Consider the following 68840-nt stretch of genomic DNA (forward strand, 5'->3'; position numbering starts at 1 on the left):
GAAGATACTGAGGTAAACGTGAGGGACAGTCCTGAGCTTGCACGCCAGGGTACAGGAGCAAACCACAGATGCTAATTAGAAAATGGAACAGGACCATGTGATGGGGAAGAGAGGGCACTGGTCGACACTGGCACCTAAAATCCTCCCAAGAATCTTTAGAGGTGGCTTTTGTCCCAGCTTTACGAATGACCAAGCAGGGGCTCCCAGGAGGCGAAGTGACCTCACCAACAGCCTTGAGTCCAACTCTAACTCCAGTCAAGCCTTTCCCTTTGCTCTAAAGGGCCTCTTTGCGTCATGCCCTTGTCTCCAGCCAGATGGGCACTTCCTCTGGGGAGTCCACGGTGCCTCGCTGAGCGTTCAGGGCTCCAACCTGCTCAGAGGCTGCCCCGACGGGCGGCCAGATCCTGCGCTTGCTCTGGCTCCTCGGCCGGGTCTTGTCTCCTGCACTTAACAGCACCTGGGCTTCTCCTGTTCCTTTATTTTAATTGTCTAGCGTGGATCTCATTGGACCAAAGCTCCCTGCGGACAGTGGTCCGTTTCCCTTGTCAGCTCTGCATCCTCCGCGCCTAGCCTAGCGCCTGGCACACGTGAGGAAGGACAAAATGGATGAGGAACCGCCGAGCAGAGAGTCCACCGCCCTCCGAGGTTTGCTGGCACCCCGCACCGGGCACTCCACAGCGCGTACTCCCGCTACCTCGGGGACAGTCGGGGGCTACTGAGCCCCCCCTCTCTGGGGCGGGCCAGGAAACCCACCCGGGGCGGGACTATGAAACCCCACCCCGGATGTGGAAAGGAAACCCCGCCGCTGGGCCTGGCCTGGGAGGCGGGGCGGAGGCGTCTCCTGTACCCCTATACCTAGGCTGGACCATCACACCCCCTCCCCCGGGCACCACCGCTCCTGCCCCGCCTCCAGGACTGACACGCGCACCTATGGCTGCCGCCTTCGAGGACGAGGCCGTGTCTGACCCCTGGGAGTGGGGGCAACTCGACCGGGAGCTGTGGGCCTTGTCTAGACAGGATGGGGGAGAACAGCAGGAAGGAGCGTGGCCTCCTCGGGTAAGGTGGTCTCGGTGCCTCGGGCCTGGAGCGTCCAGGTGAGAGCCTGGGGGAGCTGGCTGGGAGCACAGACGGAAGGCTCGGTGTTTGCTGTTGACGCTGTCTTCCAGACCTTCGACTCAGGTGCACACCTTTCCTGGAAATCTGTCAGAAAAGCAGAGACCAAGTTGACCTAACTCCCAGAAATAGCATCCAGGCAGAAAGGCAAGTGCCTGGAGTGAGACAAGACCAACACTAGCTTTTGGCCTCCTTCAATCCTAACTCTCGGCCGAGGTATGGGCTTTGGCTAATACCCGCGCTCCTGGCCCACCACGCGCGCGCACCATTCATTCGGGAAATACTTCCTTCCCGGAGTGTGTCCGGGCATTGTCCCTGACCCCGGGTACCCAGTACTGAATAGAAGGGACAAGTGCTGCCCCCTTGAGGCTTACAGACCGGGCAGGACCAGATCACGGGGGCAAGGTTTATTAACTCAAATTACTTTGCAGAAATAAAGGGCTTAAGTGAATTCCCTAGAGGTCCGGTGGTTAGGACTCAGCGCTTTCGATGTCTGGCCCGGGTTAAATCCCTGGTCCGGGAACTAAGATGCTGCAAACCGCGTGGCGAGGAAAAAAAAAAAAAAGAGCAGAACATTTAAGTCCCTTCACATTCGTCCTTATCTTTGAAAATATCAATACACTCCCCTCTCCCAGAGTGTTAGCCACTGAGAGACGAAAATTCTTGTGAAGTTGCTGGATTGCTACTTTACTCCATTTACTAAAAATGATAAACGCATCTTCAAAGGACTTTTAATATAAATCTACCTGTTTAGGATATATATCAATATCTTCTAAAATTATCTTGAAAATGCACACTTAAACTATTCTAGTTGTTACCTTAGATTTTGGGGGGAAGTAACTGGTGTCTAAAAAACAAACAAAAACAAACCCCAACTTACCATTTATTTATTAAATATGAAAAAAAATTAAGTTTAGTATTATCCAGGTCAGCAAAAGCACCTGAAAATAGTGATGGGGTGATGGGGTCTTCTTCTTTCCTCTTATCTCTTCAGAGATTGCAAAAGAAAAACAAATTTCCTTGTATTTTCAGTTTCCTTAGGATTCCTCCATTTAGAATTATTCAGGGCAAAGGGAGAAATCCTTCTCCAGCTCTGGGAAGAATTACTATTAAAAACACTATGATCCCTTGATTAGCCTTTGGTTCATCCAGAGGCTTAAATGCCTGTCTCTTAACTGCATTAGTAACATCTTTTCCTGCAACCATAACCCCAGCATTTTCCTCTGGGTGGTTGCAATCTTGATGGAGTAATTGCAGTGTTTATGGTACAGCCAGATCCCTCACTAAGGACCAGCCCTGGTACAGAAGCACTGGGGATTTTGATAAGAACAGGAGTGAGCATTGCACCTGTCCTGGTCTTTCTTCAGTGTCTGTAAACTAGCTGTCTCCCAGGTGTTTCATCTTGTCTCTTTGGTAGGAGCCAGCCATTGGCTCTGCAAGCCCGAGCTGCAGTCTCAGTTTTGCCATTTGCTGCTGTGTGACTTGGGCAGATGGTTTAATTGCATCCCTTCACTCTGCTGCTCAAAGCTCTTCTGTGGCTTCCTATGGCACTTAGAACTAAATCCAGACAGCTCAGCCTGGGGCTCATCCCACAGCCCCTTCCTACCATGGATCTCATCTTCTGGCTTCTTTTCCTTTGCCTTTCAATTCCTGAACATGCCAGTCTGATCCTGCCCTGGCCTGGAATGGATGCTCTCACTCACATCCCCACTTTGCCAGTTCCTCTTCATTCTTTTTTTTTTTTTTTAATGAGTTGGTTTAATTCCAGGTGGTACAGAATTCAGGACAGAACAAAGACTTAAGAACACACTTTGGCAGGATTCTGGGCTAGGTTTACTCTAATCTCACTGCTAAGGTAGAAATGACTGAGAAGCACTGAAGAGAGGGTGAACCACTGTATGACTTTAAAAAAATTATTTATTTATTTATTTGGCCACGCCAGGTCTTAGTTGCAGCACGCGGGATCTTCGTTACAGCATATATACGGGTTCTAGTTCCCTGACCAGGGATCAAACCCAGATTCAAACCCGGATCGCCTGCATTGGGAGCACGGAGTCTTAACCACTGGACCACCAGGGAAGTCCCTCACCCAGCCACTTAAACGCAAGCTCCACAAGACTGGCTTTGCTGCTGTTCATTGCTGTATCTCCAGTGCCCGGCACATAGTAAACACTCACTAAATGTGGATTGAAGGAATATTCCACATCAGACCTTGTCTTTCCTGGTATTCTCTATTTCGGTAAGTGTAGAACAATCCATTCAGTTGCTCAAGCCAGGTACTGGGATTTATCCTTGACCCCCTTGCTTTAACTCATTCCCACATCTCATCAGTCTCCAAGTTCTGTAGGTCTGATAGCCTAAATATTTTTCATATATGTGTTTCTCTACCTCCACTGCTGCTACCAAGTCCAGGTCACCATCATTTATTGCCTGGATCATAGCAATGGTCTTATGGTTTCTCTTCATTCATTTCCTTTTTTTTTTTAAGTAAACTTTTAGGTGTAATGTACAGAAATTGTGCGCAAACCAAAAACGAAGAGCGTGATGAGTCTCCACCAAGCGAAAACAGCCCTTTAGCCAGCATCCCAATCAAATTAGAATTTACTAGCTCTCTCGGGCCTACTCTGATGCCCCCTTCTGGTCACTTCCCTTCCCCCATAATCGCTATCCTGACTTCCAACCACAGCAGATTTGTTTGGTCTGTCTTTGAACTCCGTGTAAGTGAAGTCACACAATAGGAACTCTCATCTGACCTTACTCCACAGTGAGGGAGTCATCCACGCGTTGCTTATTCCCTGAATAGTATTCCCCCATTGTGTTATTTGTTCATTCTACTGTGTCTACACGGGGGTGGTTTTCAGTTTGAGGCCACGCTTAGTAGTTCTTGTAGGTCTCGGGTAACCATATAAGTGCGTACTGCAGGACTTGTGCCCAGGAGTGAATCGCTGTGTCATAGGGTATGTGGATGGTCAGGTTCAGAAGATTCTGCCACACTTGTCCAGAGAGCTTGTACCATTTCCCCTCCCACTGTCTGCAGACTCATCTTGTACATTTCTTGCCCCAGTCCTAGGATCAGCTGTTTCTCCATGGAACCCTGATTTTTTTTCACATTATAAAGCATTCACAAAAATAGGATTTTTAAAAGGAGAGAAAGTAAAATTAATGGAAGTTCTACATTTTTTTTCACACCCAACTGAGTAAAAAAAAAAAAAAAATAGAAGAGACACTAGTGAAAGACCACACGCCATGTAGAGGAACGAGTCTGAGAGCTGAGGGTAGGTGCCAGAGAGTGCAGCAGGAGGAAGGGCTGAAAAGGACATCAAGGGTGGGTGCCTGAGTGCCATTGTCATCTGCTCCCAGGAGGGGTCCTCAGAGCTGAGCCAATCAGAATGCCTCCTAAGTACTCCCATCCCCACCTGCTTCAGTGTCTTTAGCTTTCGTGAGTGAATGTACCTTAAACTCTACCCAAGACTGGGGCACCCTTTAGGTATCAGATAGCAGGAGGTGACTGCAGCAACAGTGAAGGGTATTTTAGGATGATGATAGTGTCCTGGTTTCCTAAAAATGCAGCAATCTCTATAGGGAAAGTAACTTAATTTACTCTAATATCTACCTCCAAAGAGCCAAGTGGAGTGACTCTTGAGCTTGGTCTCAACAGAGAATCCCCTCCCTGCCTGTACTGTAAGCTGTCTTTAGCTCCCAGGTAGAGAAAATGTTCTGGAAGGTGGTATGTGGGTGTTTGGGGGAATATATCCAGTCAACCCTACTAAGTTTGGAGGCTTTTCTGGCCTTGGTGTTCACAGCTTGCGTGGCTGAGGCTGAAGCTGCCAGCCTTGACAATCATGGTAAGAAGCACTTGGAATTGCTGCCTAGGGAGGAACCTCCTTTCCTCCTGGCGCTTGCCCAGGGCAGGAGAAAGCCATTTCTGCTGACTGTGATGGGCAGGCTTCTGGGCCAGCATCACAGCTGAGATCCAGGAGCCAGGTTTGGGGTTGGCAGCCTCTCTGCCTGCCCTGTTGCAAGATCAGATGATAGTCTTGTTCACCCACTGGAAAGGAGCAAAGCCTCCACAATAAGAGCTGCTGGGTAGTTCCAGTTGCTGCAAGGCAAGGGCATCAAGAATTGGGTGATGAGTAGGCTCCTGGTTAGACATTGTGATGTAGCCATACAACAGAATATGCCGCAGTTGAAAAACAGCAAGGCACCGCTTGAGAACAGTAGAACTCTTGACACATAACCATCCGTCCAAACCTGCCCTAAGACTTGACCAAACTCTAGCATAGCTTCTAGCAGCATAAGGCCATGATGACCCCAGCCCCCCATTAAAATGCCTGCCTGAGAAACCTCAAAGCTGCCAGGAAAATTTACTGTTCATTCTAGCTAATGCCTGATGATGGGCCCCTAGCCTCCCTTTCTTAGAGCACTTACTAAAAAGGGCTTATAATTGTGAATATGTGTCTCTTATAACCCAGAAGAAGATTATAACTCTTACAATCTTTCACTGACCTGAGAGCCATTCCCTTGAAATGTACTCATCAGGAGGGACAGGGCCTCTTTGTCCCTTCTCTGTGGGAGGATAGACTCCTCCTGCCTCCCACACCTGCCAGATAGCAGACACACGTGGCCTAATTGCAGCTTCACTGACTGGCTCATTGTGACTTTTCACTACCTCCCGCCCCCCGCAGCCCCCATTCTCCCTTTGAAACACCCAGTCACCTCTGCAGCACATCGGATGGAGCGCAGCTCTTTGCCCTGCTGTCCGTAGTTACCGAATAAAATCTGCTTTCACCACTTCATAATGTATGGCTGTGTATGTCTTTGACATGCTACATGTTTTGTTTTCTCTATATGTTTTTTATACTAAATATGTGTCACGCACACAGAGGGGGCACGTCAGCAGCATATACTCCCATTTTTGAAACAAAACAAAACAAAACTCAAAACGTGTGAGGGGCGGAAACCCTTGACCTGGGAGGCTGGATGGGGCGCTGGGCCGGAATTCGTGCTCCCGGGTACCCCGGCGCCGGCGCTCTCAAGCTGAGGGCCCTCGCTCAGCCAGCCTCAGTTTTCCCACCGGAAACTCGAGGGCTCCCGGGTGTCCGCCCCGCGGTCCTCACCGCCCCCGTTGCCCCCGTGCCCCTGGCCCACAGGCGGGCTCCACGAGAGACCCGGGGAAACCGGAAGTTGGAACGGGGCAGCCGGACGGAAAACGCGGGCACACCGGCCAGGGTCCGGCAGCACCAGGATGACCCTTCGCCCTCGGCGGGACTGCCCCTCGCGGGCGCGGACAGCAGCGCGCAGGTAAGGGCAGCAGGGCGGTGCTGTGGGGGGCGGGGCCAGGGAGGCGACAGCCAATCACCGCGTCTCCCGTGGGGGCGGGATGGGGCAGTTGTTGCTTGGGAGACGCGCTCCCCGCATAGTTGCCCTGCGGGCTGCAGAGCTGGGGAACGAAGACTTGTGCGCGCGGGGCTCCTGGGCCTCCTGTGGCTCCGAACGCCTCCCCCTGCGTCCGTCTCGCATCAGGGGACGGGGCCTCAGGGTTGCCTCCACGCCACCGGCGGTGAGCGGGCCGCCCGGCACCTGAACTCTCACTACCTGGTCTCCAGCGGCCCTGGGAGTTCTGTTATTTTTCTTCAAAATTTGTTTTATTTCCGGGGTTCCACCTACCTAACACTTGTACTGGCTTCCTTTTCTTCTTTTTCAATGGCTAACATTTTCTCTGCTGTTTACTCGATTATTCCTATTTTTCTTGGCTTCTCTTACATTCCTTTATTTGCTCCTATCGTCTCTCCTTCCTAAGGCTAAATCTCTGCATTTCCCTGTCTCCAGCCTGGCTTAACGGTGTTCATTAACACACGTTTGTTTTTATTTTTCTTACATCAGATGATTCTTTTTTCTAGTTTTTATTATTCTGGCTGCTTTTTTGTAAGGTCCTCTTTAAGACCTGAATCAGCTCGCAGGCCAGTCTGAGGGTAGATCACGATTTACTAAAGGTGGCGTATTCTCTCTTACTCAAGCTCACTGAAGCCGCAGGATAGTGGAGTTGGCATTTGTTGAGTGTTTCCCGTGCCTGAAGCTCTGATAAGTGCCTTGTAAACAGGCTCCTGAGGTAAGTACTCTCTAACCTGGTGGCCTGTGAGTGGGACAACAGATGTTTTCTGCTGGAATTGTATGGAGTTCTTAATTTTGTTTTGTTTTTGTTTTTAGTCATCAACATTCAAAAGTCAGGATATTTCACATAGAAATTGAATTCTTTTTGGCTTCTCTTGAAAAAACCTCATGCTTGGGCAATACTGAGCCCCCAACCGCCCCCTTTAAACAAAATATGGTTTCTTGAGGCCCCTGAAGTCTCTCCCACTCCGGTCTTACACCCAAGGCACTGGTGGTTTATGGTACTGCGTGGTTGCTGAAGGCATTTAAGTTTTTGATCTCTACTTATTGACTCACCCTGCCCTGGTCTGAAGTCTTTTGGAGACTGCAATTCCCACAAAGCAAATATCAATAATCCTTCCTCCTAGACCTGCTCAGGCCTAGAGCCAGCCCTAGAAGGGTTTCCTCTCATTTCCAAGAAGGAGCTAATATCTATCACATAGCAGATGCTCAGTAAATATTTTCTGGGGCTTCCCTGGTGGCACAGTGATTGAGAGTCTGCCTGCCAACGCAGGGGACATGGGTTCGTGACCTGGTCTGGGAAGATCCCACATGCTGCGGAGCGGCTGGGCCCGTGAGCCATGGCCGCTGGGCCTGCGCATCCGGAGCCTGTGCTCTGCAACAGGAGAGGCCACAACAGTGAGAGGCCCACATACCGAAAAAAAAAAAAAATATATATATATATATATATAATTTTTTTTTCTGAACAGTTAAATAAATGTTGAGACTTCTTTTGGTCTAACTTAGGTGATCCCATGGTGGGATTCAAACCTCTGGGCTTCCTCAGTATCCCTGAACTGTAGCCCCTTTTGTCTGGTAGAGAAACGTTTGCCCAGGAATCAGGACACACCCGTTCTTTCTGGACTTGGTGCACTCCTGGGACTGCCATGTGTGAGATGGTCCACCTCAGGTTGAGTTCCTTTACTCTGGACACTGGCTTAACACAGTCTGGCTCCCAGACTGCGCATTTCATCTTTTCCAGGGCCCCCTGTGGCTTTTTCTCATTTTATAATTCTGTTTTAAAAACAGTATTGACTTTTGATACAATTTTGTTCATCTCTCTTTACTTTGAGGATTAAAACACCTGGAGATACTGACCAGAGCCAAACCCTGGGGGTAATTTTTCTTTCATCAAAGTGATAGTAGAATCAATAAGAATTCTAGGACTCCTAAAACAAGTTGAACTCCAAAAGCAGAGTTGCAAACTCAAAATGCTGCAAGGGCCAAGTGGAGAACCAAAGGTAGCACCCTGAGATCAGGCCCGGAATGGGAGGAATATGGGTCCAAGTTTGCTCTGGTTGTTCTGGTTTCTCAAGAAAATCAATTTTATGGGAATTCCCCTCACTTTTATTTTTTTATAAATTTATTTATTTATGGCTGCGTTGGGGCTTCGTTGCTGCGTGCAGACTTTCCCTAGTTGTGGTGAGTGGGGGCTACCCTTCATTGTGGTGCTCTGACTTCTCACTGCAGTGGCTTCTCTTTGTTGTGGAGCACAGACTGTAGGTGGGCGGGCTTCAGTAGTTGTGGTACGCTGGCTCAGTCGTTGTGGCTCATGGGCTCTAAAGCGCAGGCTCAGTAGTTGTGGCGCACGGGCTTAGCTGCTCCGCGGCATGTGGGATCTGCCCGGGCCAGGGCTCTGAACCCATGTCCCCTGCATTGGCAGGCGAATTCTTAACCACTGCGCCACCAGGGAAGTCCTGGAACCCTCCTAATTTTTTAAGCATTGGGAACTAAGTTTTAAAAAAATTGAACCCTTGTGAGTGCACACAGCACACCGATGGGGTGGTACAAGGGCCAGTGGTGCCTGTCTTCCTGGGTGAAGTGGATGTATCTCAGAGGGCTCTGATAGGCCGAAGGCAGGGGGCCTGGGAACGTTTCCAGCAGGAATCTTCCTGGAATCTGACTACAGGGCTGGCCCTCACCCCTTTCCTGACACTCATCTCCTGTGCCCTGTTAAGGAGAAATGAGTGCCTTGCCCCAGGGAGTGAAGCGCAGTCTCTGTTCTCCCGTTTTGGGAGCCTTAGCTCTCAGAGTCTGAAGGGAAGACAGAAGCTGAGAGGTGTACTATGAAGCCACCAGGGATGTCTGAGGGTTTGGGACCCCATGCATGGCTGGGTCAGACCCCTTTGTCACCTCTATCCCTAGCCTTGAGAGGGAGCTGGTCGGGGGCGGGGGGAGGGCAGCGTCTGGAAAAATCAGATTGATGCCACATCTTTCCAAAGTGTGAGACATAGGTGTAGGGGTGGGTACTGAGGAGTTCCCAGGTCTCTTCGTTTCCTAAGTTTGCTCTTAGGGAGAGAGAACTCCATGCCAGTCTTGGCGGGAACCCAGAGGAGCTGCTGACTGGTCTGGGAGCCTTAAATGAAATCCAGGGACGTCTCCACGGAGACACCCATAAGACTTTCAGAAGCTCTGTGTACTGAAAAGGACCACCATGTCCCTCCACTCGGCAAAGTGTCCTTCGTCCTGTAACGACAGCTGCAATTTGAAACGTCAAATATCAAAATCCTTACACAAAATATATTTTCCCACTTTGGCGCTCCTGCTTGGCTGGTGTCACGAGCATGTGCTAGGTAAAGCGATCGTGAGCCGGCAACGCGGATCTGGGAGTCACCTCCCGGCCGAGAGCAGGTGCAGCCGGCCTCGGGACCCCAGACCCGGAACCCTCCAAGCTGGGAACGCTGTAGGGCTGCAGCTGTGTGGGGAACGGGATCTGGGAGGGACTTCCTGTTGTCCCTAATCCCAGTCTCCACCCGGCTCCCCGCGCCCGGTGTAGGCTGCGGAGACTCCCTTCCCCGGGGGAGGGGGCTCCGCCGCCCGAGGTGACCCCTCCGCCTCCACCTCGGTGAGAGGGGGGCTGGGAGGGCGCCTGGATCCCGAGACCCGCGCGGGTGGCCAGCTGGCAGGAGGGGACGGGGTCAAAGGTGGAAGGCTACGGGCTGGCAGGGAGAGGAGGCCTGGACCCGGGTTCGGAAAGAGGAAGGACATCATCTGTGCGGGACCGTGAGCAGGATGGACACCCGGCCCGGGCGGGTGGTTGCAGCCGCAGGGAGGGCTGCTGAGAGCGGGCAGCTCAATTTCTGGATCCCAGGCGGGACCGAGTCAGGTCGAGCGCAGGGTGTGTGTGTGTGTCCTGGACCCGGGAGACGGCGGGGCCTGTATTCCTCCGCGGAGCTGGCTGTGGTGGGCGGGGCCCCACTCAGCACCTGTTTCGCAGGATCTCTGCAGACCTTTCGGTTCCTGATGACAGGAGATTCAGATTTCAAGTCACCCCGGTTTTCCTTAACCCAGTTGCTGTGAGAGTCTTGCTTCAACGATAAACGGGATAATACAAAATAGCATTCTGTCAAAGAGAGGGACCAAAAAACAACATAGAGGGTGAGACCGTTGGAGGGCGTCTCGGAGGTTTTATTTCTGATTGGGGCCAGGGATGGATCTGGTCCGGCGTGGGAATTTGGGGGGCTTCAGGGATGTCCAGGAGACACTGGCTGATTTCCTTCTGCTCCTCTAGGCTCCTGGCCAGAAGCTGGAGGGGACTTGGCCAACAAGACCAAGAAACAACTCGGCTGAGCTTTGTAGCTCTGAGACAGAAAATGTCTGCGGATGGTGGAGGCATCCGTGCTACCCAGGACAAGGAGGGAGCCCAAGAGGTATGGATGGGGTGCTGGGTGAGGGAGGCATGCACTGGAAGGAACTGGAGTGGAAGGGGATTTTCAAGGCAGGGCATTTGGACCAATGGATGAGTTAGACTCACCGTGGGAGCAGGGCTGGTAGATGCGGTGGGGGGATGTTGAAGAGAAGGTGGTATGATGGGAATCGACTTCTATGGGACTGCTTTGCTTTGCCTCGTGAATTCGGTAGTCAGCAGACCAAAGGCTACACGAGATAGTAAGGGGGCTGCACAGGGGTCCCGTGGGTGGGGTTTGCTCTCTGAACAGTGCTCAGAGCATATGGGCAAGCCTCAGTCTACCCTCTACTCCCCTCTGCCTGGGCCCGCACCTCCTCTCTCTCTGGGTCTGAGCACATAGCCCTTCCTGTACCTGTTGCCTGTGTGTGCGTAGTTACGACTTGCGGGGAGACCATGGTCACCAAGCTTGGGACTGGGGGAACATGAGTCAGCTGCAGCGGGATGTGCGACCTTGGGCAGGTCCCTTGGCCTCTGGGAACCAGGTGTGTCATCTATAAAATGCGGATCATGTGCCTGCCATTCCCACCTGTCTTGCCAGGTGGTTGGGAGGCTCAGAGAAGATAATAGGCATGAGAGGCCTCTGTAAGCAGCTCATCAGCCCGTAGGTGCTCATTATTGTAACATATAAAACAACACCACCCACAGCAACTAGAACCTAGGTCAGAGAAACCTGGAAATCCTCAGCTACGGTTTCCAGTAGCTGTAAGTTCAAGTACAAATCAAGTGTCAGTTCTGTTTTCATACCATAGAAGCACAAAGAATTTTTACTGCAGTTCAGTTTCCCTTCCATAATGCCTTTGTAACTCCCAGTGGGCCTCATATGTCCACAACATTCTGTGCTGATGTTGGATTCTGTCAGCTCACACAGTAGAGTAATAATAATAATTACCAGCACTGCTCTTTGTTTATCCAGAACTTTGTGGAGAGGAGAGCTCTTTCTCACGTGTTATCTGTGTGGAGGCAGAGCAGCTGAGTCTCGGAGGCCGCCTGGCCTGTGTGGCTCCCAGGAACTTTGACTCCTGGCCTGAGAGTCTTATATACTGAGGTGGGTGGGGAGGTGGAGGGATAGGCTTGAGTTCCCAGCAGAAGGCTGGCCGGTGCCCAGTGCTATGGGTGGTGATGATGAGGCCTCACCAGGGCCTCCCAGTGCAAGGGAAGTGACTTTCCCAGTGCAAGGGAAGTGACTTTCCCAGTGCTCTGCTCTGCTCAGGACTGAAAGGCTGGTAAGCGGTGGTTCTGGATTCCAGCCCCGGTAGCCTGACTCAAAAGCTTGCTCCTCACCTCCCAGAGGGCTGGGGCAGAGGCTGCTATGAAGAGGGGAGGGAGGATCCTGGCAGTCCCATTGTGGGGGACAGTGCTAAAGGGGGTGAGCCTGAGAGGAGTTTCCCTTCCATCAGACTTAGGTGGGTACAAGGCCTCAGCACAGTTAGAGGTATGCTTGGACTTATTTTTTCCAAATCAGAAACTGCCAACAGCTCTGACCAATTGAGTTAGGACTGAAATGGCCCAAGGCCACATGTCTTCCTGTCACTTTCAAGAAGTTATGGCCCTGGGGGTGACTTGTGAGTCCGATACACTGAGTTCAAGTCCTGGCCGAGTCACTCCAAGCTCTGTGACCTTGGGCCATTGTCTGTTCTCAGAGCCTGGGGGTGTGAGTTTTCTGTGTCTGCTGTAACAAAGGACCACAAACTGGGTGGCTTAAAACAACCGGCTTTTATTCTCTCACACTTTGGAGGCCAGAACCCCAAAATCAAGGGGTCAGCAGGGCCCCCTCCCAAGGCTCTAGGGGAGGATCCTTCCTGCCTCTCAGCTTTTGGTGGCTCCAGGTGTCCCTTGGTTTGTGACAGCATCACTCCAGCCTCTGCTTCCATCTTCACATGGCTTCTCCTCTGTTTCTGTGTCCTCTCCTCTTTTTTTTTGGCTGCCGCATGGCTTGTGGGATCCTAGTTCCCTGACCAGGGATAGAACCTGGGCCCTCGGCAGTGAAAGCGGGAGTCCTAACCACTGGACTGCCAGGGAAGCCCCTGTGTCCTCTCCTCTTCTATGGACACCAGTCATTGGATTCAGGGCCCAACCTGAATCCAGGATTATTTCATCTCAAGATCCATAACTACATCTGCAAAGACCTTTTTTCCAAATAAGGTCACATTCTGAGGTTCTGAGTAGACATGAATTTTGAGGGTACACTATTCAACCCAGCCAACTACATTCGGTTTCCTCATATATTAAAAGAATAACAATCCACACTCCTGTGGGAGGTGGGAGGCTCAAATTGGGAAGAGGCATCTGCCCTGTGGGCACCCAGCAGGGCCTCGATGAGCCTCCCCTCCTTCCCTCACTGTCCTGCCTCACAGGGTGAACCACGGATATGCAGGTCTCAGGGACGGAGACGGAAGCAGGGCCAGCCTTGCATCTGGGTGTGCGTTCTGCCAGCCTCGGTGTCTGCCTCTGCAGGTCCCCGAGTGTGGAGTTCTGCTGTGTTTCCCATTCTCCGTCCCAGTGCTGATGGGGCTGTTATTTCTAGACTCCAGGTCATGGGCATTCTTGTCAAGAAATGCTTTCCGAGTCGGAGGGGACAGTGCCGTTGGGAGCCGCTCAGGAGTCACCCCACATCAAGATGGAGCCGGAAGAGCCGCACCCTGAGGGGGCATCACAGGAGGCCAGAGCTCAAGGAGTACGGGGCTGGGTGCCCCTAAGCCAGGGCTCTAAGGAGAAATCACATTTCGTGCCTGGCGGAGGTGAGGAGGGGGATGTGGAGAGAGGCACTTTCCCAGGTGGACGCTCAGCCCGGGTGGGGAGACCCTGATGTCTGCCCCACCTGCCCCTTGGAGGCTGCCCCCGCTCACCCTCAGAGCCCACTGACCCTCTTCTTGGATCAGGTCGGGGGTGGAGTTGGAGGCACTGTGGGTTTCCCTGGTGGGCCTGGCATGAGCTCACTGCGGGAAGTGGGAGGGCCAAGCGGGATGAGGTGGCCGCGCTGAGGACCTCTCTCCTCTCTCAGCCCTCCCCTCCCCCCAGATCTCTGTGCTTTCTCACGAGGGGAGGACCAGAGACCGGCGGATGGCCGCGGCGCTCCTCACTGCCTGGTCCCAGGTGAGTGTCCCCATCCACAGCTGGAGCCGAAGGATGTGGAGGGACAGCGTCTCTGAATCATCCTCTGGATCTGAGCGCTGGACCTGAGGGTGGGGACTGGAGATCCTGAGCTTTGGCAGTGGTGCCGAAAAGAAGGATCCTTGTTTTTGTCTCTTGTCTTCTGCTGTACACAAGCGCTTTGTTCTTGCCCACAAAAGCCTTCCTTGGGCAACTGTCCTGCTTCATCACACCCGAGGGCCAGCCCCACTTGAGTCAGCAGGATGGGAGTCGGGGTCTTGCCCTTGTCCTGGCACCACCATGCCCCTCCACCACGTCCTGGCGTGTCCTGGAGAGTGGGCATCTCATGTTGTTTCAGATGCCAGTGACCTTTGAGGATGTGGCTGTGTACCTCTCCCGGGAGGAGTGGGGGCGGCTGGACCACACACAGCAGAGCTTCTACAGGGATATCCTGCAGAAGAGGAACGGGCTGTCCTTGGGTAAGGGCTCACTCGTGCTGGAGTGCTGCTTCCTGAGGCCCTGGGAAGTCAGCGGTGGGGCCTATCTGCCATCACCTCCTCCTCCCTTTCCAGGGCTTGAACCCCCTCTTGTGGCTCATCCAGACCTCACTGTACTATAGAAGCTTCCTAGTGATGGATGTGTTCTGGTCGGTGCTGATATGGTAGCCATGAGCCATATGTGGCTATTGACCCCTAGAAATGCAGCTAGGGCAACTGAGTTTTTTGTTTTATCTCATTTTAATCAGCTCAGATTTGAATTGAAATAACCACATGTGGCTAGCGGCTGCTGTGCTGGACAGTGCCGACCTAGAGACTGTGCTTCTCTCCAGTTCTTCCCTAGCTTATTCCAGTAGTTCCCCCACTTCCAAGCCCAGCTTCAGAGGTATCTGACCAGAAAGCCTGGCTCTGGGCTGGGCTGCTAGCCCAGGGGATGGGGAACAGTGCCAGCTAATCCCTCCAGGCCTTTGACTCTGAGCTGTCACATCCACCCCAGGGCCGTGTCCTCTTCTCAGAGGGGCCTTGGCTCCCTTGGTTTTTCTCATGGTAAGCAGTAAAGTCCCAGGGCTTTGATTCCTCAGTTTCAGGCTCTAGTTTTCATGGCAGACTTTTATGAGGGCTTATGGAAAAATCAGCATTCATTTATTCATTGTCATTCATTCGGTCATTCAGTCTGTTTGTCTGTCAGTGCACATCTGTTGCACACCTGCTAGTCCAGGTGGAGCCAGGGTCTTGGTAATTCCACCCTCTGACTTTGATGGCGGGCCAAGACCCCTGTTGTCCCTGGTGGACCCCGGGATCACAGCAGCTGCTGTGCTCACACCTTTAATTATCTCTGGTTTGCTCACCACCCATTGTTAGCACTCTCCGGGGCCCAGGCCAGCAGGTCCAGGCAAGTCTTGGGAGATCAGAGGGAACCAGCATCCACTCCACAGCCCCATGGCAGGCCTCACAAATGCCCTAAACCACCCAGTTGGTCCAAACATTCCTTCCCCCCCATGGGGCTTGGATCAGGGCATGGAGGCCAGGGCCCTTCTGCTCTCTTCCTGACTTGACCAGAATTCCCAGGCCCTCACCCTGGGGTACTTGGCAAATGGGCCTTTGGTCCTTGACTTCTGGGTGGTCAGTGTCCCTGGCCCTCTTATCGCAGGCCCTCCCACTTGGCCTCTCTTTGCCCACTGCCCCTTCCCCAGGAGCCCTTTTTGCCTGTGATCCTGGGAAGGTGCAGGTGCAGGATAGAAAGACTGCATCTGGTTTCTGACATTGCTGGACTCACTGCTGGGGACAGTGTGACATAGAGGTGGCCAGCAGCTGACCTGGCCCAGCCCTGAGAATAGTGTGCCTGGAGGTTGCCCCGGAGTGTGCATCCTGAGAGGGCATGGCCATCTGCCCCCAGTGACTGTTGAGCTCACTTGGTTTTGCCCCGTGTTTGCAGAGCTGCATCCCCTCTTCTTTTGCTCCATCATCTCTCCGGGGAGGTGGGGGGTGGTTTCTCCTTGCTGTGCAGCCCGAAAGGCCCTGACTGAGCACAGCATCTCTTCCCAAGCAGGGTTTCCCTTCAGCAGGCCTTTCTGGGCCTCTCAAGTGCAGGGCAAGGGCGAGGCCTCGGGATCCTGCCAGCAGATGGGAGATGAGGAGGAGGAGAAGAGAGGTGCGTGCAGAGGTGACAGGTGGGCGGGGCAGTAGGGTCGTGGCTGTCACTCCCAGGTGCCCCATGTCAGTGCGGGCGGTTTTCTGTGGGGTGCAGACACACAGCCCCTCCTGGGGCAGGGCCGCCAGCCCTCCCTCCTGTGTGGAGGGTGGCTCTTGCTTCCAGGGTTCCCAGCAGGTCCTTGCCCTAATTTCTAGCTCCACAATTCCCCCGGGGCCCTCATGAAAGCCTCTGCCTTGCTGGAATCCCTCTTTATCCAGGAGCCATGGAGGTGGGCAAGGAGGAGCTAGCCCCATCCCTGGGAGCCCTTGGGGATATGAAGTCCTTCAAAAGCAGGGTGGGGAGAGCCCAAGGGGACGCCCCACGGTGTGGGCAGCGAGCAGCCGGCAGCCAGAGCTCAGGGCCAGCCAAGGACGATGTGCAGCCGGGTCCCGTGGTGGAGGCACAGTCGGAACCAGCCCCGCCTGACATCGGCATCCCGAAAGCCCAGGAGGGCCGCTTCCCAGAGCAACCCAGAGAGGGGGGGACGACCGCCCCTGAGAGCAGCGAGGAGGGCCTGGCCTCTGACGGCGACGCCGGCAAGAAGACCTACAAGTGCGAGCAGTGCGGCAAGGCCTTCAGCTGGCACTCGCACTTGGTGACGCACCGGCGCACGCACACGGGTGAGAAGCCCTACGCGTGCACGGACTGCGGCAAGCGCTTCGGCCGCAGCTCACACCTCATCCAGCACCAGATCATCCACACCGGCGAGAAGCCCTACACCTGCCCGTCCTGCTGGAAAAGCTTTAGCCACCACTCGACGCTGATCCAGCACCAGCGCATCCACACGGGTGAGAAGCCCTACGTGTGCGACTGCTGCGCCAAGCGCTTCACCCGCCGCTCGGACTTGGTCACCCACCAGGGCACCCACACGGGCGCCAAGCCGCACAAATGCCCCATCTGCGGCAAGTGCTTCACGCAGAGCTCAGCCCTGGTCACCCACCAGCGCACCCACACCGGGGTCAAACCCTACCCGTGCCCCGAGTGCGGCAAGTGCTTCAGCCAGCGCTCCAACCTCATCGCCCACAACCGCACACACACCGGCGAGAAGCCCTACCACTGTCTCGACTGCGGCAAGAGCTTCAGCCACAGCTCGCACCTCACTGCCCACCAGCGCACCCACCGTGGTGTCCGGCCCTACTCCTGCCCCCTGTGCGGCAAGAGCTTCAGCCGGCGCTCCAACCTGCACCGGCACGAGAAGATCCACACGGCGGGGCCCAAGGCCCTGGCCATGCTGATGCTGGGGGCAGCCGGGGCTCTGGCGGCACCCCCTCCGGCCCCCACCTAGGAGGCTGAGAGACAGGGGCTGGCCTGGAGACAGGGAAGGAGGGGGATTGGAGCAGGGGCAGCTGCTGCGGGGGTGTGACCTGGGAGGCCCAGGAAGGGAGTTGGGGAGGTGCTGGCATGGGGATGGGGCGCGGCAACATGGGAGGAGCTCGGGTGAGGAGGAGGCATGCTCACTGCAAATTAAAGGCCTTGGAATTCGAGCGACAGCCTATAGCTCTGTCTCGTGGGGCCCTGGAGGCTGACCCTGGACTTGGCGGGGGGAAGTGGGGGCTCCGGAGTCAACCCAGTGTCTCCTCACTCAGCCATCCCTATGTCATCCCTCTGGGGGCTTGGGCACCTTCCTCCCCAGCCTTCACCTGGCTTGGACCCATTCCAGAGCCTATAGCAAAGGCTTCTGAGCACAGAGGTTTCCAAACCTGAAGTCAGCTGGCCACTTCTGAAATTGTGGACCCGGTGGGGTGGTCTGCTGCTGTGGTCACTTGTCCCAGGCATTGCCCACTGAGCTCTGGACCCTCCCTGGGCTCTTCTCTTTGGGAGCCGGGAGGAGGGCCAAGCCAGCATGGGAATTCATGCTCAGTGTCTCCTGCCTTCCCTGTCTCCTGTCTCAGGCACTGGGGCCTGCATTTTGTGACTGGACGTTTTCACCTGCGTCCCTGAGGACCCAGCTGTAATCCAGTGAGGATTTCTCACTTACCAGGGACCCTGCCCCTCCTGGTCCTTTCTGAGGCTGCTGCCAGCTTCCTCTCCGATTTCTCACCTCCTTGGTCTCTTTGCACATGTCCTTTATAATTTGCCCTAACCGCCCCTGCCTGGCTGTTTTACTCCTGGCCTTCTGGTTTTTTAGCTCTGAAGCTTCCCATTCTCTACGTTTTTTTTTCCCCCGCTGGGGAGGGGTGGGCTCAGCTTGCTTATTGTCCTAGGTTTGCAGCTCAGCTCTCACAATTACATTCAGTCTGACACCAAATGACCTTGAGGACGTCTGCATCAGGGAGGCTGTTGGGACCCCACCTGTCTCTGCAGATCACAGGGCTAGCAGGGCAGTCGCAGCCCCGGTTAGCTCCCAGCCAATAAGGGATGAAATGTCTTGAACGGGACAGCAGACTGAGAATGGTAATAATAGCTGCCAGTGGCAGCTGCCCTGTCAGGCGTGGGACCAAGCACCATATATACGTTTCCTCAACGCTCTACAAGTCTGAGCAGTGGGTTTCATCTCAGTTTTATAGAGGAGGAAACAGGCCAAGAAGTCCAATAACTTGTCCAAAGTCATTGAACCAGAGAGCTGGAAGCTGGGGCTCAGGTCCAGGGTTTTTATTTGTTTGTTTATTTATTTACTTGGTTGCACCGGGTCTTAGTTGTGGCTCACTGGCTCCTTAGTTGCAGCACATGGTTTCCTTAGTTGCGGCTGCAGGGCTTCTCAGTTGTGGCTCACTGGCTCCTTAGTTGTGGCATGTGAACTCCCAGTTGCAGCATGCATGTGGGATCTAGTTCCCTGACCAGGGATCGATCCTGGGGCCCCTGCATTGGGAGCACGGAGTCCTATCCACTATGCCACCAGGGAAGTCCCAAGATATTTAGGGAGTTCTAGACAATGCTATAAGACTAAGAAAATAATGAGTATAAATTTTGGAAATGAATATAAATTTTCTGGAAAGACAATTTTCCCTTTTTACATCATAGAAAAATAAACTAAAACTATCAGAAGGAAAGTACAATAAGGTGGTCAATTTCAATATAACTATAAACAAATTATCATCCATCAGCAATGCCCAATAGAATATATGGTAGGTGTGCTAGTTATTAATTTATTGTCCCTCAAACCCCCAATACACCCTTTTGTCCTGCTTTGTGGTAATGGAGCCAGATCCCACGGACGTTTCTCCTTTGCAAGCCAACTTGTTGTTAATCTTTGTCAGTACAGGGTGAAGAACAATGTAAGGGCACACTGGAAAAAGGGACTTTCAAGTTCCTTCTTCCTTGTGTAGTTTTCCACTGGGGCCAGTAAGGGGAGGAGAGGGAGCCCAGTAGCATCCACTTCAGCGGTCTTCTTAGAACAGCCTGGGCTCATCCCTTCCAGCAAGTAGTTCAAGCAAATGCAGGAAGGTGTACGTAGTAAACATCTACAAATGGAAAAATTGAAACAATCTAAATATCCAAGAGTAGGGGACTTTAAATGGAATATGGAACTTCCATGTTTTGGAATACTATGCACCTTGCACAACAGATGGATTTTGATAGACTTTTTTTTTTTTAATATTTTGTCTCCACAAGGCATTACTGTTATCTGAGATGAATTTTTTTTTATTTATTTATTTTTGGCTGCGTTGGATCTTCGTTGCTGTGCGCGGGCTTCCTCTAGCTGTGTCGAGCAAAGGCTGCTCTTCATTGCGGTGCCGAGGCTTCTCACTGAGGTGGCTTCTCGTTGCGGAGCATGGGCTGTAGGTGCGCGGGCTTCAGTAGTTGTGGCCCGCGGGGTCAGTAGTTGTGGCTTGCGGGCTCTAGAGCGCAGGCTCAGTAGTTGTGGGGCAACGGCTTAGTTGCTTCACAGCATGTGGGATCTTCCCGGGCCAGGGCTCGAACCCGTGTCCCCTGCATTGGCAGGCGGATTCTTAACCACTGCACCACCAGGGAAGTCCTCTGATAGACTTGAGCCAACAAAAATTCATTAAATAGAATTATTCCAGATTTACCTTAGAAATAATCATAGATGTAGAACTTAAGACTGAAATATTAATAGTGCTTATTTCTGAATGGCCTTATTAGGGATATTTTTAACTTTCAGTTATTTTAACCATCAGTTTTTCAACAAATATTGTGCCAGGCACAGTATTTAAGTTCTGGAAGTAGGGCAGTGAAAACAGTCTGATATCATGAAAATTATAGTCGAGTAGTGGGGGGCAAATATACAAATATGTCAGGTAGTGATAAAAGTTAGGAAGAAAAATAAGGCAGGGCAGAGGCATGGCAGCGGGGGCCGGGTGCTGTTTACATAGGGTTAGGGAAAAACCACTTTGAGGGAGTGCCATGTGAGCTGAGTGAGGAAGTTAGCTTTGTGGATATGGATGCCTTTAAAATTTTCCGTACTTTATTTTCTTTCCTACACTAAGGATGCAATACTTGCATAATCAAACAACAACCACCACAAGAAAGGATTTTCTATTTCAGAAAAAGATCTGGAGCCTCATATCTCCAAGGGGAGTAAGAAGAGGGTGGGAGCAGGTCCAAATGCATAGAGCTTCCCCGACGCGGCCCGCCTGCTTTAGATTCTCCCCAGCCTGGAGAGCCCCGCTGTCCTTCAGTCAAATCTGCTGGTCGGGGTCAGCGTCCCCGACGGCCGCATCCTGCTGAGAGACCCTAGCCGACCCTCGGGAACAGAGGATCGGCGCAGGAGGTTCCCGGCCCCTCACTGGACTGCATTTCCCAGCAAGCTCCGCGCCCTGCTAGAAGCGGCTAAAGACTATTTGGGTGGGTGCGGGACCCTAAAAGCTATAAACGAGTCTCCTAAGGCTGAGTTCCGGCTCCTGGACCACGGCCCCCTCAGCTCTCGACCCACTGTGTAGCGGAAAGAGCAGGGGACGGAAGGAAGAGTCCACGCCCGAGCATCCCTTGCGGCGGAACAGGCGATCCACTCGTAGCTGGGCCCAGAGACATCTCTGCCCAGCAGGCCAGCCTTGGCTTTTCCTTTTCACCCTTCACGGGTCAGAGGAACACAGAAAACTGAAAGACAAGGCGAGAGGGAGAAAGCGCGAATCTAGGGGCAGACCTCAGCCTGGGGGCATGGGTGTTGACCACATGACGTCACTGCCTTCTGATTGGCCATCCCTGGAAATTCTCACCGTTCATTGGTCATCCGTCAGGGAGAAGGCCCGTACAGTAGGCGAACGCCCTCCTGGGGAGAGTAGTTGGAGTGCTTGTCTCGGCGCATGCGCCGTGTTGTTTCCCGGCGAGCCCCGCGCGAATTTCCGGCGCCGAAACCTGGAGGCGGAAACTGGGAACGCCTGGGCGACTGTGGGCGGTGTGAGTCCTGGGGGGCGGGACAGGCGACGCGGCCCGCCTGGCTACGAGGTCGAGCGCAGGGCTTCGGGAGGCCGGGGCCGGCGCCCCGAGGCAGAGGCCGAAGGGGGCGCGCACCTCAGGGAGGTGCAGGGGAAAAGCCTGGGGCGCCGCACCCGCTGCCCGCCTCTCCGCCTCTCATCTCCGCTCAGGCAAGGCTGCTGGGACCGAGCGCGGGGCTCTGGCCGGGTCCGCGTTCCCGACTGCCGAGTCCTACTGAGCGACCCTGGTGAGTCCCTGGCTCTGTCCGAGCGGAGCCTTCTCCTCGGTCACTGGAGGATGAGCATGGAGAGCGTACCTTTCAGAATAAACTAAATAAAGTGCTTAGTGTGTAGTAGTAAAGAATTGGAAACAACCTGAATGCCTCACTCGGGTGGGTATTCATTAAGAAACGAGCATATCCATACCACGGAATCTCCTAGAGCGGCTGAGGCAGCATTGTTGGGTAGAAAAGCAAATGACAAAATAGTATTGCGGTAAGACCTGATTTATGTAAAAACACGCACAAAGCACTTTTCTCCCGGTTTCTATGGATATATTTCCAGTAAATGAACAGGGCAAGATTTGGGAGGTCATATGTCAGACTGTTAATGGGGGTGCAGCTGCAGTGTGGAAGGAAGAGTTTCTCTTTTATGTATTTCTGTATTGTTTAACACCCCCCCCCCTTTTATTACAATGGTTTGTATCACTTTTTTTGTTGAAACAAAAAGCAATTAAAAATATTCCAGGGCTTCCCTGGTGGCGCAGTGGTTGAGAGTCCGCCTGCCGATGCAGGGGACACGGGTTCGTGCCCCAGTCCGGGAAGATCCCACACGGCGCGGAGCGGCTGGGCCCGTGAGCCATGGCCGCTGAGCCTGCGCGTCCGGAGCCTGTGCTCCGCAACGGGAGAGGCCACAACAGTGAGAGGCCCGTGTACCAAAAAAAAAAAAAAAAAAAAAAAAAAAAAAAAAAAATATATATATATATATATATATACACACACACATATATATATATATATTCCAAAATACAGACCTTTCAGGACTGTTGTGAAGAGAAGCAGTAAGGTATAACTGTCCCACGTTCATGTGTATCTGGATAAATGGCTCAGGATGGTGTCTGTGGGCCCTTTGCTGATACACTAGGGGCCAAAATTTGAGAAAAATACAAAATTTGAGAAAAATACATATATTGTATATTAAATAACGCCGCTAGCGCAATCTGGTACAACACTCAGTAATCAAAACATTAGTTTAAAAAAAACATTTTTTTTGGCCGCACTGCACGGCTTGCAAGATCTTAGTTCCCCACCCAGGGATCGAACCCGGGATCCCTAGCAGTGAAAGCGCAGAGTCCTAACCACTGGACCTCCAGGAATTCCCAGTTAAAAAGAATTTTTTTTAATTGAAGAATAATATACAGAAATATACATCAGAAGTACAACTTGATAGATTTTTACAAACTGAACAAATACATTAATATTTCTCCCATAGAACCTATGAACATTTACATTAAGTGAGATAAATTGAGGTTATAAATATGCTCATCTCATGTCAGTAGACCAGGTGGTGAAAACCTGGGAGTTTTGGATTTTGGAGCTGAGGATAAGGAGCCGCGGATATGTATTGGTAGGAGAGAGTCATGTGAGCAAGGCTTTATAGGAGAGCCTAAAATAGCCTTCAAGGCCAGGAAGAAAGGGAGCTGGAGTCCCTGGATGTCCCTCAAGGCTGGTGATTGCTCATGTACCGCCCCCCTCCTGCTATTCTGCTCTTTCCTCAGGAGTGCCTGTCCAGATGCCAACCCAGCTGCCACTGGGGATCCCTCTGGGAGATTGAAGGCCCAGGTTGAGGCTGACCAGCCCTGAGCCTTAGGCCAGGGGAATGGCAGCCCCCCCAGAGCCTCAGGACCAGGCCCCTGGGGAGGGAGAAGGGCTTCTGATCGTGAAGGTAGAAGATTCGTCCTGGGAGCAGGACGCTGCCCAGCAAGAGGACAGCAGGGATTCAGAGGTGTGCCGCCAGCGCTTTCGGCAGTTCTGCTACGGGGATGCGGGTGGGCCCCACGAGGCCTTCAGCCAGCTCTGGGAGCTCTGCTGCCGCTGGCTGCGGCCCGAGCTGCGCACCAAGGAGCAGATCCTGGAGCTGCTGGTGCTGGAGCAGTTCCTGAGCGTGCTGCCCGTGGGCGTCCAGGGCTGGGTATGCGAACGATGCCCAGGGAGTGGCGAGGAAGCTGTTGCCTTGGTGGAGGACCTGCAGAAGCAGCCAGTGAAAGCTTGGCCACAGGTGAGGGGCCCCTCCCGCATCCAGGGGCACCTGGATAGCGCCTGGACTGAGGAAAGGTGGCCATCTCTATAGAGATGAGTCCTCCAGGGGGTGGGGCGGGGGTTGGGGGTAGGGGAGGACATGGAGAGCCAGAGGGAGCGTCCACAGGAGCTTGTCATAATGTGTGGCCTTTCTGAAAGACACTGTCCAAGTGAATCTGGTTTCTTTTGGTGGCTTTGGAGGGCAGCAGCAGGACCAAAGTGGGCATGCTCCAGGAAGGCAGGTTTTAGCTCCACAGGTTCTGCAAACGTTTATTTGTGTTCTGCTCTAGGCCAGGCCCTGGGGATACAGTGATGTGCATAGTGAGAGCACCAAAGGGGGTGTGAGAAGGTAGAGCTGTCCCTGTGAACCCTGCTGTCTTGTGGGGTGTTGGGTCCTTGACACTGGAAGCGTCTGGGGAGATGCTAATGTGTGGCGGGGGTGTGGGGTTCTGCCCTTGACAGGAAGGTCTCCCCCCACTGCCCCTTGCTAAGTGGCTCTTTGATTCTGGCCTTTGGGGGCTGGTTCTTGCCTCACGCTTGGTTGGGGAGTGTCCCTGGGCACATAGCACTGCCTGGTGTCACATTCTCATCTGGTCTTTCCTGGGGCCCCGTGTTGACCTTCTTCCCCACACCCAGCCTCCTGAGGGATGTGTCCTGTGTCTCCTTCCCAGGGATTAAACTCTGTCTCCCCCATCTGGTCTTGGTGCTGATGAGCATGTTGTGGTTCCTGCACAGGATGTGCCCTCAGAGGGGGCGGAACCTGAGGCTGCAGTCCAGGGATCTCAGGCCCAGGGGCCTCCCCGGAAGGCAGGGACACAAAGCCGGCCACCTGTACCCTGGGAGCAGCACAGCCATGGTGGTGAGTAAACTTGAAGGTGGCAGAGTGGCTGGACAGGGGCCTGGGTCTTTCCTGGACGTTGCCCTAAAGGGAGCAAGAAGGGTATTTCTGTTCTGAGAAGGCAAGGTGTGTACGTGTGTGTGTGAAGGAGAGTTGCGAGATCTCACTCCCGGCCTGGGCTGGCCTCTTTGAGGCTCCATTCTTTCCCTGCAGCCCAGCTTCCGGCTCTTCTTAAAGAGGGGAGCACCAGAGAGACGACAGATACCTGCTTTGACTCTGGGGTGAGTTACCAGTTCCTTTGTCCCCTCTGATGCTGATGAGTCCCTGTAATGGGTCATGCCTTCTCACCAAGGCCTCTTCCATCCATCCTTTTCTGGCCTGGACCTGTCCTGTTTCCCATCCCCCTTCATGTCTCTGCCCATGACTGTCTGGGGAGTCCTGAGCAGGGCAGCCCTGAACTGGGTTTTCTCACCTCATTCCAGGGACCTGTGACATTTGGAGACATTCCCTTCTATTTCTCCCGGGAAGAATGGGGGTCCCTGGACCCTGCTCAGAGAGATCTCTTCTGGGACATAAAAAGGGAGAACTCCCAGAACATTGCCCTGGGTAAGCAGTGGGCACAGCGAGGGGCCTTGGCGTCCTTGGCTCTTTTGAGCTGGAGGCTCTCGCCTCCTTGGAGTCCCAGCAGCAATGGGTGGGCCCAGTCAGGCCCCACCCCTGCACACCCTGCTGGAATCCTCAGTCTTCCTCCCAAGTCCTGGCTTAGCTGGCTCCAAAGAGGGCTTTCCCTGCGTCTCTTTAAGAGCCCCCGGAGGTTTCGTTTGTGCTGGTGTTCACTTTTCTCTGCCTGTGATGGCATGGGCAACATGCCAGGACTGTGCTGAGCACGGGTACAGGCATTTTCTCATGGGATCCTCACAACCCACCGCATGAAAGCGTGTGCATGTTTATAGACGAGGGACCTGAGACTCAGAGAGGTTGAAGGACACTGAAGGGACGGAGCTGGGACTTCGTGCAAACGTGGTTGTGAGGCCCCCTCAGCCTGCCCAGTGAAGAGGCGCGGAGAGACACCTGCTCACTAGAGGCCGCGCTGCTGGGTTTCTCTCCAGGTCAGGGCCTTCCTAAGCACTGTTTGGGGATCATCTCATTTAATCTGTGCAACCCAGTGGGACCGGCTAAGATCCCTCCTGATCCACTTCCATTTGTTCTTGAGCTGAGAGGACAAGAGCTTGTATAGCGAGAGGAACCATGTTAGCTGAGCCCTGTGGTTCCTTGGTTGCTGATAACAAATGGTGAGGGTTGGGATCATTTATAGATGACCTCAGTCTATGCAGTTTTGGCATTTGAATAGGCAGGGCTTGGGGTGGGACGTTGGATCGCAGTGTGGGAAGGGGGTGTAGATTGGTTAGCCCTGTAGTTAGTAAGTGCCTCTGTTGGAGACGCCCAGCAAGCCCCTTGCCGCTTACTCTGAACGGTTTCTCTGTCGTCATTTTCTCGTGTCCCCATTCCATGGAGGAGGAAGCTGAGGCTGGAGTTTGCTGGAGCCCAGGGCTGTCTGAACCTGAGCCCCAGGCGCTGGCCGGGAGCCTCGTTTCTGCCTCCCCTCAACTCTGTCCCTGGAACCGCGTGGCACTGAAGAGGCCGCCTCCTCCCCGCTTGCAGGTTTGGGACTCACGAGCCACAGCGAGAGATCCCGGCTGGAGGAGGTGGTGACGGCGCTCCCGGGCCAGGCTGCTGGCGATGTGACCGTGTCCTGGAGGCTGGAGGAGGCCGAGGCCCGGCCGGGGGTGCCCCGAGGGCGGGCAGCGGGGGCGCGGCGGGGGCGGCCACCCACGCGCCGGCGGCAGTTCCGGGACCTGGCGGCCGAGAAGCCGCACAGCTGCGGCCAGTGTGGCAAGCGCTTCCGCTGGGGCTCCGACCTGGCGCGCCACCAGCGCACGCACACGGGCGAGAAGCCGCACAAGTGCCAGGAGTGCGACAAGAGCTTCCGCAGCTCCTCGGACCTGGTGCGCCACCAGGGCGTGCACACGGGCCAGAAGCCCTTCTCCTGCTCCGAGTGCGGCAAGAGCTTCAGCCGCAGTGCCTACCTGGCCGACCACCAGCGCATCCACACGGGCGAGAAGCCTTTCGGCTGCAGTGACTGCGGCAAGAGCTTCTCACTGCGCTCCTACCTGCTGGACCACCGGCGTGTGCACACGGGCGAGCGGCCCTTCGGCTGCGGCGAGTGCGACAAGAGCTTCAAGCAGCGCGCCCACCTCATCGCCCACCAGAGCCTGCACGCCAAGATGGCCCAGCCTGTGGGGTGAGGGCCGGAAGGGCAGCCCAGGCAGGGTCCCCACCCGGCCCAGTCCACCATCTCCGCTGCCGGCAGGACTGCAGGGTCCCCCACGTGCAGAACCCATCAGCCCTGCCCTCCTGGGGACCTGGCCAACGCCCACCAGGCATGGAATCCCTTGTGACCTCGTGGCCATGCCCCTAACTGCTCTGGGGTTTTTCTTGCCCCCTGGTTTCCTGGAGCCCCAGCACATTCCAGGCTGGTGGCGTGAGCACAGGGGAGAAGCTGGGGCACAGGGACGTATGAGGACTCGGGCAGGCCTGGGGTCTCCATCCCAGAACCCCCTAAGCCTTGCTTGGCCCCGTCGCTCTCTGTTCCCAGCCTTCTCGGCTGGGTCTATGAGCTGGGCCTCCTGTCCTGCCATCCTGTGCCTTCCCACGGGGGTGAAGGCTAAGCCTTAGGGTACTGCTGGGCTCTGGGAGGGTCAGTCAGCCCACACCCATGAGGACCTGGGTCCTGGGTGCAGCCACAGGGGCTTTCTGGCCTCCAGCCCTTCCCATTTCCAGACCTTGACCGCTCTGCGCTGTCCCAGCAGCATGCAAGCTGCCTGCCTCTGCCCTCAGCCAGCTTGCCCCCAGCTGAGTTCCCAAGAGTCACCCTCTACCAGTCTGGGGAGGGTGGTGTTGGCTCCAGGGACAGAGGCCAACTGTGCAGACCAAGAACAGGGCCAGCGGAGGCCCGCTGCCCCCGCTGCTCCCCAGTCTCCTGGAGTCTCGGGGTTTATGGTACTTAACACTAGCACTCCATCAGCACCTTGTCACTAACTCCTGAGGCGCTGTATTCCCTGCAGAAGGGCATTCACAGGGACAGACCACAGGCCCTCCCAAGGAGCTGGCCCAGCTGGCCTCAAAGGGCAGCAGAAAGGTTGAATAAACATGAAAACTTTCTCCAGGCTATTCTTGTTCTTTAGGTGGCTGCTGGGGGTTGGGGGGACCTGGAATTCGTACCCCTGGGCCTCCTGGCCTGGTGGTCACAGTGGCACGTGATGCTGGATGGTCATCAGGTGGAGCCACATTCTTGGCTTCCAGGTCACCTGGGCCCCAAGGGCTGCCATGAGCCTTGGGTCCTTCCTCCTGTCAGCTAGTGCCTGTCCTAGTCTGAGGACAGCTCAGGATGGGACAGCTGGTGGCACCCCTCCCTACTCAGCCGGAGAGTGAGGGAGCTGACTGGGAGTGGGGCCTTTACGAGGCCACTCCCTCTCTCCCTTTGATGAAATGAGGAACCAGACTCAGAGTCCGTGACTGGTCAGGGTGGTGGCTCATGCTGCCCGTAGAGGATCTGGAGCACTAAGCTGGACCCTGTGCTCAAATCCCTTAGGGAGAGAGTGCTGCTGAGTCAAAATGGGCCATGCCCCATCCCCACCCAGCCCTTCGCATCTGACCCCCCCGCCCCTGCCATCCCCAGGCTGGGCCCTGTGGAGCTGGTAGGCACGTGCTGAGAGCACCTTCTACCCCACCGAGTCCTTTCTGATTCACCAGGTGGTGGCTTCAGGGGCCACCTGAGAGGCAGTGAGGGCGGGCTGAGACAAGATGTTTTGTCCCGCAGTGTGTGTGTGCCAGCCTCTCTGCGCCCCCATTTAACCTGGGCTTCATCCTGAGGTCACTGGACAGACCCCATTTCCCAGATGACGCTGCCGGGGTCTCACTGGACAGCTGAGTCCAGCCCGGGGTTTCTACCTCTGGGATGATGCCCTTCACTGCTCCCCATGCCCTCAGGCTGGCAGTTGCTCTGTGTTTGTGTGTGTGTGTGTGTGTGTGTGTGTGCGTGCGTGCACGCGTGTGGGTGCCCTGAATGAGTAGGGGTGATGGGTGGCGGGAGCAGTGCACAAATTTTTTTGGTGCTGGTGGCTGGCTCAGAAGGGAGACACTGGGGTGTAACGAGATCAGGTAGCAGGTGGGCCAGGAGCTAAGAATAGGATTGGATACAGGCTCCTGGTGCAGGTGGGGGCGTGTTAGTGCCAGCCAGGAAGCAGCCCGCTGGAGCCAGGGAACAGAGCAGGGCCTGGGGTCGTAGGGCCCAGAACGCAGGGTTCCAGGGCAGGGGACAGGGTCCAGCTCAGCTCATAAACAGAGCTGATAGGATGGGACTCAGGGAGAGGCCAAGGGTTGGGACCAAGAGCATTGGCACTGGGCCCGGGAGGTGAACTCTGTGCTTGGAGGAAACCCCCACATAGCCCCATGGCTTTCCTGGTGTCTGGGACCCTGCAGGTGGCCTCGCAGATGGCAGATGCTCGGGACAGCCTGGGAAGAAAGGTAGTCGGAGGCACGACCTGACCCAGCCCAGCTGGCTCCCAGCTGAGCCCTACCCTGGCCCGACTCTGGCCTTGCCTCCCCAAGGTAAGTACAGTGGGCAGGGTCCAAGGGTGACCCTGTCACTCAGCAGTCCTGAGGTGTCAGCCTCTACACTCGCTGTCCTGGAGGGTGTGTTCTGGACGCTGGGCTTTGAGAGCTGCAAGAGGTGGGAGGCCTTGGTCCAGGTGAGCCCTCGCCTGCCTCTTCCCACCTCCACCCCCAGTCCCACCTGGGGCCTCCCTGGACTCAGGCCCAGCACTCGCTCTTGCCCTAGGGTTTCCATGGGGAACTGGTTAGGTTCCGGGAGCAGCTGGATGCCCACGGGGGCCCTGTGGGCTGTGCTCTACTGGCCTTGGTGGCCCCCAGTGAGCAGCTGAGGCAGCCCCAGCAGCTGTCCAGGAGCTGAGCCGCTGTGAGGCTGGTGGGGCTGCCCCAAGTCTTCCTGCTGCTCTCCACTTCCCCCCGGGGGTGAGTGGGCTGGCCAGGGACCCCCAGTTGCGGGGCAGGGCAAAGCGGGTCTGGGGGGTGGGCAGGAGGGCTGAGACCCTCCCTCCAGGCCTGTGTGCTGCTTCCCCACCCAGCTACCCCCAAGCCTGGAGCGTTCCTCACTGGCCTGGGCGAGCTCTGTGGCCGTCGTCTTCACTGGTCGCTGCTGCAGCTGCTGACCAGGTGAAGGCCCAGAAGAGGCGTCCAGGAGGGGTGCTGTGGCTCTGCTGTGTTGTCCTGAACCCATTACCTCCACCCATTCATTCCACAACATAAGGCCGTGTTGCCTGCAATGGGTGTCAGCTTCAAAGCCTCGCCTCCCACCCCCACCCACGCCCGTCCTCACAACCCACTCAGGGTCCCCCACACGTTGCAGTATCTTCTCAGCTCCGTGCCTTTGCCCAGGCTGCTCCCTCTGCTTGGCATCCCTCCCTCTCGACCTAGCCTCACACAGACCCTTCCAGGCGTCAACCATGCCCCTTACAATCCCTGGGTTGACACTTGTATTCCCATCCACCCCTGTTCACACTTACCTGGCAGTGACTGTCTCGTCAGACTGTGGGTCCCTGGGGTCCAGGGTTGGGGATGATTCAGGTCTGGTCCCGAGGCCCAAAGGTCTCAGTGGGCAGTTGGGTGGTCACTGGAGGTGAGAATGGGCCCCAGCTCTGCTCCACAGTTCTCCCCGGCCTCCCCAGGCGGTGCCCACCCTGCGAGCCTTCCCAGACAGGCCCTGACCCGCTCTGGGAGCGCCCCATCTCTGTGCATGCTGATCCCTGGACCCCGGGGAACAGCATGGCTAATGGTGCAGCCAGTGTCTACCTGAGGCCATCCATGTCCTGGGAATCCTGTGATTCAGCCTGAACTAAGACCCCCCTTGGGCCCTCCCTTTCTTTTGTCTGTCTCCTCCTCCCTCCATTCTGGCAGGGTTAGTGTCTGGCAGGGTTAGTGTCTGGTTAGGGTCTCTAACACACCGCCACCTGCGCCAAACTAGTCCTTACCAAAGAGACAGTGGTAGCCAGGAGCCTGGCCAAGCTGTTCCCTGGAGCCAGGGTCCTGCTCCCCCATAACTGCACCCGCACGGAGCGGCTGCCTGAGGAGTCCTCCGGCCCTAACCCCCACCAGGTCTTCTGCTGGACAGCTGAAGAGTCCTCAGGGGCTACCTACTGCCCAGTCTTTGGGAGCTCCTTGAGGGGGGGCACTGTGCCTAGGGGACGTGGAGCTCTGGGGGCTCGAGATTAGCGGGACATGGCTGGGGTCCAACCATGTGGCAGCAGTTTCTTTTTTTTGACATTTATCTTGGTTTATTTTATTTTTTAATACATGTTTGCTTTTCTGTGGCAACAGTTTCGACTGGGAGAGAGGCTCGGGAGACCTGAGGCAGGGAGGCGAGGAGCTGGGAGGTCCTCAGACCACTTTGAATCCACCTTAATCCTGTCTGTAGCCAAAACCCAGCCCCAGCGCTCAGTGTGACCTGTCTGGGGCCAGGGCCGCCCTCCTCCTGGCCGTGACCCAGGACCGGCCTGGGGCCCAGCCCGATGTGGAGGCACTGGGGACCTGTGCCAGGCCCTGGGCTTCGAGACCACCCTGAAGACAGACCCTACAGCCCAGGTGAGGGGAAGCCCAGAACTTCGGGTGGTGCTCTGAGGAAGGCACCCCCCACCAGGACCCTGGGCACTCTCTCCTTAGCCTCTTACCAATCGTGGGCAGGAAGTGCACCCCCAAGTTTAGCCTCCATCCTCCCTGCTGCACGCATGCAGAACCCACTTCCCTGACTCTGGAAGCACAGTCTCCAGGGACCCTGAAGCCCCCCACACTGGCCATTTCTCCTCTCCCCTGCTCAAGGCCCTGGCTGGACCCTCAGGCTTTTCCTGGGAGGGTCTCAGGTTCCTTCCCACACACCTGTCAGCTCACTGCCCTCCCCTCACAGCTCTTAACTTTTTGGTGCAGCTTCTCCAGGGGGGCCAGAGAACCAGCTGCAGGAGGCTGGACCCACGTCACTTCCAATGAGGCCATGCAACCAGAGGGTTAGAAAAAGAACTTGTGGGACTTCCCTGGTGGTCCAGTGGTTAAGAATCTGCCTGCTAATACAGGTGGCACAGGTTTGATACCTGGTCGGGGAACTATGATCCCACATGCCACATAGCACCGCCAGAAAATTTTTTTTTTAATTTTTAAAAAAAGAAAGAAAGTAAAAGGACTTGCTCCCCGGGCCTGAGGCTGGAAGGAGGTGGGAGGTAGTGTGGCAGGGGGTTAGAGAAACCACCCAGAGAGAGGGCCACCAGATGCTAGGGAGGCCGTGACTGTGGCCCAGGCCTGATCTCATCCCCACCCCCAGACTTTCCAGGAGGAGATGGTCCATTTCTGGGAGTGGCTGGATGCCTGCAGGGACCCTGTGAGCTGTGCCCTTGTGGCCCTGATGGCCCACGGGGGGCCTCAGGGGCAGCTACTGGGTGCTGATAGGTAAGAGGTGCAGCCAGAGGCGCTGGTGCAGGAGCTGAGCTGCTGTAGGGCCCTGTGGGGCTGCCCCAAGATCTTCCTGCTTCAGGCTTGCCATGGGGTGAGCAGGGCCTGGAGCCCGCCCTGGAGGCTTGGCCGGGTCCTTCCCTCCAGCCAGCCTCCTGCAGCCCTGGCTCTCCTCACCCAGCCCTCAGCCTCCCAGGACTTGCTGTCCACCTCCTCCAAGAAGCCTGAGTGAGCCCTGCCCTTTCCCCACCCCCTCTCCCAGCCTCTCCTAGGAGTCATGTCCATGAACTTGAGCACTTCACCCTCAGCACCTGTCATTCGGTGCTCTGAATGTTTCCAGCCTGGCAGCCTGCCCAGGAGCTCTGGGGGCTAGAGCCCTGGAAGCACCCCCAGGTGTCTCCTGAGTGAAAGGACGTGACTGTTCCCTCCTTCCCCAGGGCACAGGGACGCACACTGGTGTGGGACGCACACTCTCCCCTGGTTGTGGCGCTGGCTGCAGGCACCACCAGCCACCCCCTCCCCGGCCGATGTCCTCCACATCTATGCTGATGTGCAAGGTGGGTCTACCTACCTCAGGGAGCCTGGGCTTGGGCGGGGCTGATGGGGGGAGCTGTCTGGAGAGCACTTCCAGGGCTCTGAGCTGGGATCCTGCTGCCACCTCCTTCCTCTCTTTGCCAAGAAGATGGGAAGGAAAACCTTAAATGGCAAAGGCCTTTGAAAATGGAGAGTTTCTTCCCCTACTTGAGCCTGAAACAAGTGAAGGTGAAATAGCTTTCCCGAGGTCACACAGCTGGTAAGAAGCAGCAGGGCTGAGATTTGAAACTTGATCTGGCTTTCCTGCTCTGCACTCTTTCTACTGCCCTGTGTGCCCTTGAGCAAGACTGGAGGAGACCCTTGGGGCTGGTGGAGTCCCAGGACGCTGGGTAAAAGGCATTGGTCCCTCTTGCAGGCAGCTTCTCCGGGGGCCCCACTCCAGGGAGCCCTAACCAAGCAGACATCTTGATGGTCTACGCAGCCACTGAAGGTAAGGGGATGGGTCTCCACAAAGCCCATTACACAGGGCCTAGCCTCCTGGCCAGAGATCTGAAGTGGCTTTAGCGGCATCTGGCGCTTGGCTGTTGGGGTGCAGGGGTACCAGCCTCGTCGCAGTTAAGCCGCCTTCCTTCCATGTATATTATTTATGATAATAGTAACGATGGTGAGCACATATTGAAGGTTGGCTCTGCTAAGCACTGTACCTACATCCTTTCCTCTAGGCTGTAAGTTCCATGAGGGCAGGACAGTTCTGTCTGCCTCAGGGCCCTGGCCAGTGCCTGGCACGTAGTAGGTTCACAGTAAATGTTTCTTCGATATTGAATCCATTGTATATTCACTGCACAAACATTGAGCAACAACTTGATCTGGAAGCGAGAAGTTCCTGCTCCCTGCCCCATTCTCTTGCCTGACTGCTGGGGTCCTGTGTGCTTGCCCCCACTTCCACCAACAATAGGCCCCTGGGGATTGGAAGGCAGCTGGCAGGGGCCTGAGTCTGACACTCTGGCCCTGGTCCCCTGGCCTGGGCTGTGTAGCCTTTCGGGATGAGAAGGGCTGAGACTTTATCCAGATGCTGGTGGAGGTCCTCAGAGCTGACCCCAGGGAAGACCTCCTGGAGCTGATGACTGAGGTGAGTTGGGGGTGGGGGGTCTCCTGGGGAGAGGAGCTGGATTCATCCTTCTTCTCAGCCCTAGTGTTCTGGTCACCTCCTATTCACCCCATTGCAGAGGGAGGGATACCCCGCCCTCAATAGTATGAGACGGTTGAACACACAACACCCGGCCCTGGACAGTGAGACGGACAGCAGTTATTAACCACATATACTCACAGCTGGGGGAGGAGGACACCTCAGGCCATTCCGGCCACTCAGTGTTTCCCTGGGGAGCACAGGGAACCAGCAGGGGTTGTAGATGCAGATTTTGTAGTAACGGGGTGGGGTACTAGTTTGAATAATTTCACAGGCTGGCAGGGAACTGGGGTGGAGTGTGGCTGATCTGGCTGGTGGGGGAACTAGCGGGATGGGGGGCCTTCCCTGCTGGGTCGGGGGGTACAGCTGACAAGAGCAGGGGAAACCAACGGGGCCTGTGAGACCCAAAGATGTGAAGGCAACACTTGAAACTTTAGGCCTTACAATACACTGGATGCCAGGCTGGGCGCTGGGGGACCTGGCAGTCCTGGGCACAGGCTGGGTGTGGTCGGCACAGGTCAATTAGCAGGTGTGCAAGCTAGACGTGCTGGGTCCCGACTGTGATGAGCACCGCAAGGCCTGTCTGGAGATCCGCAGCTCGTTGAGGTGCTCGCTCTGCCTGCAGGCCTGACTGAGCCCGCGGCTACCAAGGGGATGCTGACTGTGGGTGGCCACACACCAACGCCATCCCTGACCCCATCCGCTCCTCGGTTTCCTCATCTAAAAGCAGCGCGATAGCACGGGAGGCTCAGCCACCATGGAATAAACATGATGATCGCTGTACACGTGAATAGCGCCTGCACGCAGGGAGCTGTGACACTAAGTGAGATAATGTATGCAGAGTGCCTGGCACTTCAGAGGCTGGGCCCACCGGGTGAGGAGGGGGAGCAGGGGAGGCGCCAGGGCAGCCTCCGGCTCTAAGAAACCCAACATGGGCTAGGCTGAGCTGGATGTCCTGGGAAAGGGCAGCGCGGGGTCCACACCATCCTCCCAGCACGCGCACCCCACCTGCACACCACGCTGGGGCCACGGACAGGGCCTCTGCCTATACAGCAGTCAGAGTCCATTCTGGGGCCATAAGACTGGAACAGAGCATGGCAGGTTTAGCAGAGCTGTGATAGGGGAAGCAAAGGGGCTGGGGGAGCAGAGGGCAACTCCTGACCCACTGCGGGCCGGGGGCACGTGGGAGAAGAGATCAGGAGCCTCTCGGGACAGGAGGGGCTTGGGCAGCCTCACCCAGGCTCGAACCCTCACTTGGGCTGTGCTCAGTAGCGCTCAGTCGTACAGCTTGGAGCCCCGCTCACACCGAGCCCGAGGGGCGGGGCTCCTTGCCAGTGTGAGCATGCGTATTAGGGCATATTGAACAGGCGCCTGAGAAAGCTTTATGAGAAAAGCTGCAACCGAAATAGCGGCAAGGCCGCGTGGCCTAATGGATAAGGCGTCTGATTCCGGATCAGAAGATTGAGGGTTCGAGTCCCTTCGTGGTCGTTGCGGAGATTGCTTTTTCTACTCCGGGTAAAAAACAACAAACAAACAAACACTTTTCCCTCTCTCCAGACTGCTCCCTACGCGGGCCTAGGATCCTCGGGCTATGTCCACCCCTCGGAAGTAGCCCTGCACCTGCAGCTGCGTAGCTCGGGACGCCTGGGAGGCCCCGAGGGCGCTGTGAGGACCTATAGTGCTCAGATCCAGACGGAATGCTGACTCTGAAGTCCACCGGCCGTGAGTGCCGGGAGCCCACACGGGACTGGCTGCATGAATATAGCTCAGACGACGAGAACTGTGACAGATGAGGGGTTGAATTTTTGCACGGGTAGGTCATCCCCAAGGGGTCAGTGGACAGGGGCATTTAAAAATATAATAGATTATTGTGATGAAGAAGTTTTGGAAATAGATAGTAATGATGCTTGCACAATATTGTAAATGTAACTGATGCCAGTAAATTGTACAGTTAAAAATGGTTAAAATGGCAAATTTAACCTTAAGTGTATATTTTACCACAATAAAAAATGTGAAAAGAAATTAATAGATTATTTCGATTTCTTGCAGTGAGAGTATACCCTTAAATGATTAGTGTGAATGTTTTTTTAAAAATTTAAATGTAAAGAATATGCCCAGGATTGAGTCATCATTTTACCTGGAAAAAACGACTCTACCTGCGGAACCGAGTTCTTACCAAGGGATTCTGGCTAAGCGGAATGACCAAAGTGATGGGACCTCCTCCCACCAGGGAAAACGCTGGGGGAATGGCAGCTGAGCGTGTACCCCTACAGTGGGCGCAGGTGACCTTGGAGTCATGAGGAGTGTCACCATCTCCTTTATCGTTTTTGTGATGTCTCAGTGGTTTACTAAGGGCTTATAAATAAAAAGAGAAACTTCATTAAGATAAACATTTTTATTATTTTCCCTACTTTTATTGAGATATAATTGACATACAGCACTGTATAAGTTTAAGGTGTACAGCATAATGATTTGACTTACATACATCATGAAATGCTTATCACAGGTTTAGTGACCATTCATCAACCTGTGATGAGAACTCATAGGATTTTCTGTCTTAACTCTTAGGATTAACTCTTCTTATAACGTACAGCAATGTTAATTCTCTTTATCACGTTGAATACTACACCTCTAGTACTTACTTATAACTGGAAGTTTGTACCTTTTGACTACCTTCATCTAATTCCCCCCACGCCTCCCTCCACCCCGCCTCTGGTAGCCACAGTAAGACAAATACTTTAGAGATGGCAAAGAATACCCATCTTCTGGTGGGAAAGTAAACGCTGGGTCCTCTGATACTAGTTTCACGCTCTACCAACTGAGCTGGCTGGGCAGATACAGAGCCATTACGGAGCATCCTTAGGACAAAGACCTAAGGCCATTGGACTCTGCTAAAAACTGCACAGACTTGGAACCAGAAAACACTTTTGGTCTAAGGGGCAATGTAGGGAGGAGGATGAAGATAGGGACCGACACTTTTCCCAAGCTCCTGGCTGTTGCCTCTCTCCCTTCTGCTCCCACATTTTGCATAACGAACACCTTCTTTTTTTTTTTTTTAAGTACTTAAAGACTTATTATATTAGACTAACTGAAATCTATGGAAACACAGTTCCATTGAACACATTCTTTATGCACTATACTTAAAAATATAAAATACAAAACGAATTTAAAGTACTTATATTAAACCAAGTTTTCCTTTTGTCTTTTTGTTTAGCTTTCTTTGACACCATAAAAGAAAGAAAAAAAAAGAACAGAAAGTATATTAAAAGAAAACTATTAGGTATAATTTTTTTAAACTTTTACTTTACCTATCATATTTAATATTTCCAAGACTATTTGGCCATGGAGAATCATACACATCGCACTCAAAGTTGTGTGATCACCAGTCCCCTGAGAGCTAGAGGACCAAACAGAGCACGTCAGGGAGAAGGGGCAGCTGGTGGCACAGCCCCGTACGCCCTCCAGGCCCTGCCGTCCCCAGAGGCCAACGACGAGGACAAGGTGGCGGGAGGATGGGCCCAGGAAACAGCGTTGGTGCCGCTCAGTCAAGGCTGCCTGCAGGTCACGGCCACTCGTGCAGGGCTAGGAGGATCTTCAGACAGACGGAGGAGGGAGTTAGGAAGGAGGATGGTCTTCCCCCTGGATGCTCCGGTACTTAGCCATGTCCTCAGGAAATACTTTAGAAAGTTCTTGAATCAACAGGCTTTTAAATTTCTTCATTGTGTCAATCTTGCCTTTAACTTGTTCATTTTTAGCCAGAGCCCTCTCCAGGCACTCTTTGTTATAGAGTTGGGGATTTCGACCTTGATCTATGTATTCAAAAACTTCTAAAGGGACAGTAATATCATGAAGTTGCTGTCTGCACTTATCGATATCCTGTAAGCCAGTAACAATAAAATTCAGCTTCTGGTTGAGCCCGGCCTGGCTGCTGGGCTGGAAGTCTCTGACGATGATGCCGAGCTGCCGGATGTTCTCCACGAACTTCTCCAGGTGCTCCTCCAGGTGGTCGAACTTCTCGGCCATGGCCCGGCCGTCCGCACCGCCGCGGGCGCGCTCCTGCCCCCTCGAACGCCTTCTTGATGTTAATTATCCCAGGACTCGGATTCTCCTAAAAAGATGGGGAAAGGGCTCCTCCGGGACTTGATCCGCAGACTTCCTACATCCTAAGCGAGGATCGTACCTCAGCTCCATCCGCGCGTGCGCGACCTCTCCCGAGCCCCAGGATGCTCGGGAACCGGCGGGCTCTAAGAGGATGCACCCGCCGAATACGGACGTCAAGGGGACCAAGGACCCGCCGAGCTGGAGCCGGGAGGCTGTGCGTAATGTGCAGGAACCACGGGGAGGTGACAGAAAGACTGGTTTAGGACTGTTGTAAAACGTTTCTCATGAGCCCCGGTGGCCTAATGGATAAGGCATTGGCCTCCTAAGCCAGGGATTGTGGGTTCGAGTCCCACCCGGGGTACAGGAGGTAGTATTTTAAACTTTCTGCCAGAGGAAAAATGAAATGAAGCTAGCTGTCTATTTACCCTAGTGGGAAATTAAGTGGCCCTGGGGTTTAGCTAGATGCCACCCTATAGCGAAGTTGGACAAGGTTTACTTTTCTGATAAAGATGTGCACGTTTTCAGATTTTGCCCATAATAAAGTTTTCTCTCTTTTTAATCCATGCCTTCATCCTCAAGGTAAAAATCTCCCAAACTGCAGGACATGGTGGAGTAAAATCAGAAGCCTCCTTTACCACATGCCCAAAGAGGAGGTGGCCGCTGAGGCTTTGTCATATATACACATAGTTCTCTTTTATTTTTAAAAACCATGGATGGGACTCTTCTGTTCCTCCAGCTCTGGCCTTACTTCTGCTTTCCCAAGCACCTGAGGTCCCATCATCCCTACTCAAACCAGGGACCTCATCTCAATGCAGCATCTCCCACCATCATATGTGGCCTGCAGAGAACAGCGACCACAGAGCTATCCAAGGCTGCTGGTGCTTCCCTCACCAATGTTTCTCAATGCCTTGTTGAAGGGAATGTCCCTGGGGCCCTCTCAGTGGGGTGGTGGGTGTGCTTTTCGTGTATGATAGACCTGTTCCAGCGTTTCTGTCTCACAGAGTCTTTGGATTCCTTTCTCTACATGATGCCAGGAACATTCTTGAATCTTAATCTCCTTAAACATAGGCCACCATTGAGTTCCATGCTTAGCCAACCAACTAAGAAAACTGGCAGAGCCACATTCAGCTGCACAAGATAACACATTAGATACAGGCTTGCTGGGAAGTGCACCCAGAGAAATAACGTCACCAGTTGCAAAAATCCCATCCTCCTTATTCTAACATCCTTGGGTCCATTCCCACACACATTCCCTAGTTCTCTGCTGGCATAAATGAACAAAATTTGCAATTCTTTTGGCATATGAATGATTTCCTCCCAGGCCGGCCTTTGTCCTTCTCCTACAGCGTGCTGATCTGATTGTAGTTATAGGGAAACCAGTGTTAGGGGGTAACAAGGCTGGCTGGTGTGGGCTTTGAGGAGAACCGTCATCCCGTGTCTCACCTGCCATGCTCCAGGTGAGATTATTATAGGATATTCAAACACAGGAAGGCTACTCTTCTCAGATATCAGAGGACAGGCTGCTTTCACTGGCAAGGGAGGCTCCAAATGACTCAGGGGTTCAAGATTCTCAACTAGGTCTGAGCCTACCTAGATGTCCCCAGGCTTCGGCTCCACTCCTTCATAATCAATGCCGTTTCTTCCACATGGAAGATCTCCCAAGTCTATGAACTCAACTTACATTGTCATTCCACAACATACTTCATTCGATTATGTGTTTGATTTTCAGCAATGTCAGCCCTGCAGCTATACGATTATTTTACGGCTGCCAGAAAACGTCCCTGGATCTCTGAACATGACTTAGGCTGAAAATTTAAAGGCCTGATCTTGTCATTTTCTTTCTTTAAGCAAACGGATGCACCCAGGAGAATCCTTTCCATGCCACAGTCCTTGTAGTCACCTTTACTGCCATAAGAGTCAAGTGCAGCAGCCAAGTGGTCTCCCAGGGCACTTGCTTCAGTCGGCACTTCATCATAATCAACCAGGTGATAGGCGGCTTGATAACGATGCCCTTGCATGCCACGAGTCACCAGTATCCCATTTCCCATTGGCAAGGAGCTCAAGCCCAAATTCATTACCAAACCAGGGTCCACACAGCAGTCAAAAAACCCATCCGTTGGCGAGTGGGGGTAATGGGGAGAGGTTGGTACAAGGATACAAGCTTTTAATTATAAGACGAATAAGTTGTGGGGATCTAATGTACAGTATGGTGATTATAGTTAATAATACCGTATTGTTAACTTCAAATTGCTAAGAGTAGATCTTAAGTATTCTCAACACACACATGCACACACAGAAGGTAACTTTGTGAAGTGATGGATGTGTTAATTAGCTTGATTGTGGTAATCATTTCACGAGGTATAGATATATCAAATCCTCACGTTATACACCTTCAATATATATCATTTTTATTTGTCAATTATACCTCAATAAAGCTGGGGGAGGGTAAGCAAACCTATTTGTTATTGTAAGACTAATGAAAACTGGTAACTATGTAAAAAGCATTGTTAAGGAGGCAGTTGAGAAGGCAGAAGGGAACCGTGAGAAAGCAGCTACCACCCATGGGGCTGGAGGACCACGGGAAGAGGTTGGGATTATTAAAAGTTAGAAGCTTGGAGAGAAATTGTGGAGCTTAAAAACCAATCTCTGGGGCTTCCCTGGTGGCTCAGTGGTTGAGAGTCCGCCTGCCGTTGCAGGGGACACAGGTTCGTGCCCCGGTCCGGGAAGATCCCACATGCCACGGAGCGGCTGGGCCCGTGAGCCATGGCCGCTGAGCCTGCGCGTCCGGAGCCTGTGCTCTGCAACAGGGGAGGCCACAGCGGTGAGGGGCCCGTGTAACGCAAAAATAAAAACAAAAAAAAACACCAATCTCTGGAAAAGAGGCAGCTCAGCTGAGCTCAGAGGAGGGTCCCCTAGGACTGGTATCCCCAAACGCCTGAGGGGGGGGGGGGGCTCCGTCAGCTTGCGCAGGTGTCTCTCATGAGCCATGATGAGGGTGGTTCTGTGAGTGCTGGGAAAACAAACTGGATTCAGCTGCCATTTCTGGAAAGAACTACTATTCCAGGAATAAAAAAGTGAGGCTGGGTGGGGTGGGTGGCAGTAGGAACGGGAAGCAAACAGGAAGTAGAGTCCCTTCTTCCTCCGCCAGCCTTTCAGCCTCTCGAGTGTCTCCTATCGGCAAAATATGACACAGATCCTCTGGCAAAGCGCAGTACAGTCAGTCCCCCACATACGAACCTTCAAGTTGCGTACTTTCAAAGATGCGAATGTGTGTTCGCATGTCTAATCACGTAAGTTAGTTCACGTGTCTGGCGTATATTGTCACATGCGTGCATCCTATACAAGTGGTTATGCTTTTGTGTACTTTACTGTACAGTACTGTATAGAGGACAGTAGTACAGTGTCTTTATTTCAAGCCCAGGATGTCCGGAAGCAAGCATAAAAACAGCAATGATGTAGCTGGTACTACTGTACTTTTCAAGGTACTGTACTGTAAGATTAAAAATGTTTTCATTTTGTGTTTTTTATGTATTATTTGTGCGAAAAGTATTATAAACCTATTACAGTACAGTACTACATAGCCGATTGTATTAGTTGGGTACCTAGGCTAACTTTGTTGGACTTAGGAACAAATTGGACTTATGAACGTGCTCTCAGAATGGAACTCGTTCGTATGTAGAGGACTTACTGTGTCACTAAGCGGGGTCTACAGGGTGAGTTTGAAGCTGAGGGATAAAAGTTTAAATACTGGCCCACGGGTCTATCCTGCTTCCCCTGCTTCCTTACAGATGCCTCCTCAGAGTGTTCCCTTCATGAACTGATTACACAAAAATCCCTGGAAACTTGTCCTAAAATAGTTGGAAACAGACTCTAAGAATGAGAATGTTACCGAACCAAACTTGGGTCTGCTCAGCTTTGTGCAATAAAGCCAATCTACTGACACCGGGTGGTGGTGAAGGAAAGTGCAGCGTTTATTGCAGGCATCGCGCAAGGAGCCCAGTAAGCTAGCGTTCAAAAGGCCTAAACTCCCCAGATGGCTTTCAGGGAAAGGTTTTTAAAGACAAGGTGAGGAATGGGGGTTGTGGGGGTGTGTGATCAGCTCATGGACATTCTTCTGATTGGTTGGTGGTGAGGTAATTGGGAGTCAACATCATCAACCTTCTGGTTCCAACCGGTCTGGGGTCTACATAGGTGCTTTTGGGCAATCTACAGTTAACTTCTACCACCTGGTGAGGGTTTCGGGCTCTGCAAAACAGCTCAGAATATTATCTACAGCCCTTGAGGAGGAGTTAAAGGTGCTTGACTTTGTTTAATGGCTAAACCACTGTCTTGCTTGACTGTTTTCCTTTCTTTCTGCATTTTCTCACTTCTCTGATTAAATTTATTCTTTGGAACTTGGGGAAGGCCTAGAAGGCTAATGTTTTCTACAGATGAGGGCAGGCGGAGGACATGGGGGGATCTGTCCCTGGAAGGCCCCACAGGGTCCTACTCGGTTACAAGATTCCAAGGTTGAATCACCTTCTGGCTGCCTGGCACCAAGGAGGACATCACTGGTGGTAGGTAGACTTCTGAGAGACCCGGGTATGCTGGAGCCATGCAATTATTAAGCCTTTTGTCCCCGTTGAACTGGGATGGCTGTATGGGAGGGAGCTCACCCCATGTCTCTGGCATTTTGGAGATACAGTGGAAATGTGATCATTGTAAGCATTGTGGAATTATGTGTTGACGCATTGAAACCAAAATGTTTCAATGTCTTTAATGCATTGAAACCCGAGAATGACAGCCTCCTGTGGACTAATCACCAATTCAAAGCAGAGTGAACATCAGAGGCTGCTCTGGCAGCATTGAAAGCAACCTACATCTTCTACAGCTGAAGGGCCGATAAAGCTGAAGGCCAGGCTCAAGAGCAGGCCTTGAGGCAGACTTGAATTCTCAGTCTCAGCAAATTTCCTGGACCAATGTCAGGGTGCTGATAGGGAAGAACTGGGACCCTCAAACTTGCAATGGGGATATCTGAGTAGCTGCATTGAGAACCTTGAACGCTCGGGGCCATCAAACTTGGAATGGATATATCTGGGTAGCTGCATTGAGAGCCTTGAACTCTCGGGGCCTGCTGTGGGGGCCCAGGCCTCCACCCCCTTGCCTGGAGACTAGGAGGAACCTCAAATGAGGCAGGTATTTTACAAAACATTTGGTCACTTCAGACCTGCTCCAACTTCCCCTCCAGGCCACCATACCAAATACTAGGGTCACATCCCAGCATGACTCAACTGGGAAAGTACTGGGACTGCTTCTGTAGGATCTGGATGACGTGTCAGCGGTGACCTGGAGAGTCTGCCCGGAGTGGATCCTGACGGTCCTGGATCTGGGTGAGGAGAATAAAAAGCTGGAAAAAGGAGAGATTATCATATGGGACACTCTTTCATGACACAGAACTTAACGCCTGGCATGGTCCCTCAAGCTGGTTGTGATACTCAGCTGGCATGGCTCTTGGAAGGATGGAAAAAGCAATGGCCTACATTAAATGAAGTAGAATTGCCAGAAATGCCATGGCAAACTGTGAAAGAAGGAATCAGAAGGGACAGAGATACTGGTTCGCCAGCATGGCTCTACGGCATGCTGCAGTGGAACAGACTAGGGATCTTGGCAGTGCCTGCAGGAAATGCTATTCACGGAGGCAATAAGACTTGCACGGTTGAGGAGACGCACCAGCACCTCTGAGAAGCTTGGGAGGTACTGTTTTCTGGTATGGTGCCTACTGGGACACATCCAAAGTAGAAGGTAAGCTTTTGTACCTTGTCTCTCCTATTATTAAGAAGGAAGCTCAGCACTTTTAAAAAAATTGAAGTATAGTTGATTTACAATGTTGTGTTAGTTTCTGCTGTACAGCAAAGCAATTCAGTTATACATATACATATATATATCTTTTAAAAATTCTTTTCCATTATGGTTTATCATAGACTATTGAATATAGTTCCCTGTGCTACACAGTAGGACCTTGTTGTTTATCCAGTCTATATATAATAGTTTGCATTGGCTAACCTCTAACTCCCAATCGATCCCTTCCCTACTCTCCTCCCCCTTGGCAACCACAAGTCTGGAAGGAAGTCCAGCACTTTGACAGGACCCTGTGATGGGTAATTTTGTGTGTGAATTTGGCCAGGCTATGGTGCCCAGATGTTTGGTCAAACACCAGTCTAGATGTTGCTGTGAAGGTATTTTTTAGATGTGACTAACATTTAAATCAGTAGAGTTGAGTAAATCAAATTATCTTCCCATAATGTGGGTGGACTTCTCCCAATCAACTGAAGGTCTTAAGAGAGAAGACTAAGATTAGCCCCAAGAGGATAGAATTTTGCCTTGGACTGCCTTCTGACTCCAGTCTGCAACATGGACTCTTGATGGAATTCCCACCCCGCACATTTCACTTTGGCATCCCCACAATCATGTGAGCCAATTTTTACAATCAATCACAATCTCTCCCTCACTTTCCCCTTCCTCTCTCTCTCTTTCTCTCTCTCTCTCTCTGAGTTCTCCAGAAAAATAGACTACAACAGAACTCTGATGAATATAGTCTCTCTCTCTTTTGGACGAGTAGGGTGCCCCAATCCAGGGCACCAAGAGGGACACAACCTGGCAGGCACCTCCCCACTGCCAAGCCCTCTCCTGCCCCCCGTTGGCCCCCACCTTGGAAACCTGGATACCCAGATGAACCGACATCATGAGAGCCTCAGGGCCGGTGTTGCTAACCCTTCTGGTTCCCCTACCCCACCCCAAGAAAGGAACTCACATTTCCCTCACTGCTGCCTCTCGAGGAGAGGGACACCCAACCTCTACTTGGAGTAGCCCACGATTTCCAACTTTCTTTCTACTTTAGAAAGGGGAGGGGGCTGGGACAGGAATAACGGCCAGATGAGGGGCTCCCTTCCCTGCTGCATCTCTGTCTCAGGAGGGAGGAAAACTGAAGCAAATGCACGTGGGGACACACAGGGTTGGGGGAGGCGAGGGTCCTGGGTGGGGAACACCCCCGGATGGAGCATCATGTAGGTCCCTGCTTAGGGCCAGAGTTAGCTGAAAATCCATTTCCAAGTCTCCTGTTGTAGCTCTCGTTCCACGTGTAGAACTGAGACTGAATGGGTTCAAGTCCTACTTTGGGCGATAATTCTTGGCCTGATAAGCGCTTGCCCCGATCGCGGGAATTTCAAGAAAGTTCTTAGAAAAGGAACCTCTCAGAGGGGCTCCTGACCCACTCTGTGTGCTGTATCTGGAACTGTGGAGTAAGTTTCAACTTTTAAATTCCAAAACGCATATAATAAAATATTAATGAGACAAAAGCAAGTTGCTCCAGTGAGATTCGAGGTTGGTGGCCACATGCCGGCTTCCCTGGACCAGCAACAGATCCTCCTTTGGAAGAGGCTTAGTTTATATGGATCTGGTCACTTCTGTAATATCATCTCTGCTTACCTGTGAAGCCAAGCCCTGAGGGCAAAAGTCATGTCCAACGTGGGACCCACGACCCTGAGATTAAGAGTCTCATGTGCTACCAATTGAGCTAGCCAGGCAGGGTTAGAAAAGGATACTCCTCACAAACTAGTTGTATTTCTTCAGAACTTTACTGTCCTAAAAATGGTGGGGACAAACCCTGGATCCTGTGCACACTGCATCTCGGGCACTGGAGTGCTGAATTCTCGGGTCCTTTCAGCAGAGGACGAGAGCCCCAACAAGTTCCTGTCTGCTGTCCGGCCGTGGGTCTGTGTAGTCCCAGCAGCTCCAGGGAGCTGGAAAGTCGGGGGCAAGGGCACGTGGTTGGGTATCACTAGAGACTAGTAAGGATCGCGGTGTGATCCTCGCTTAGGTTGTGGGAGGTGTCGGGTTCCAATAAGGGACGATTTCTCATCATCAAATTCTCAGCTCTCTTTTGGACGAGTAGCCTGAAGCAAATCAGGAAGGCTCCATGGCCTCGCCTCGGAAACAAGCCAGGGAGGCCTTCCTTTCCAGGTGGATGCTGGACTCCTTGCTAGCGGGGCAGCGCCGTTCAGGAAGAAGCGCGCACCAACCCCAGTTCTGACCCCTACATCAGGGTTCCAGAACTGTGAGGGTTTTCTGGGGCCGAGCTCAGGCCAAGAGGGACCCCGAGATGCTCGAGGCTCACCCGGACTGGCCGGTTGGGAGGTGGCAGAGTCTCATTCTCGAGGTCTTGGATTTGTGTCCCATATTGGGTGAAATTTCTGGCCTGGGAGACTTTCACACTCACCTGGGCCACAGGGACTCCCTCCTCCTCCTGGTCGCCCGTCCCCTCCTCTAGCTGTTGGAGACTGGGTGGCCCTCGTGGCCTGGGGGAGTCTGGCTCTGCGGCTCTAGGGCCCTAGTGTGCGGGAGCCCCCTCTCCGTTAGGTTCCGGCAGCGCTGCAACTCTCCTCCTTCTGGAATCGAAACCGAAACCTCCTCCGGCGCAAGTTCCTGCGGGGCCCGGCCGCCAGAACTCGGCCCAGGATCGGAGGGCAGAGCCGCGGTCTCAGGCTTCCAAAGACAGACGTCAGGAGCTATTCAGGCGTCGGCTGGTTGGTCTAGGGGTATGGTTCTCGTTTTGGCGTGCGAGAAGTCGCGGGTTCAAATTCTGGTTGAGCCCCACTTTCTTTTATTCAGACATCCCCAGTTTTCGGGCTGAAGACTCCGGAGCTCTACGGAGTCCTAAGCGTGAGGATCTTGGTCCCCGCCTGCCGCGATCCGATCGGGCTGCGCCCAGTTCCGTGCTGCCAAGTGGCCATCGCTCCGCTTGGGGCGGGTGTTTCCAGGCCGGAGGCTTCGTCCTTGGGGCTCCGGGACTGGCCTGGAGGCCTGGCGCTGGGGGAAGGAGCCCGAACGGGGCGGGGGCAAACACTTCTGTCTCCGCTCGCTGGAGACCGGGTCTGTGTGCCAGACGGTGCCTGGACCTGGAGAACGATGTAACTTGGTCTGGGCATGTATCTTTGCTTTGGGTCATAAATTCAAATTCCGGACAAGCCCACGTTTCAACGTCTTTTTCCTACTTGAGGGGCTGCCAAAGGGCCTTCCACGACCAAGGGAAGGAAGGAAACCGCATCGGAGACTGAGCATGGGGACCGCGAAGGACCTGGGGTCTCCACAGGTGTCCAGAGGGCGGTGCTCTAGACACGGGGTCTCTTCTCCAAGTTGGAAGAACGGCAATGTTTACATAGGTTTTATTATTATTCTCTGAGGCCAACAGATCCAGCCATTGAGAAGATGGCTTGTTACTCACAGTTTCCAAGAGGAGGGGGCACGCCTCCACGTTGGGGGAGGGGGGCACAGGGGAAGCACCAGAGTCAGTCAGGAGGCGGAAGGAATGAGAAGAAAATGTGGGCAAAAGAGGCTTTATTGTGGTTTCACGAAAGGTGAAACAGGTGAGGCAGGGAAAACAGGTTTAAATGGGTTAGTTTGAATAATTTCACTGGGCTCTGGGGCATAGGTGCTGTCCCTAGTTGTCTGTTTCCCAGCCTTGAGGTGATTCTGGCAGATGGGTTGTGGCCCAGAGTGTAAGAGTCTGATAAAACAGGTGGTTGTGGACTCTGGATTGGTTGGTTTGTATCTGAAATGCCTGCTGGCAGAGGAATTGTTTACTATCTCCTAGAATTGGCCAACCTTGGGAGGGGCATTCCCTCCAGAGTCAGCAAGGCTCCAGACATCAAAGAATCAGAATACAGAAAAGACAAGACATGTGTGACACGGGCAGGGACTGAGGCTTTGGTTGCAATTTCAGGTCCCCCAATCTGGGAAGAGCTTCCTGATCCCAGGCCCAGGGGATTATGGCACAGAGCCCCTGCCAGGCGAGCTGCCGAAGAGCCAGATCTTCCCAGAACATGCAGAGGGGGCAGGGGGCTGGTGGGCCTCTTCTCTGACCTAAACGCTTGGGTTTCTCCAGTTAAGCCCAGGGTCGTGCATGCTGGGTGCCCCTTTCATGCCTCCTGACTCTCAAGTCCCCGAGCAAGTGGGTTTCCTGCACAGAACCCCGGGCCCCACTTGGATGTCCAGGGAGGCCTCTCCCACCCCTAAGGCCTGGTGGGGGTCAACCGGGGTAACCAGGCTCCCTGGCCAGCACTTTCTTCTCCTATAGCCAGAGCCTTTTAAGACTCCCCTTTTCTTGAGGGGAAAGTACTACTGCCTCCACCAGCAGGTTATTTCCTCTGCAAAGTCCTGTGTCAGTGGTGTCCCTCCCTCAGGCCTGCCTTAACCCCCTTTGGCACCCGGTGTCTGCTGCCCTCTACCCATGCCCTCAGTCGAGGGCCTGCCTCCAGTTGGGCATTTGTCCAATGAACAGGAAGTGCGAACTGCAGAGGAAGGTCCCTGGGGAGGAGTTCTTACCCTCACTTTGGCTTCGAATCCCCGAGGAGCCCAGTTTGCTTTTTCTGATCATTTTATGGCAGAAACGGAATCCCTGGCAGGGCTGGTGTGGGGTCAGGGCCTGTGAGGATGGATCATGTGGCAGGCCCAGGGGGTGGTGGACCCAGATCCCAGTTGGACTTGAGTGGCCAGATCGGGCCTGGACACTGAAGTCTGGTGTCTGGGTGTGCTCAGCGGACATGGAGGGGCCGTGACCCAGGTCACAGCAGTGGCAACGGCAACGGCAACGCGGGGCGGGGAGTGTCCCCTGAGGGCTCCCTGAGTTTCCTCAACTTCCTCCTTCATCCTTTTGCTCCCTACCTAAACCCCCTCGCCGGGGTCCCTTCCCAGCTGCTGTCTGCACTGGGACGCGAGTCTGGGGCTCCGGGAGGCAGTTCTCTGATCTGGACGGGGTGTAAGACTCGGGACCCCGCGGCGGGTCTTTCCAGTGAGTGGCGTGGGGGTGGGGGTGGCGGTCCCGGAGGCGTCCGGGGAGCCCGCCACGCCAGGGGCGGGGGGCCAAACCCGGCTCTCAGCTTCACTCCGCTGCCCAGCCCTTAGCCCGGTGATGGAAGAGGGACCTGGGGACGTTCTCCTGAGCTGATCGTCTCAGTTTTCCACAGGCGGAGAGGAGAGCAGAGGAGCGGGACCCTCCAAAACTCGCATCAGGACTTGCCGACTTGGGAGTCTCAGAGTGTGCCAATGCTGAGCCTTCCCATCCCCCTCCTGTCCATGGAATCAAATCCTTCCCTGACATTCGTGGGGAAAAGGGAAACGATCCATGGATGAGAAAACCGAGACAGTCCAGACCAGTGAGGACAGAACCACGTTGAACTCAAGAGGAGAACAAATGACCCTCAGGAGGTGGCTCGTTGGTCTAGTGGTATGATTCTCGCTTAGGGTGTGAGAGGTCCCGGGTTCAAATCCCGGACGAGCCCCTCTTTTAAAGAGTAGTTGGGGGCTTTCCTGGTGGCACAGTGGTTGAGAGCCTGCCTGCCAATGCAGGGGACGCGGGTTCGTGCCCCGGTGCGGGAAGATCCCACATGTCACGGAGCGGCTAGGCCCGTGAGCCATGGCCGTTGAAACTGCGCGTCCGGAGCCTGTGCTCCGCAACGGGAGAGGCCACAACGGTGAGAGGCCCACATACCGCAAAAAAAAAAAAAAGAGTAGTTGGGATGTGGGACACACCGCTGTCGCATTCACCAGATATGGACATGCCCACCCTGGTTTTCACCCTCGTCCTTCCTCACAGTGGTCTGGGCTCCTCTGCCCTGTAGGGTCACTCCTGTTTGAGAAACGATTGTGACTTGGAATCCAGTACACCCCTCACTCCCAAAGGAATATCATAGTATAAGTTGAGCTTTTTACACCACGTTGTCTTGCAGATGCACAGATAATAGTAGCAGCTCGCTCCATCGACTAAATAAACCAAAGGAGGAACTGGTGGGTGGCTTTTGTCTGGTAGCCAGGTTCAAATCTTTGATGGACCCATTTCTAAGGTTCCTTTGGTTAAAGAAGTTGAGGAATCAAGTGGGTTCGCGGACCCACTGTAAGGAGGAGACTCCAGGCCTGTGAGAGCTTGGGCGGGGTGACTCATTGCGAACTGACAGGCTGCAGATGTGGCAGCGTCTGGACCCAGTTCGTCAGACTAGCCTTTGGTGCATTTTGTACCTAAACCGAATGCCAGGAATTGCTTAGAGATTCTGTCAAAAGAACGCCCAACGTGGGGCTCAAACCAAGGACCCTGAGATTAAGGGTCTCACGCTTTACCGATGAAGCTAGCCGAGCACCCATGCTTGGTAGACTGCGACCATGTTTGGAAAGTTGACTGGCTGTGGATAACCCAAAATGACTGGGCTGGGTAGGCCCCGGGGTCAGCGGGGACGTGGAGCACCGTCGGGCGACCTGCGTGTTGAGAATGCCCGGAATTCGCGGTGTCCCCAGCCGGAGAGCAGCTGGGGGGGGAGGGGTAAGGCTCCACACTGACCGATGGACGGAAGGACAGACAGCGGCTCTGCTGCCCCCGGGAGCCCTGAGGCACGGATAGAACTCGGGGCGGGCCAGCCCGAGATGATCCTGCAATGCGCGGACACGCGGCCCGAAATGGGGCAATGATAAGGGACCCACCACTATATTTACGCAAACAAGCCCGTGAACCCAAAATAATTGTTAGACTTAACTGGATTCCACTTGTTCGCATAACTCCATCTATACTTCCTTTGAATTAGCTAAAAGAAATTTATTTTTATTTAAAAACTTATTTTGCCCCAACATTTCTTGGTCCGTCCTTTGGACGATCTTGAGTTGCTGGAACCAGCGACCTGGTGGTGGATTGCTGGAGGGGAATGGAGACCCCGTGGAGCCTGCCGCGACACCTACCCTGCTCATGCCCTCTGCTTTAGGATCCAGTCTCCCGGGATTCAGGGTCAGAAATGAGACGTCACTGGAGGGAGCAAGCGGATCCTTGCATGCCAGGAGTGAGACCCGGGAAGGTCGGGGCTGGGGCAACCCCGCCCCAGCCCCCTCCCGGCTTGGCTCTCCAGAACAGAAAGGAACTTCAGATACATGATGGACTGGGAGTGGGACCTAGGGGTTGCCTGCTCCTTCCCTACCCCAAATTCTGGAGACAGGGCACCTCGGAGAATCTGCTGAGGACTCAATGAGATTTCAGATTCCACCAACCTCGATGTGCGGACCTGGCTTGAATCCTGAATCTAACCAGCCAAATGCGGAGTGGAGGTTAGGAGGCAGCGGGAACCTGCATGCGTACTGAGCACGAGAGAACACTGCAGCATCACCGTTAATGTTGTTGGATGTGCACATGGCATTGCGAGTATTTTAGAACAAAGGACTTTATTTGTAGAGATATTTGGTGAAAAAAAAGGCAAAAAGCTTTTACGGGTGAAGCAATGCTATATGTGCTTTAAAATACGTCAGAAAAAAAGTAGAGGGAGATAGATTTCAAAAATACACGGGAATGGGCCGTGTCTCGCGCGCGCCGCCGTCATGGGAGCGGGCGGCGGGAGCGCGGAGCGGCCGGCGGTCCCTGCTCCTAAGGCGCAGGGCTGCGGCCTCGGGGCCTGCCCGCCGCCTACTCCCCGACGGTGGGGACCTTGAGGCCGCGCCCCCGGGCGCCGGGAAGAGCTCAGTCAAGTTGGCCGCTGTCTTACGGGCGGTTCCAGATGAGACCGCGTCCGCCGCCTTCCCGTCGGGGGGTCCCGCCCTCTGGGCCTGGTAGCCCCGCAGGCCTGTCCCCAAGTACCATCACAGTGGGGTCAGACCTCAACCTAGGGGTTTGGGGCGGACACCAGCGTTCGGCCCGTAACAAGATGGGAGCCGCATTTCCCAGAATTTCCTCTGGAAGTTCGAGTTTGCCGAGGAGAAATCCGGAGGCAGCCAGAAGTGTGGCCTTGAATTTCAGGGCTGCTCTCCAGGGAGCCTTCATGAAGCACCTGCTTCCCTGCTGCAGACGAGAGACAGGCGAGGGTTCTCCAGGGCTGGGGATGGCAGTGGACCCCCGCGAACTCCAGACCACCCGCCTCGGTGCTTGGGCTGAGGTCGTGGCAACAGTTTCCCTGACTTTCCTCCCCCACCTCATTCGGTGCAAGCCCCTGATTTCCCGTGACCCCAGACACCTATGGTCGCTTTACGTTTTCCTGATGGACCGTTGCTTGATTTGGTTGTGGGTTCTGGAAGGGCGGTAGATTCTATTTTTCCCAGTTATTGGCTTTCTTCCTTGATGTTGAACTTGGCCATGTGACTTCAAAGGCATCTGTAAAGTAATCAGAGCTGACTTTCAGGAAGAAACTTTAAAAGCTGTTGTGAGGGTCACCCCTCCCCTTCCTGCCCACAGTGTGAGAACAGCATGTGCACAATTAGGGCTACTTTTTCACCCTGGACCCTGGAATGAACACACAGCCACAGCCAAGCTACAGCCACTGCAGCTGATAGGTAGCACCAGCATGAAATAACAGTTGTGATACTGAGAAAAACAACAACAACAACATGGGAATGGAGGAGGCTGTGGTGTTTGGGGGCAGGGGGTTATGTAATTCTGCTCGATTTTGTTGTTGTTGTTTTTTGAGAACTCTAACAATAAGGATTATTTTGAAAACTTTATTCTTTCATCAAAGAATGGAGAGGTGTGAGTACACCCTCTCCTAAAGTTTATTTTTTTAAAAAACCTACTGGAAATTTTCAGCTACTATTTCTTCTAAAACTATTTAGCCCCATTTTTCTCCTCTCTTGGGTCTTCAGTGACTCCAATATTATATATTTTGTTAAAGCCCTACAGATCCTTGAGGCTCTGTTATTTGGTTTATTTTATTTTTTAAGTTTATTTTCTCAGTTCTTCAGATTGGGCAACTTCTATTGTTCTGTCTTCAAGTTTACTGATTCTTCTGTCTTGTTCATTCTGCTGTTGCCCATCAATTAAGCTTTTTATTTTGGTTATTGTATTTTTCAGTTCTAAGTTTTCCATTTGGCTATTCTTTATATCTTCCATTTATTTGAGACTTTCACTTTTTAAATTTGTTCAAGTAGCTTGTAATTGCTACTTGAAGCATTTTTACCACAGCTGCTTCACCCACCTTTACCCTCCTTGGCAGATGGTTCCAACATTTGAGTCGGTGTCTCTTGTCATTTCTCCTTCAAGTTGAAATTGTCCTGGTTCTTAGTTTGACCAGTGATTTTCAATTGCATCTTGGACATTTTCGGTATTACGTTATGAGATTCTAGATCTCATTTAAATCTTCTGGTTTGCAGCCTTCTCTGACTAGATGCCCCTCTGGTAGGGAAAGTGGGGGCTGCCCTGTTGCTGTCTGGCGCGGGCAATTCACACAGGGTGGGACCTCCTCACTGCTGGGCTGGAGTAGGTGTTCGTGGTCTCCACTAGGCCTCGGCTAATGCCCCCTGTCTGGGGGGAGAAGGGGCGCCTCTTACTGCTCCCCATGTGGACAAAGAGAAGGTTGGGGCAACATGGATGTCCATCATTAGAGGCTGGATTAATGCAGCGCGAGGGTGCTGTTACTAGGTTCTGGGCCACCGGCTGAGGTGGCTCTGAGGTTTCTGTTCAGATCCCAGGAAGGGAAAGGGGAAGTGAGAAGAAACTGCGGCCGAAGTTAAGGGGTCCCCTTCGTGAGGTGCACGCTCAGGGCAGTCCTACCCAGCCTCCCAACTCTCCCGTTTCGCCTCGTGGGAGTGGGGGGGGTCTCTGGAGGCTCCCCTATCCTCCACTGGTCATTAACAACAGAAGAAGTGCAGCCCGGCGGCCAGAGCCTAGCTCACCCGAACACAGTTGGGGGCTTTCCTGGACCGGGGCCCAGGTGGAAGTTCCCCAATTCCCAGCCCAGCAGCGTCGGCTCGGCGCTCCCTCTGGCGGCCAGAGGGGAAAACCACCTGGGAGTGTTGAGCCTCAGCGGGATGGGCGGAGGGCGAGGTGTTCCAAGCTGAGGCTGTGGCCTCCGGCTGTGCGTGCAGATCTCTCTCCTTACCTCCCACTCCCTAAACTAATATGGAGCCCAAATTCAGGACTCAGATTCAGGGCTTCTGGCCCTTCCGATCAGGCTGGCGGGCTGGATGTGGGCGGTGGAGGTCGACGGGCCCTCAGAGCCATATTTTGTTCCCGCAGGAGTCCCTGGGCTGGGTACCCTGGGAGTTCTTGGGTTAAAAAGAAAAGAGAATGGGCTCGTCCGGGATTTGAACCCGGGACCTCTCGCACCCTAAGCGAGAATCATACCCCTAGACCAACGAGCCACAGTAGACCTGAACTTCTGACTGCCTATTCCAGCTTATCTTCACACCATTTCCCTGTGCAGCCTCAGGTCCCCGTTTTCCCCATTCCGAGCGGCCCCCGTATTGAGCTCGGATAAGTTCAGCTCTCAGCCCTCGAGAAGAGGATAGCGCAGTGTCGCCGCCCCTGTGAGCACCAGGTCTCGGAGGCTGACGCTCTGCGGGTCCGGGACTCCCTTGTGCCTCTCCTAGTCCTGGGCTCGGCTGGCGTCTCCACGCCCAGAAGACTGATGCCTCCATGGCAGGGAAACTTGAGGGTCCTTTCTTCTCTCTACAGCCCAAGGCTCGGGACAGAGCTAGAGGCATGGTGCCTGGACTCCTCCGTCCTGACGAGCCCACGTGCGACGCAGCTGTCGCTCTCCTCCACTGGAAGCGAATTGGGATTCAGAGAAATGTGCGTCTCGTGAGGCTTAGGGACCAGGCGCACCGGTCACCTCAGAGGACCAGTTAGTGTGGCCGGGGCCTTTCCCGGGGCCCTCCCGTAGGAGCCTCCATCCCTGAGCTGGTGGCCTTGTCCACAGCCCCCACCTCTCCCAGCCCCGGAGGATCTGTCCTCTCCAGAGCTCTGCAGAGGGTCCCCAGCCCGCTCTTCCCTGTGCATCCCAGCGCCAGCACTAAAATGTTCAGAAGAGCTCATGCCTAGATCCCAATGGGCTTTCTCACACCTGAGATACTACCCTCGCGTGTCCCTCTTGCTCCTGCGACCTCGGTGACCCTGCTCTCCACCGAGCATTCTGGCTCCGTTCTGCATTCATCCCACAAACCCCCTGCGCCGGATCCTTAGCCAGGCCCCGCGCTGAGAACTCTGCAGGGACAAGATTTGTGGGGACCAGCCCCACCTGGAGAGGCCGTGATCTTTGAGCACGGAGAGGCACACACCTGGAAGGGAGGGGTCACGGGCTGGGGCAGGGAGGCTGGTTCAAGTCCTGACACAGGGGCAGAGTGAGGAGGGGGAGATGGGGGAAGGGCAGAGTGGGTGGGGTTGACTGGAGTGCACGTTGGAAGAGGGGCTGCTGCAGGGTCAGAGGGTGGAAGGAGGGGAACCACACAGCCTTGTTGTGGGGGGAAGGCCCATGGCCAAATGGGGTCTCGCAGGCCTTTTAAGCCAGAGATTGTGAGCCCCAGCTCCACCCGGAGCAGGGACTGCGTGTTGGGTCTTGGAGAAGGTTTCTGTTGCCCGGGTTTGGGGCAAATAGAGCTCCAGCTTTGGACATTGGCATAACTTAGCTCCTCCTACAGATCCCCGAGGCTGGGATGAGGGTGTTCTGGTTAATTTGCTAAGGCTGGGCTGTCATCCTTGGCACTGTGGGGGGCTGGGAGGGGGTAAGAGGCTCCTCATTCAGTCTAGCTCTTCTGACTTTTCAGTAGCGGCAGCTTTTCTAGAGTCTGAGACTTTGTGGGGAAGTAGTGGGAGGTCAGGAAGAGAATCCCACCCAGGATCGGTTTTCCTAGCTGAGCAGGAATGGTAAACAATGTGCCCCTGCCCCAGGGACCTTCTGGACAGATGAACCATTGTGGGTGGGACCCAGGAGAGGTTCGGATTTTTCCATTATATTCCGAAGACATTGGTGGTCTTGGGCAGGCTGTGGCTCCGTGGAGTCACAGAGGCGAGGACTCTACAACGGGGCAAACAGAACTGGCCAACGAGCCCTCCCCTCTGGGACTTCATGGGCCTCTCTGTGGCCCTGCACATAGATCCGCAGAGGAGTGGGAGGGGGCTGATTCTCTGGGTCATTTTAAAAGAATTGGAGCCATAAATAGGCAGGGGCTCAGTACTGAGTTAGGATCTGGGTTTATGCAAGCAGAGGGAGTGTCAACCCAGGCTCCCCTGATCCTCGAGAGAGGCTGTTCCTTGCCCCCATCCTCACCCCCCAAGGACCACCCTGAATGACCCCGACCCAGGGCTGTGGCTAATGGCCTCACGCCAAAAATTCCACTTTAACACCAGGTGAAAGATTCCCTGTCTGCTGACAGCTGGCTGAGAATGGGGGGCAGGGTGGGGGCGTGGTGCCAGGTTTGGATGTCCAGAGTCCCAGTCAAGGACTGTGTCCGGCCTCCAGAAGGTCGACTCCGGGGGCGGCTGCACCTTTGCCATTTTTTGCAGGACCTGCCTTTGGGACTCTGAGAAGCTGGGCGTCAAAGATTGTTCTTGTCCTTGCTTGGCTAGCTCAGTCGGTAGAGCATGAGACTCTTAATCTTAGGGTTGTGGGTTCAAGCCCCACGCTGGGCCCAACTTTTGCCAAGCTGGAGTGAGGGAGTTCAGATTCTCTCCTGTAAAGCAAGCATTCACGGAATCCTAGCCAGACCAATCACAAGACCCTTGGACAAATTCCAGGACCTTGACACACCATTGCCTGAGCTAGGGTTACAGACCATCGTGGAGCTCCGGAGAAGGCATGGGACCTTTGCTTGGTGAAGGAAGGATAGACAGGGTGAAGTGGGTGAAGACACCTGTGTGGTCTTTTTTTTTTTTTAATGATTGTTTGACCTCTTGGAGGGGCCTGCTGGCTAGGAAGAGACTGCCAACCCCAGGGTCAGCTAATTCTAGAGAAAGTAGACAGTTTGCAAACCAACCAATTTCCAGTGCACACCCTGACCCAACTCCTTATCTAACTTTCACACACCAGGCCAATATTTCCCCTTCCCCAAATCACCCAGGGCCAGATATTAGACCCCTAGGGACAGCCCCTACACCCTAAAACCCACTGAATTATTCAAACGAGCCAGCCACTGTTTACCACACTCTGCCTTACTTTTCCTGCGGAAAGGATTTGCCCGAGCCACAGGAGGCTCCCAAGGTGGTCGTCGTCCACCCTGCGGCACTTTGGGGATCAACAGGGAGAGCCAGAATCCTCTATCATCGGAGCTCTCTTCTCCCAGCCGCAGGCTGGCAGCCCTGGAGCCCGGCGCAAAAAGCGGAACCTTCCCCTCCTTCCCCCCTGTTCCTCCTCCCCTAGAGATTCTAGGGCAGGGGCCCCACCGTAGGACCAGGGCCTACTTGATGCCGGTCCCCTGCCTCCTGCCTGCTCCCCAGCCACAATCCACAGCCCCACGGCTGTCAGCCTGAGGCTCGGGTTCCCCTGGAGAGTAAGGTGCTCTCCGGGTCACCCAAGCCTCCCGTCCCTGCCCTTCCCCCACCCCCACATTTCTGCTCTTCACTCCCCTGGGGCAAGAATCTATCCCCTGTTGTGGTCCAGGAATCAATCTCCTCGGCCCTGTCCGGGCTTAGCGGACCCTTCTTTCTGCCCCTGCCGGTCTGGGTTTCCTGGGTCTCCCCGCTGTGATTCCAGTGCTCCTCCCAGTCCACTTCGGGATAAACCCTAGTCGCGGGGCGATGGGAATAGTTGTGAAGGAAGCACTGGAAAATAATTCACTAGGGAGGCTCGTTGGTCTAGGGGTATGATTCTCGCTTCGGGTGCGAGAGGTCCCGGGTTCAAATCCCGGACGAGCTCAAGTTGTGTGTCCCGATTTTTCACTGTTTTAAAGCTCGGGGATGAGAGACCGAGCCTAGAGACTCATCCGGCCATGCGTATTGCGCTCTACTCCAGGCCCACCCCTGCTGACCCGGGCCCCCGCGCCCCCGCGTCCCTCCCCTCCTCCCCAGCCCGGGGAACCTAACCGCAGAGGTCCAGGCAGCCCTTGAACTCCCCAGTCCCCAAAAGCAGCTTCGTTGTGTTCTTCGATCAGGGCAGCTCTTCCCCGGCTGGACACTGGTTTCCTCCGGCTGGTCCGACTGAGATTGCTGCTTTAAGTGTAAAAATACGCATTGGCTTTTGTAGGCTTTGTTCAAAAAAAGTAAGAAGTCTGAGTATGTGTTGAAATGATACTTTGGATATATTGGGTTAATTAAAATACATTACACTTAATTTTACCTTTTTACTTGTATTTTTTAAATCTGTGGGAATTCCCTGGCAGTCCAGTGGTTAGGACTCCGCGCTCTCAATGCCGGAGCCCCTGGTTCGATCCCTGATCCGAGAATCAAGATCCTGCAAGCTGTGTGGTGAGGCCAAAGAAATAAAATTAAATTAAACTTAAAGACTTAAAAAAAGATCTGCTGGTGGTTGGGAGTCCGCCTGTCGATGCAGGGGACACGGGTTCATGCCCCGGTCCGGGAGGATCCCACGTGCCGCGGAGCGGCTGGGCCCGTGGGCCGTGGCCGCTGAGCCTGCGCATCCGGAGCCTGTGCTCCGCAACGGGAGAGGCCGCAACGGCGAGAGGCCCGCGTACTGCAAAAAAAAAAAAAAAAAAAAAAAAAAAAAAAAGATCTGCTGCTAGATGAGTTTAAATGATAGATGTGGCTCGTTTTTGTGGCCTTCAACAATGGACTGCGCTGGGCTAGAGACATGACTTTTGTTATTGGGGACAGAGGTCCCAGGTCCAAATGCTGACCGAATCCGTAGTTGTAAAAACATTCCCTTCTGTTTTAGACCCTGTAGCGGGGGGAGGGGGGAGTCGCATTCCTCCCAACCCAGGCTCTGGACTCAAGACATTTAGCCCTGTAGGCCGTAATTTCACCATCTGTTAAAGGGGGACAGTTTTGGTTCAGAACAATTTATTTAAAAGATTGTCCTTTCCCCCACTGCTTTGTAGTGCAAACTTTCACAAATCAAGAATCTGAGTACGTGTGATTCTAATACTGCGCTGCTTTGTTCCATGATCTGTTTACCCTTGTGACCAAAATAACTTCGGTTCATAATAAATCTTGGTATTCAGGAGTGTAAATCTCCGAAATTTGTTTTTGTTATTGTTGGTCATTTGCACTTTCATATAAGTGTTAGAATCAGCTTGTCAATTTATACAAAAATAGTGATTGGGATTTTGATTGGTCTAACATTGATTCTGTAGGTCAGTTGGGGGTGATTTGATATCATTACAATAATGTCTTTCAACTCATGAACATGATGTATCTCTTCATTTATCAAGGTCTTCTTTAATTGATCATAATAGTGTTTTATATTTTTCTGAAATAGGTCTGGCGCATCTTTCATTAGAATTTTTGCTAGGTATTTGATTTTGTGGATGCTATTGTAAATTATATCACTTTGAATATAATTTTCTATGTTTTGCAGTTACATAAAAATACATTTTTGTATATTAATCTTAGATTCAGTTACATTACAAAACTCATTATTTTTTTATTATTTTTAATCTGTAGGATTTTCTACCTATTCAGGCATGTCCTTTGTGAATCATGGCAGTATTGTTTAATTATTTCCAATCCTTACTTATACCTTTTAACTACTTTTCTTGCCTGATTGCACTAAGACCTCTAATAAGATGTTAAATTGAAATGTGATAGGAGGCCTTCTTGTTTTGTTCCAGAATTCATAGTGAGAAGCTTTCAAAATTCTTCCATTAAATATGTTTGCCATCTTTTAGTTTAATAGTTATTATTTGTCAGTTATTATTGCTATGTAACACTCTCAAATGTAGTGGCATAAAGCAATATTTTATTATGCTCATTGATTCTGTGGGTCAGGAATTCAACAGGGAAGAGCAGGTATAACTTGTGTCTGTTAAATTTGGGGCCTCGCTGCAAAGACTTGAAGTCTAGAAACATCTGGAGGCTCCTTTAACAACACAGCTGTCATATGAACTGAGATGAATCAAAGACTGAGCTCAGCTGGTGCTGTGGAATGGAACATCTGCACATGACCTCTCCATGTGGCTTGGGCTTTCTCACAGCATGGAAGATTCAGGCTAATTGAATTTCTTACCTGGCAACATGGAACCCCATGTATGTGTTCTACTGAACAAGATGGAAGTTGCATCCCCCTTCATGATTCAACCTTGGAGGTTCTACAGTGTAACTTCTGCCATACATTATTGTATGAAGAAGTCACAGCCCACTGAGGCTCAGGGAGAAGAGACACAGATGCCACTTCTCAGTGGAAAGAGTGTCAAATAATTTTGTGGTCATTAAAAAAAGTTTTATTCAGACTCACAGATATAGAGAACAAACTAGTGATTACCCGTGGGGAGAGGGCAGGGGGGAGGGGCATCACAAGTGCAAGGAGTTAGTAGGTAGAAACTATTATGTACAAAATAAGCCACAAGGCTATATTGTACATCACAGGGAATATAGCCAATTTTTATAGTAACTATGAATGGAGTATAACCTTTAAAATTTTTTTTAAATTTATTTTTGGGTCTTCGTTGCTGCACGTAGGCTTTCTCTAGTTGCAGCTAGTCGGGGGCTACTCTATGTTGTGGTGCGCGGGCTTCTCATTGCGGTGGCTTCTCTTGTTGTGGAGCATGGGCTCTAGGTGTGCTGGCTCAGTAGTTGCGGCTCGTGGGCTCTAGAGCGCAGGCTCAGTAGTTGTGGCCCACGGGCTTAGTTGCTCTGCGGCATTAAAATTGTGAATCACTATATTGTACACCTGTAACTTATATAATATTGTACATCAATTATACTTCAATTTTTTAAAGTTTTGATATATAATAAATTGTATACATTTAAAGTGCACAATTTTATATGTTTTGACATTTGTGTACACCCAAACCGTCACTACAGTCAAGATAATGAACATATTCATCATCCTCAAAAGTTTTCTCATAGCTCCTCGCTCTCTCTCCTACCCCTCAACATCAGTTTGCTGAGAGTTTTTTTAAAATCAGGAATGGAGGTTGGAGTTATCAAATGCCTTTACTGCATGTATTGAGGTGATCATACGGTCGTTTCTTAGTCTATAAGATGTACATTGATTTTTAAATGTAAACATTCTAGATAGATAGTTTAAAAATACATATCAGAACTTTAAAGATATTGCACCTCTGTGAGATGCCCCTCACCCCCCAGCTAGCCTCAGTGGGTTCAGCCCCAGGTGGCCCCAGCTCCCTTCTTTCCTCACCTTCAAGGGTGTAAAGAAACACCCGTCCCCTAACCTCGGGGGTCCTAGAAGGTGCAGCTCTCAGAGATGTGGCTGACAACAGTTTTTGCCAACAGAAGCCACCCCAGCATAGCAATGCCAAAATTGTGAGTGAATACCCCGGGTGGGACTCGAACCCACAATCCCTGGCTTAGGAGGCCAGTGCCTTCTCCATTAGGCCACCGGGGCGCACTACCTGGCAGCTGGTTTCCCGTCCAGGACCCGCCCCCTTCCACTCTTCCGGCGCCCGATGTCTGTTCCAGCATTTTGCTGTGCTGGTTGCTTTATTTAGGGCCCATCTTGGACACCCCCGGGCCCGGCCCCGTTGGGTCCTGGGGCCTCCCCAGCTCATCGGCCGCTCAAGTCCCCGCCGCGCCTGGTGGGGATGGAGGAGGGAGCCGGGCCGTTGGTGGAAGCCGCCCTGCGTGTGCATCTCCGGGACTGGACCCCGGACCCCAGAACACCGAGCCTAACTTCACCCTCCCTTTGGAGGTATCGGGACCGAAACTTCCCCCAGGTTCCCTCCCCTGGAGCGGAGAATCCCGCCTCTGCCCCAGATGGGGGAGCCAGGGTGACCGAGTACCGAGAGCCCGCATCTTCGTTCTGGCTTTTTGGTTTAAGGGTATGGTGCTAGCCTTGGGGGAGTTTTCAGACCCTGTCTGTTTCAGGTGGGGCAAACCGGGAAGGCTCCGAAGCCCCCTCCAGGAGGAGGAGCTTCACCAGGTCTCCCCTTTTTAGTGCCCAGCACAGGGGAGGCGGTCGCTTCGGATTTTTCCAGCTGGAGTAAGTGTCCCTCACCCTCCGCTCGTCTCACCTGGAGGCGAGGCAAGGGGGGACCGCGGGACCCTGTTGGGAAGGACACTGGGACTTGTGGACAAGGACCGAGGTGGGGGTGCGGGGAGAGCTCGGAACCTCTGCACTCGTCCTCGGACCGGCGTGGCACCTTGTCCCACAACGACGCCCTTGAGGCTCAGACCCAGGACCTGGCCCCGGGATCATGCTCAGGAAGAGAGAGGAGGTCGCAGCTCCTCGGATTCGGGGCATCCAGACTGTGGACTCAGCAACCTCAGACCTCAAACCACCCCACCGGAGCGCGCGACAAAGGGGACCCGGTTTGTCTGCGGCGGAGGCTCCGGTGAGTGGGCCACTGTCCAGGGATGGGACCCCGACATTCCTCTGTGGCGCTGGAACTTGGGCCACGAGTGGGAGTCTGAGCTCCAGGACTTGGCGCCTGTACTCGCCTGTGGGACTTAAAGGATGGGAAGAAAAAGGGTAGGAGCAGCCAGTCACCTGGGCCCCACCTGCACTTGCACTGCCCTCTACTGCTCTACTTGCATCTGCTCCTCTACTGCCTGGGGTCTCCCTGCCTCACTCATACCCCTGAGTTGGCTTGTGTGGGTCGATAGGGCCCCCTACATCTTCACACTAAAGGAGACTCACCTTCTACTCCTCTCTATGGGTGGGTGGTAGGGTTGTCTTACCGCAGGGAATGCTCCAAGTGAGGGTGCTGGAGGGGAAAGCATCCAAACCTGGGGATCGGGAGGAAAAGAGGCCAGGTTGACGGGGACACCCATCCAGGAGGCAGGGTCCTAACATCCCATTGCCCTTTGACTGAGGATCTGTGGTCACACTCCTGCTCCTAGCAGAGGAACAGGCTTGGATTTCAAACCACCCTCAGCCTCCTCCACTGCTGCCTCTGTCTCTGCAAGCAAAGGGCCTCAGAGCAGCCCTGACCCCAGAGCCCAAGGAACTCAACCAGTCTGCTCCTCCCGACCACCCTGGGCCAGAGCCTGAAGCCTGGTAGGGACCCACACCTGTATCCTGGTCTCTGGAGGCTCCCAAGGCATGGGAATTAGGTGGAAGGAGCTGAGGACCCTCCCTGGTCTACCTGCCTCCAGGGCACCAGGCTCTGCCTTCCTCTTAAAACACCCCCTTACCCCCCTAAGGCTGCTGCCACTGTGGATGCAGGGTGGGTTGCTGAACTGAGGCTCTTATCTCAGGGATGTGGTCAGTACCACACCTTGGACCTGTCTTTTACGGCTCTGGACTTTTGGGTTTAACTGAGGCCTGCACCCAGATACTCTTGGACTCCCAGCATGAGTAAATATTACTATCTCATTGTGGAGACCAGAACAACCTGGAATCCACAAAATAAAATAACCCATAGGACACCCCAAGATGTGGCCTCCTGGCCTTTTCCAGACATGCTCTGTTCAGACCCACAGGAGAGAGCTGGGCCCCCCTGGGGAGCCCTGTCCAACACCCTGGCCCCTGCACGGGTGGACAGAGGAGGCTGGGAGCCCAGGTGACAGAGAGGATAGTATAGGAATAAGGAATAGACATGTTTAAAATAAAACCTGACCCCAGCATCAGGGGCCAGATTCTCTCTTATTTTAGGGGCCAATTTCTACCCTCCCCTCTCAAATGCAGGCAGCCCCACACCTGCTGCACCCACCTTCCCTGCCCCAGCCCTGAGATGCTTCTCTCCAGGGATTCCTCCCAGCATCCAGGAGACCCTGTTGCCATTCACAGTCCTACCGTCACTGGTTCTGTGGGCAAGTTGGTACTCAGTGTATCCCCAGCCTCAGCTCAAGGCCTGGCTCAGCCAATGGTTGTCAGAAGAATGGACAATACAGTCCCCACCTAACAGGGAGCAACACCACTTCCAAGGAAGGAAGAGAGGCAGGGGAAGTAACTGACCTTGATGGATTTCTAGGGGTATATGTCTAGCTTTAGGAGTGAGAAGCCCTGGATTCAAATCCTGGACAAGCCCTTCCCTTGCACTCAGGACACTTTTGTGGTGTGGATGGAATGGTGGGCCCTGATTCTAGGTGCCTTACGTTATGATGGAGAGCAAAGGGGTTGAGACAGGAGAAAGTGAAGAGAGGGGTTTCTGGAGCCGGAGCCCTGCCCTCTCCCCTCGTTGTCCAGGTCTCACTTTGGGATACTGTGGGCTGACCCATGTCCCTGACCCATGCATCCATACTTCCGTGCACAGACTCCATCCCTGAACCTCAGTTTCAGGAGAATTCTGTGCTTCCTGGAGAGATCCTGAACTGGGAAATCTCCACGGCCAAGTGGCTTGTGGTCTGGGGTCTTGAGCCTCCCCATAAGTGTGGAAGGTCAAGGACACAAATCCTGGGCAGTTCCTTTAGGGTTGAAGGAGGGTTGCAGGACCCAGCTCCTCTATTCCTCATCTGAACTTCACAGATCTGGACCCACCAAGCCTGGGCTCTCAAGGGCCTCAGTTTACCCATCTGTAAAGTGGGGATAGTAGCAGCTCATGTCTCAAAGATTTGGTTGGGATCTTAAGTTACTTAATTTTTTGGTAAAGCATTTAGAACAGTGCCTCAAGACTCCTGCCTGAGTTTCCGGCCTGTCTGCCCACCCCAGGCCACCCCAGGCCACCCCAGCCACCTCCCTGAGCAGGGCAACTCTGGGCTGGTGGAAGCCCAGGTTTCCTCCCTGAGGCCCCTCCCAGTTCCCGGGGCCCCTCTTGCTTCCCCACCTCACACTCCTCCCCACCCCTTTGGGCAGGAACCTGAACAGTCTTGTCCTAGATTGGCAACCCCTAGCTCTGGATCCTAAGGGCTTGCTCCCATCAGGTGATCCAGCTGGACTCAGAGTCAGGGTTCAGCAAAATATTTCAAGGGCAGGAGGAATCCACGGGTCAGGCCTGCTTTCCGTCGCTCTGAGGAAGAGGCTGGGTTCCCACATCCCTGGAGCCACCTCAAGCTGGCGCACCCACCTCCCCTGGCCTCAGGATGGTGCAGGGACCCTGGCCTCAATAGGTGGGCCTCAGGCGGTGTCAAGGCCCAGAGGAAGACCGGATTCAACTCAGCGACCGGCGCCATCCAGGATCTCAGACTAACTTTTGGGGTTGGGGTTGAGGGCAATGCGTGCAGCTGAAAACGTCCATGATCTGGAACAGACCCTGACATCTTCCTGAGCCAAGACGCGACTTTAACCTAGATATTCAGCAACAGCATCTATGTGGGCCCCTTGTCATTTTCGGACCGTGGGGCCACGAGTCCCGGGATCAGCTCGGGCGCGTCAGCCCTGAGTTTTGTCCACGCCGCAGGGCTTCCGGCGGCTGCTGAGCCGCCGGCCGTTCGTCCGTCCGTTCGTCCGTCCGTTGGTCAGTGAGGCGCCTCACCCCCAACCCGGCACAGCTGCTCCTGGCCTGTAGACGCCGAGGATTCCAGGCAGTCTAGACCCACAGAATGCCCTGAGGGGATCCATGTCCCCGCTGACCGCGGGACTTGCCCCATCCAGTCATTTGGGAATGGTCCACAGCCAGTCAAGTTTGAAAACTTGGCCATAGTCAACTAGTCACAGTTGCCCGGCTAGCTCAGTTGGTAGAGCATGAGACTCTTAATCTCAGGGTCGTGGGTTCGAGCCCCACGTTGGGCGGGCTTTTTGGCGCCTATTGTGGATTCCGGTCCCACGTGGGTTGGTTTTCTGCTCCCGGCTGTCCACTCCCGACTAAAATGTGCCCTGTTAGAGGCACAGTGAGCTGAAACACAGAAATTCCTGCTCACCGGAGGAATACGGGCTGGGTCCTGCCCTCGGAGTTGTCTGCTCCTTTGTAGAGGGTGGGGCCTCTCATGGCAGCTTCTAGACTCTCAGGACAAGGCAAGAACCAATGCTCTTTAAGGCTGACAAGGGTTTTCCTCCTCGGGAAAAACTGTCCCCAATTAAAATACAAGAAAGTGAAAACCTGGGCTTCTCCAGGAATTTGACCCTCTTGTACCTAATCGAGAATCATACCCCTGGACCAATGAACCATTCCACCTAACCTCCTCCTCCTCTCGCTCAGAGACACTGCTCCGTTGAGGGAGAATTTGATCCAGGTGTCTATCAGGTAGGTGTCGATCAAGTAGAGGAATATAGGGCTGTTCAGTAGTTCCAGTGTCTGTTTTGCCTCCCTCCCTGACGAGGCCCAGGAGTAGATACCCGCGAGTGGGGCCGCTTGCGGGCGAGCTGTTCACCCTGGAACAGGGCTGCGAGTCTCCTGCCTCCATGTGTAATAGGAAAGCCGTGGTTTCAGGGGCCTCCCGAGAACGGAGAGGCGCAGCTGCGCGGTCTTCCTCTGGCTCCCGCCGCACTTGGAGCAGATCTGACAGCGGCTGCGAACCCGCGAACCCACTGAGTCGGATTCACAGGTGCGCAAGCTAACAACTGAGCTATCGGGGCGAGCTTCACATAAGTCACCTGTAGAAGGGCTGAGAGAGAAAAGAAAAAGACTGATGTGGCGGCTCGTTGGTCTAGGGGTATGATTCTCGCTTTGGGTGCGAGAGGTCCCGGGTTCAAATCCCGGACGAGCCCTACTCGTTTCCCCAGTTCAAATCCCAGCAGCGCCCTTTCTTTTTCTTTTTCCTTTCAGCGTTTTCAGCGGAAGACGGAAGATCGACCAGTGGAGGCGTCAGGGAGATGCAGACGGCTTCCTCTGAGAGTGGGATCGGAGCGCAAAGGAGATGACTCCGGCAAACAGCAAAGGAAAGTGCATTATTGGTTGCTCTAGGGGTACACGTCTTATGGCTCGGGATGGTCGCTGCTCAAGTCGCAGGTGAGCCCTACTCTTACTTAAAGTTGCGTTTTAGTGGTGGGGAGAGGGAGGGAGAGAGAGAGAGACAGACTCCCGGGCTTCCGTGGGCAGAACTTCAGTGTTGGGTCCTGCGCTCGGCCCCGGGGCTTCCCAGATGAGAGAGCGAAGAAATGGCGCCACGTATCCAGAGGGGTGGGGGAATGGTTGAACATCTGGGAAGGACGTATCCAGAGGGGTGGGGGAATGGTTGAACATCTGGGAAGGACATATCAACTGCAGAGCGTGCCCCAGAACCCGACCCCCGACTCCTGGACGCGGCTCTCGCTGTTCTGAGGGCAGCGTCCTCTTGCTGCCCAACAGGACCGGAGGAACCTCCTCCTTCTCCCCTTGGTGAGCTGGGAGGGGCATCGTGACCCGCCCAGGTGTGGGGTCTGGTTGGTGAGCTAACCCGCATCCCTCTAGGGGGCCAAGCCCCCCCCCCCCCCCAACCAGGCCATCCTAGGACATCCGAGGCCAGGACCGTAGCTGGCCGGCTGATTCAGTCGGTAGAACAAAGCGACTCTCAAAGTCAGCCTCTCAGGTTGGAGGCCCCACGTGCTCGCTTTCTTGGTTTTGATCTCACCGTGGCGGGAGCTGGGAGCGGAGCCGGTAGAAGCGGGAGCAGCGAGGGGAGGTAGAGGCGGTGGTGGCCGTTTCCTCCGTGCACTCCGCAGGGGTTTGGTGAGCAATTACTGGGTGCCAATACTTGGCGGTTCGACTTTTTACAAAGCGAGCGTCCCGGCGATCGCGGCCCAAGGACACTTCGCGCGCCCCCGCCGGCTCTTGAGCAGTCCGGCTGCCCCGCGCGGCCAGGAGCTCCTCTCCGGCTTTGGCCTCACGGGTCCCCAGCGCGCTCGCGGCTGAGAGGAGGCCAGCAAAGGAACCGAAGAGCGGCGCGGGGACTTAAGGCCTGCCGCCCTTCCTGGCCGGGGGCTCTTTGTCGTCCGAGCGCGGAGGAGAGGCGGCGGGGACCACCGCATTGGGGAGAGCGCAAGATCTGCTGCCTACTTTGTCGGCACAGGGAGCGCTGGGTTTTCTCCCTGCCCATGGGTCCTGGAACTCTACACTTCCCGGTGGGTCTGAAATTGGAATCTCTTCTTCGAGCCATTTCATTGGCCTTGTCGGTCCCACCCCCGGGGTGTCACAGCGTCATAGGGGAGAGCCAAAGAATGCAGGTCGAGTGGCTCGTTGGTCTAGGGGTATGGTTCTTGCTTAGGGTGCGACAGATTCTGCGTTCAAGTTCCGCACGAGCCCTACTTTTTCCCCAGTTGTGTGTCTCAGCCCCACTCAATGCCACCCACTGTGGTTTAGAAAATTTCATTGAGGACCAGTAGCCAAAGCATCTCCACGAGTCTCACAACAAGCTACTTCTGTCAGTCCAGGTTCGAGGCACCGAAGACTGGAGAGGTCTTTCCTTCCTCTGTGCATCAGGAGCCCCATCTTCACCAGCTGGAGGCCTCTGAAACGTCAAGCCTGGGCCCACACTGCCCGGTCAGGAGGACGAGGCATTAGCCTGGGGAGAAACGATGTGTTGCTGGTGTTTGCAGCCGGCGTCCCGAGCCTGCCCCCACCCCAAATCCAGTTGTTCTACCTGGCGTGGCCTGCTGCATCTCTCCTCCTTCCCTGCCCGAGGTCAGTAGGAGTACCGTGGCCCTGGACCCCAGCGCCCGCCAGGAGCCGTGTCCCCTCTGCTCTGTTCTGCAGCTCAGGGGGTCGCCTTTGCGAGGCGCAAGAGGTGGACACCAGGAGCCCAGACACCAAGCACCAGGACCTGCTATCACGGGAAAGTTCAAAATCTAAGCATCTGAAGAACAATAGTGGGTGTGTTGTTGGTCTAAGGCTATTATCCCACGTGGTTACACCCCCACCCATGTCCTGCCAGCTCAATAACGTCAAGCAACGGATTCAGGCCAACACACACCTACCACTATCAGAGAATATCTCAGACCTGTGAGTAAGCCTAAAAAAACATGTTCAAGAACTCTACAGAGGTGGACGTCTGTTGTGCAGAACCCTGAGGTGGGGATGGCTCCAGGCTCCAAATTCCTACAAAACAGTTGCTCAGTGGGAAGGCACCTTTCCTCAAAGTACTGGGGAGTGAGAGGAAATTGGGAGGGAGGTTAACTCCTCCAGCCTTTCC

At 53.8% G+C, this 68840-nt stretch overlaps 3 protein-coding genes across 10 annotated transcripts; 2 read left to right on the plus strand and 1 right to left on the minus strand.

Annotated features, from left to right (window-relative positions):
• The first annotated feature begins 6567 nt into the window (after window positions 1–6567).
• On the plus strand, window positions 6568–17702 carry ZNF205 (zinc finger protein 205). 6 transcript variants are annotated; one of them, XM_079945810.1, is made up of 8 exons: window positions 6618–6673; window positions 7131–7222; window positions 10775–10913; window positions 13476–13689; window positions 13953–14044; window positions 14400–14520; window positions 16088–16189; window positions 16450–17702. In XM_079945810.1, the coding sequence occupies exons 3-8, from the start codon at window positions 10857–10859 to the stop codon at window positions 17514–17516; spliced, it is 1653 nt and encodes a 550-aa protein (XP_079801936.1). In that variant the 5' UTR covers window positions 6618–6673; window positions 7131–7222; window positions 10775–10856; the 3' UTR covers window positions 17517–17702. The 6 variants fall into 6 exon arrangements, with proteins under 6 accessions (XP_079801935.1, XP_079801936.1, XP_079801931.1 ...); XM_079945807.1 differs by lacking the exons at window positions 6618–6673; window positions 7131–7222 and adding exons at window positions 10365–10381; window positions 10481–10641; XM_079945809.1 differs by having other exon boundaries at window positions 6568–7222.
• Window positions 17703–21380: 3678 nt separating this feature from the next.
• On the plus strand, window positions 21381–36014 carry ZNF213 (zinc finger protein 213). 3 transcript variants are annotated; one of them, XR_013831612.1, is made up of 10 exons: window positions 21381–21794; window positions 23324–23823; window positions 24579–24702; window positions 24895–24962; window positions 25164–25287; window positions 26344–26983; window positions 29224–29352; window positions 32694–32813; window positions 33206–33280; window positions 35534–36014. XR_013831612.1 is itself a non-coding variant. In XM_079945180.1 (7 exons), the coding sequence occupies exons 2-7, from the start codon at window positions 23425–23427 to the stop codon at window positions 29270–29272; spliced, it is 1404 nt and encodes a 467-aa protein (XP_079801306.1). In that variant the 5' UTR covers window positions 21381–21794; window positions 23324–23424; the 3' UTR covers window positions 29273–29362. The 3 variants fall into 3 exon arrangements, 2 of the variants coding, with proteins under 2 accessions (XP_079801306.1, XP_079801307.1); XM_079945180.1 differs by lacking the exons at window positions 32694–32813; window positions 33206–33280; window positions 35534–36014 and having other exon boundaries at window positions 29224–29362; XM_079945181.1 differs by lacking the exons at window positions 29224–29352; window positions 32694–32813; window positions 33206–33280; window positions 35534–36014 and having other exon boundaries at window positions 26344–27870.
• A 1540-nt stretch (window positions 36015–37554) lies between these two features.
• LOC307198603 (mediator of RNA polymerase II transcription subunit 10-like) lies at window positions 37555–37999 on the minus strand (the record flags this gene model as incomplete). The annotated part of the gene is made up of 1 exon (XM_079945603.1): window positions 37555–37999. The coding sequence occupies one exon, from the start codon at window positions 37997–37999 to the stop codon at window positions 37592–37594; it is 408 nt and encodes a 135-aa protein (XP_079801729.1). The 3' UTR covers window positions 37555–37591.
• Between the last annotated feature and the right edge of the window lie 30841 nt (window positions 38000–68840).

Source organism: Stenella coeruleoalba (assembly GCF_951394435.1).
Source record: "Stenella coeruleoalba genome assembly, chromosome: 15".
NCBI lineage: Eukaryota > Metazoa > Chordata > Mammalia > Artiodactyla > Delphinidae > Stenella > Stenella coeruleoalba.

What these genes read in the sequence shown, in the direction of transcription:
- ZNF213 (XM_079945180.1), top strand. Translation starts at nt 23,425, where the DNA reads ATGGCAGCCCCCCCAGAGCCTCAGGACCAGGCCCCTGGGGAGGGAGAA. An exon ending in CAGTGAAAGCTTGGCCACAG is followed by an intron (nt 23,824 to 24,578) that starts GTGAGGGGCCCC and finishes GTTCCTGCACAG; the next exon opens with GATGTGCCCTCAGAGGGGGC. An exon ending in ATACCTGCTTTGACTCTGGG is followed by an intron (nt 24,963 to 25,163) that starts GTGAGTTACCAG and finishes ACCTCATTCCAG; the next exon opens with GGACCTGTGACATTTGGAGA.
- ZNF205 (XM_079945805.1), top strand. Translation starts at nt 10,276, where the DNA reads ATGGACACCCGGCCCGGGCGGGTGGTTGCAGCCGCAGGGAGGGCTGCT. An exon ending in TTTTCCTTAACCCAGTTGCT is followed by an intron (nt 10,560 to 10,774) that starts GTGAGAGTCTTG and finishes CTGCTCCTCTAG; the next exon opens with GCTCCTGGCCAGAAGCTGGA. An exon ending in ACAAGGAGGGAGCCCAAGAG is followed by an intron (nt 10,914 to 13,475) that starts GTATGGATGGGG and finishes TGTTATTTCTAG; the next exon opens with ACTCCAGGTCATGGGCATTC.